Source organism: Nicotiana sylvestris, chromosome 3 (assembly GCF_000393655.2).
Source record: "Nicotiana sylvestris chromosome 3, ASM39365v2, whole genome shotgun sequence".
Classification (NCBI taxonomy): Eukaryota; Viridiplantae; Streptophyta; class Magnoliopsida; order Solanales; family Solanaceae; genus Nicotiana; species Nicotiana sylvestris.
The window spans coordinates 84729709-84801797 of NC_091059.1; the positions used below are offsets into that span (position 1 = coordinate 84729709).

General features: G+C 39.8%; 3 protein-coding genes across 3 annotated transcripts; 2 read left to right on the top strand and 1 right to left on the bottom strand.

Annotated features, from left to right (window-relative positions):
* Positions 1–1361: 1361 nt before the first annotated feature.
* On the bottom strand, positions 1362–1772 carry LOC138887604 (uncharacterized). Its single transcript, XM_070169369.1, has one exon. The coding sequence runs from the start codon at positions 1770–1772 to the stop codon at positions 1362–1364; it is 411 nt and encodes a 136-aa protein (XP_070025470.1).
* A 38086-nt stretch (positions 1773–39858) lies between these two features.
* On the top strand, positions 39859–42269 carry LOC138887605 (uncharacterized). The gene is made up of 4 exons (XM_070169371.1): positions 39859–40180; positions 40285–40515; positions 40606–40898; positions 41259–42269. The coding sequence occupies exons 1-4, from the start codon at positions 39859–39861 to the stop codon at positions 42267–42269; spliced, it is 1857 nt and encodes a 618-aa protein (XP_070025472.1).
* Positions 42270–43132: 863 nt separating this feature from the next.
* LOC138887606 (secreted RxLR effector protein 161-like) lies at positions 43133–43921 on the top strand. The gene has a single exon (XM_070169372.1). It carries the CDS (start codon positions 43133–43135, stop codon positions 43919–43921), a length of 789 nt encoding a protein of 262 aa, XP_070025473.1.
* Positions 43922–72089: the final 28168 nt, after the last annotated feature.

The window sequence follows — 72089 nt, forward strand, 5'->3', positions numbered from 1 at the left end:
TAAGGGAATGGACGAAATTCTATTCAGGAGCATTCTTCACACTGTTCTGACTACGGTCCAAATTCTAAGACTTATGCTCACATTTAGGGACTAAGTGTCCCAAAACACTCCGAAACTCAAAATGAATCGTCCTGGCACAGCAGAAAATAGATATGAGGAAGCAGTTAATAGGGGATCGGGGCATTAATTCTCAATACAACCGGCTGGGTCGTTACATCCTCCCCCTCTTAACACATTCGTTCGTCCTCGAACCAGCATAGAGACATACCTTAAGTGGTGAAAAGATGAGGATAACGGTTGCGCATATCTTGATCGGTCTCCCAAGTCGCCTCCTCGACTAGCTGACCCTGCCACTAAACCTTTGCTGATGCAATGTTCATTGACCTTAACTTTCGAACCGACCTGTCCACAATAGCCACATGATCCTCAACATATGATAGATCCTTGTCCAACTAGACTGAACAAAAATCCAACACGTGAGATGAATTGTCGTGATACCTCCGGAGCATCGAAACAAGAAATACCAGATGAACTCCTGCTAGGCTAGGAGGTAAGGCAAGCTTATAAGAAACCTCCCCAATACGCCGCAACACCTCAAAGGGACCAATAAACCTTAGGCTCAACTTGCCCCTCTTTCTGAATCTCATAACGCCCTTCATAGGCCAAACCCGAAGCAAGACCCGCTCTCCAACCATAAATGAAACATAGCAAACCTTCCGGTACGCATACTCTTTTGTCGAGACTGGACTGTGCGAAGTCTATCCTGAATCACCTTAACCTTCTCCAAAGTGTCCTGAACCAAGTCTGTGTCCAATATTCTAGCCTCACCGGCTCGAACCAACCTACTGGGGACCTACAGAGCCTCATACGGTTCCACTTGGATGTTGGACTGATAACTATTGTTGTAGGAAAACTCCGCAAGTGCAAAGAACTGATCCCAAGAACCTCCAAACTCCATCACACACGCACGGAGCATATCCTCAAGAATCTGAATAGTGCGCTCGGACAGTCCGTTCATCTGGGTGAAATGTAGTCCTCAACTGCACCCAAGTACCCAACTCATGTTGTACGGCTTTCCAAAACCGTGATGTAAACTGTGTGTCACGATCAGAGGTGATAGATACTGACACGCCATGAAATCTAACAACCTTACGGATATAAACTCGAGCCAGCTGCTCGGAAGAATAGGTAGTCATCACTAGAAGGAAATGAGCCGACTTGGTCAGCCTATCTACAATCACCCAAACTGCATCAAACTTCCGCTGAGTCGGTGGGAGTCCAACAGCAAAGTCCATAGTGATCTGCTCCCATTTCCACTCCGAAATCTCTAACTTTTGAAGCAATCCACCTGATCGCTGATGCTAATACTTCACCTGCTGGCAATTTAAACACCGAGCTACATACTCCACAATGTCCTTCTTCATTCTACTCCACCAATAATGTTGTCTCAAGTCCTGATAAATTTTTTCAGCACCTGGATGAATTGAGTACCGTGAGCTGTGAGCCTCTTGTAGAACCAAATCACGCAACCCATCAACATTAGGCACACATAGCATGCCCTGCATCCTCAATGCACCATATTCCCCAATAGTGACCTTCTTAGCATCACTATGCTGAACCGTGTCGTTTAGGAAAAGCAGATGTGGGTCATCATACTGATGCTCCCTGATACGATCATAAAGAGAAGATCGAGAGACCACACAAGCTAACACTCGACTCAGCTCAGAAATATCCAATCTCACAAACTGGCTGGCTAAGGCCTGAACATTCATGGGCCTCTATGTTGTAGGTAGATAAGACAAACTCCCCAAACTCTTTGCCCCGTGAGTCAAAGCATTGTCCACCATAATGGCCTTCCCCGGGTGGTACAAAATAGTGATATCATAATCCTTAAGCAGCTCTAACCACCTCCTCTTATGCAAATTAAGATCCTTCTTCTTGAATAGATGTTGCAAACTCTGGTGATCAGTATAGCTCTCACAAGGGACACCGTACAAATAGTACCTACAAATCTTCAAGGCATGAACAATAGCAGCTAACTCCAGGTCGTGGACAGGATAGCTCTTTTCATGCACCTTCATCTATCTGGATGCGTAGGCAATCACCCTACGGTTTTGTATCAACTCCGCACCGAGGCCAACTCGTGATGCATCATAATAGACTGTATAAGACCCCGAACCTATAGGCAATATCAATACTAGGGTTGTAGTCAAAGCTGTCTTGAGCTTTTGAAAGCTCTCCTTACACTCTTCCATCCACCTGAATGGAACACCCTTCTAGGTCAGCCTAGTCATAGGTGTTGCAATAGATGATAATCCCTCAATAAATTGATGGTAATAACCCGCCAAACCAAGAAAACTCCGAATCTCTGTAGTTGATGATGGTCTGGGCCAACTCTACACTGCTTCCACTTTCTTCGGATCCACCTTGATGCCTTCACTCGACACTACGTGACCCAAAAATGCCATGGAATCCAACCAGAACTCACATTTTGAGAACTTTGAGTATAATTTCTTTTCTCTCAAGGTTTGAAGCACTGTCCTCAGGTGTTGCTCATGATCTTCCCGACTTCGAGAGTACACTAGAATGTCATCCAAAAATACAATGACGAACGAGTTAAGATATGGCCGGAATACATTGTGCATCAAATGTATAAATGTTGTTGGGGCGTTGGTTAGCCCAAATGACATAACAAGGAGCTTATAATGACCATACCGAGTCCTGAAAGCAGTTTTCGGGATATTTGGCTCCCGAATCTTCAACTGATGATAAATTGAACGCAAATCAATCTTTGAAACACTCGATCACCCTGTAACTGATCGAATAGGTCATCAATACGAGGCAAAGGATACTGGTTCTTCAATGTGACTTTGTTCAACTGGCAATAATCAATGCACATACGTATAGAACCATCCTTTTTCTTCACAGACAAGACAGGAGCATCCCAAAGTGACACATTGGGCCGAATATAGCCCTTATTAAGCAATTACTGTAACTGTTCCTTTAACTCCTTCAACTCGGGAGGGGCCATACAATGAGGAGGAATAGAGATGGGCTGATTGACCGGCAACAAATCGATGCCGAAATCAATATCTCTGTCGAGCGGCATGCTTGGAAGATCAGCTGGAAACACATCAGGGAAATCCCTCACTATTGGGACTAAATCAATTGTAAGGGTATCAATACTGACATCTCTCACATAAGCTAGATACGTACCACATCCCTTCTCAACCATTCCCTGAGCTTTAAGAAATGAAATAACTCTACTGGGAGTGTAATCTTAAGTACCCCTCCACTCTAATCGCGGTAAACCTGGCATAGCCAGCGTCACAGTCTTGGCGTGACAATCAAGAATAGCATAATAGGGCAACAACTAGTCCATGCCCAAGATAACATCAAAATCTACCATGCTGAGCAATAATATATCAGCTCTGGTCTCAAAACCATTAAGAGAAATCAAACACGACCGATAGATGTGGTCCACAATAAGAGAATCTCCCACGGGAGTAGACACATAAACAGGGGAACTCAAGAATCCTGATATACGCCCAAAAGGGGGCAAAATAAGAGGACATATAGGAATAAGTGGAGCCTGGATCGAATAGAACCGATGCATCTCTATGACAAACCGGAACAATACTTATAATGACAGAATCAGAAGCAACAACCTCTGTACGAGACGGAAGGGCATAGTATCTGGCCTGGCCTCCCCTTGTAGAGCGACCTCTACCTCCCTGACCTCTACCTCTAGCTGGCTGAGCAGGTGGGGTGGCAGTTGGTGCTGTAATCATAGCCTGGGAACCCCGTGGAGCACGTTGTGTCAAGAATTCTGTGGAGGTGCACCCCTCCTAAGTCTAGGGAAATCCCTCACCATATGGTGTGTGTCGCCATACTCAAAACAAGCTATAGGAGGATGTGGTGACTGTGACTGGCTCGGGCTAGGTCTGCTAGATTGACCACTGAAAGCACCCCGTGTAGGAGGCACAGTAGATATTCTAGGTGTATAATATGGCTCATGAGGTCTAGGAGGAGCTAGAATACCACTGGCTGCTGGAATAGCTGAATGAACGGGGCGACTCACAAAATCCCTACCATGATGAACTGCAGTTAGGGCACGGACAGCAAAATAATGGCCCGGATCTCGATACCTCTTGGCCTCTCTCTCCTCCCTATCCCGAGCAAGCATGCCCTCTACTCTCCTAGCAATACTCACCACCTGTTTATAGGAGATATCCATCTCTAAATGATAGTCCATGTTGGACCTGATGCTGGGAATGATCCCCTCAATAAAACTGGCAAACTCTTTCTCGAACTATATAAACCTAGGCCGGTGCATGTCTAACCAAGTCACCGAAACGGCCAGCATACTCTGAAACAGTCATAGTACCCTGGCACAAATGCTCAAACTCCACGCATCATGCGTCCTTGGTCTCTAAGAGACATACTCCCTTAAAAATATATCCGAGAACTAGGTCCATGTAAGGGAAGCTGCCTCAGCGGACTGTCCAACTCAAAAGTACGCCACCATTGATAGATTGCCCCTCAGAGCTGGAAGCTAGTGAAAGAACCCCCACTCGACTTTGCAATGCCCATAGTGTAGAGGATACAGCGGAACTCCTCCAGAAATGCATGAGCATCCTCTAATGCTAGACCACTGAATGTAGGAGAATCGTACTTCTTGTACCTCTCAAGACTCCACCGTTCCTCCTCTGAAATTGTTGCCCTACCCTAAGCTAAGTTAGGGCTACATGTGGTACCAGTATGTTGGCCCAAGAACAGGTGAAGTTTTGAAGAATGACAAATGAACTTAGTCATGGACCAGGTCCATCTTGTGAAGCACTGTCATGATCAACCTACATGTAAGATGCACGTGAAGGAGATAAGTCTTATTGATCAAGCAACAATATCTCCTGATCTGATTGAAAATGTTGCATATTGGATAAGAGGAGAAAGTCTCCTTATATGAAGAGAACACAATACGGATAAAGAGAGTGTTAGAGTTTGATATCTTCAAGGAGTCAACTACGATAGAAGATCAGAAATTGAGTCCCAATCAAACTCTGATTTCTAACCTATTAAATGACATTGATTGTTCTCTTTTACAGGTATTGCAGAAATGCAGAAGTTAAACTAAATTGAAAGCAAAAGAGCAAGGTGATTTTGCAAGCAATTTATGTGAGATTTGAGTGTGCACTCCTGAAGCTACTTGAAAGAGATAGAAGAACTAGTTCCATTGTGTTTTTTCTTATTCTAGTTCAATTGTAGTAAGTGGTTTAAAGTTGTACCTTTCAGCTTTCATAGAAGAAATTGTATTAGATACTTTGAGTGTTCAAGTAATAAGCTAACTTGAAGTTGTCGCAACAGTTGAGGCTGCGTGCTACAAGGGATTAGGATTAATCTTAGGCTTACAAAGAGTTTTTGCAAATGCTGTTTTGGCTCAATGATTTTAGTGGAAATTTGGGAAAATCCTACTAAGTAGTAGGTCGTGGTTTTTTCACCTTTTCAGCCAGGTGTTTTCCACGTAAAAATCTCGGTGTTCTTTATTTTATGTACTTTTTCTTCCGCAAACAGTAGTAGTTAGAACACCTAGAAGAACCAGATTTTTTTAGAGCGAAAATTGGCTACCACACAAATCACCCCCCCCCCACCTCCTCCTCTTGTGTGGTATTGACATTTAGAACATCAATTGGTATTAGAGCGGGTTATCCTTGAAGAGGCTAACACCTTAGGAAAAGATCAACATGAGTGCACCACCTGGGAACTGGGAAGGGTAATACACTGCTAGGCCTCCTGTGACGACCCAAAGGGTTATCACCGTAGTTCTTCCTTGTTCCACGCTTCCTAGGCCTTGAAAACCTCACTTTTAGTTGCCTCAATTTGCGGTGCAGTTCGGGTGCGTAGCCGAAAAATTTTTATGTTAGAATATGTGAATTTTGTGAAAAATTTGATGAATTTTGATATTAATATGCATAATATTGATTTCGGTCAACATTTTGGGTAAACGGATCCGGACCTATAATTCGACGGTCTCGGAGGGTCCGTAGAAAACTATGGGACCTCGGTGTGTACTCGGAATCAAATTCCGAGGTCCCAAGCCCGATAAATGAATTTTTGTGTGAAATTGTTTTTTGAAATTAATTAAGGAAAATGAAAAAGAAAATTGATCAGAAAACTGGGGTATCGGGCTCGTATTTTGGTTCCGACGCCCGGTACGAGTCTTAAATATGTTTTAAGCACTATCTGTAAAGTTTGGCTAAAAAGGATGTCATATGACGTGTTTCGGACTTAAAATGGGGAATTTGAGTTTTTATGAAAGTTGAAAGAAAATCATGTATTTTGATGCTTGATCCTATGTATATGATGTTATTTTGGCGATTTGATCGCACGAATAAGTCCGTAAGGTGTTTTCGAGATCATATGAATGTTTTGTTTGGAGCCCCGAGGGCTCGGGTGAGTTTTGAGTAGGGCCCGGGAGGTCTTAGACTTAGAAAAATATACAGGTTCAGATGTTGCAGGCCCAGCGCGGCCGCGGCCATTTCCGTGCGGTCCGCACTGGCAGCCACGTAGCCGCGGTGCTTTTCTGTGCGGTCCGCGTGGTGGGGTTTAGAGGGTCGACCAGCGCGGCCGCGCACCTAATCAGTGCGGTCCGCGCTGGTGGGTTCAGAGAGAGTCCATTTCTCCCCTCTCTCGGCGCGGCCGCGGTGCATTTCTGTGCGGTCCGCGCCAGCCCCTAGCAAAATGTATAAATTCGGGATTTTCAGTCATTTTTCCACTTTTCAAAAACCCAAAACCTAAGAGGCGATTTTCCAAACAACGTTTCTTCTTCAAAACGATTGGTAAGTGATTTCTAACTCATTTTCTTCACTTCTTAACATCTTTAACATGATTTCAACTTCAAAACAAAGATTTTCATGGGGGGAGATTGGGTGTTTTGGGTAGAACCTAGGTTTTCTACAAATTGAGGAGTTGGACCTCAAAACAAAGCATAAATTTGGATTCGTGGGAGAATGGGTAACCGGGTTTTGGTACGAACCTCGAGTTTTGACTACGTGGGTCCGGGGGTGTTTTTGGCCTTTTTGGGAAAAACATTGTAAAAATTATTTTCATGCATTGGGATTGATCCATTTAGTAATTATTAATGTGATTGAGTAAATTATGACTAGATTCGAGCGGATTGGTGGTGGAATCAAGAGGTAAAGCTATACTAGAAGCGTGAGTTGAGTTTGGAGCATTCGAGGTAAGTGTTTGTTCTAACTTTGGCTCGAGGGAATAGGATTAGGATGATATTTGCTACTTGCTAATGTGGAGTACGGTGTATAGGCATGGTGACGGTTATCTATGCACCGGAGTCTAGCATGACCGTGAGTCTTGATTGCTTTTAATTCGAATAATGTGACACAAGCTCCTTGTTTATTTGATGAGTTTCATATAATGTGAACGGTTGAGGTAAAATTGTGATTGGTGTACTTTTGGAGCGTTAGCTCGAACATGAATGTGTTAGTTGAGGAAGAATGGATTTAAAAAGGAGAATGTGTTGTGAATACTCCCTTGCCGGGATGTGTAGACTGATATATATACTCTCCCTTGTCGGGATATTTTGGGCTGTTAGTTGTACCCTTGCCGGGTTAAAGGTATTGAGATGTTATTCTCCCCTGAAGGGGTATACTATATGAAGTCAGATAGTATAACTATATTATGGGATCGTGTGGCACGCCGTCCACCTATATATTGTTAAAAGGGATCGTGTGGCACGCCGTCCACCTATATATTGTTAAAAGGGATCGTGTGGCACGCCGTCCACCTATATATTGTTAAAAGGGATCGTGTGGCACGCCGTCCACTTATATACTATATTATGGGATCGTGTGGCACGCCGTCCACTTATATACTATATTATGGGATCGTGTGGCACGTCGTCCATTTATATACTATATTATGGGATCGTGTGGCACGCCGTCCACTTATATACTATATTATGGGATCGTGTGGCACGTCGTCCACTTACATACTATATTATGGGATCGTGTGGCACGCCGTCCACTTATATATGATAATATGGGATCGTGTGGCACGCCGTCCACTATATATACATATATATCATGGAAACCGGAGTTTCTTCTTTTATTTCCGATATTTTATTTTTATCTGTTACTCCCCGATAGCATGTCCCCTCCCAACCTTACTTTGTATTATCTTGTTATTGTTTTCTTGCACTCGTTATATATATCTGTACAGGTTAATTGTGGTAGGTCATGTCTAGCCTGGTCACTACTTCGCCGGGGTTAGGCCAGTCACTTACCAGCACATGGGGTCGGTTGTGCTGATGCTACACTCTGTGCATTTGTGCATAGATCAGGGAGCAGCTTACGGACCGCAGCAGTAGGACTTTTGGGAGCTATCTTCAGTCCAGGGACTCTCGAGGTATCCTAGCTGGCGTTCGCAGGCCGAAGTCCCTTTCCATGTTTCTTGTTTGTCCATCTTGTACCAGACAAACATGATGTATTTCCTTTCAGACATTGTTTGTAGTATTTTGTAGTAGTCCGTGAGCTAGTGACACCAGACCTTGGGTAGTGATGTGTATTAAACTTTCGCACTTTTGGTTTTTTTTCAGTTGCTTTAGATTTAAAGTCTTCCGCTTAAATTTTGTCTCGTTTATTATATTGTTTTGAAAGAAAGTAGGAAAGGTGGTTTAAATATTTGGCTTGCCTAGCTCCGATAGTAGGCGCCATCACGACACCCGATGGTGGGAAATCCGGGTTGTGACAAGTTGGTATCAGAGCACTAGGTTACTTAGGTCTCACAACCCACGGTCAGCTCGGTAGAGTCTGAGGGATCGGTACGAAGACGTCTGTATTTATCCCGCAGAGGCTACTGAGTTAGGAAAACTTCACCTTGTTCATTCTTGTCGTGCGATTCTGTTTCTCAAGTACTGATTGTCTTTCCACTCTATTCTTTCGTAGATGGCGAGGACACGTGCTTCCTCTTCTACCGCACAGCAGCCCCCAACAGCAGCTCCTATTAGGGGCAGGGGGCGAGGCCGAGGCCGTGCCAGAGGCCGAGGCCGCGGTAGAGCTCAGCCCCGAGCGGCAGTCCCAGAGGTGGAGCCTCATACTTTCTACGACGAAGGGGTCCCAGCTCCAGCAGCTCCGATGGGCCCAGCTCAGGTCCCAGAGGGTTTCATAGCCACTCCAGTGCTTCAGGACGCTTTGGTCTGACTGGTAGGCTTTATGGAGGGCATTTCTAGAGCGGGTTTGCTTGCCGTAGCTCCAGCCACATCTCAGGCTGGGGGAGGAGTTCAGAATCCCGATACTCGTACTCTAGAGCCGGTAGCTCCTCAGGCTCAGGTTCCAGCAGTTCAGCTAGCCGTGGCAGTTCAGCCAGTTGTGGTAGCCTAGCCAGGTATTGCGGCTCAGCCCAGCGATGGTGCAGCTATGTCCGCGGATGCTTTGTGGAGGCTTGATCGTTTCACCAAGATCTTCACAACCACATATAGTGGCACCCCCTCAGAGGATGCTCAGGATTTCATATTCAGCTGTCATGAGGTTCTACGGACTATGGGCATTGTAGAGACCAATGGGGTCGACTTCGCCACTTTTCGCCTGGCAGGATCCGCCAAGACTTGGTGGAGGGATTTCTGTTTAGCCAGGCCAGCAGGGTCACCATCATTGACTTGGGATCAATTTTCAAAGTTATTTCTGGGGAAGTTTCTTCCAGTTACTCAGCGAGATGCTCTTCGCAGGCAGTTTGAGCGTCTCCAGCAGGGTCCTATAACGGTCACCCAGTATGAGACCCGGTTCATTGATCTTGTTCGTCATGCTATTGTGATACTCCCCACCGATAGAGAGAGGGTGCGGAGGTTTATTGATGGGTTGGCCCAGCCGATCCATGTTCAGATGGCCATGAGTGCCGATAGTGATACTTCATTTCAGGAGGCGGCAGATGGTGCCCGCCGGATAGATATGGCACTTGCTCAGGGAGGTGGTCATGGGTCTGATAAGAGGCCCCGTCATTCTGGTAGATTCAATGGTACCTCGTCTAGAGGTAGGGATTCCTATGGTAGAGGCCATCCTTCGAGGCCCTTTCAGTCAGCTCTCCAAGCTTCTCATGGTACACCAGGTGGTCGTGGTTCTCAGCCGCAGTATTCTGACCAGCAGCTCTTCAGTTCACTATCAGCACCCATCAGTGCACCACCACTTTGTTATTCTCAGCAGTCGAGGGCTTGTTATACTTGCGGCGATGTGAGTCACATTGCCAGATATTGCCCTCGAGCTTCCAGCAGCTCGCAGCAGCAGGGTCCTCGCCAGATGATCCAGGCACTAGTTACCCTACAGCCTGCCCAGCCAGCTAGAGGCGGGGGTAGAGGACATAGATGTGGAGTTAGAGGTCTTAGAGGTGGAGCTCAGACTGCTAGAGGTAGGGGTTAGCCAGCAGCAGATCGTCCCAGGGATATGATTGAGGGAGGTGGGGCCCAGCCCTGTTGTTATGCCTTGCCAGCCAGGCCAGAGGCTGAGTCATCAGATGTTGTGATCACAGGTACTATTTTGGTCTGTGATAGGGATGCTTCTGTGTTATTTGATCCCGGATCTACGTATTCATATGTGTCGTCCTATTTCTCACCCTATTTGGTTATGCCTAGTGAGGCCTTGAGTATTCATGTATATATGTCTACGCTAGTGGGGGATTCTATCGTGGTGGACTGGGTTCATCGTTTATGTGTTGTGGTATTCAGGGGTCTTGAGACCCGTGTTGACTTGTTGCTGTTGGATATGGCGGATTTCGACGTCATATTAGGGATGGATTGGTTGTCCCCGTATCATGCGATCTTGGATTGTCATGCCAAGATCGTAACCTTAGCCTTACCAGATTTGCCCCGTTTAGAATGGAGAGGACTCCTGGTCATTCTTCTCGCAGCGTTATTTCTTATGTGAAGGCTCGACGCATGGTCGAGAAGGGGTGTCTAGCTTATCTGGCTTATGTTCGCGACTCCAGCGCTGAGGTCCCGTCTATTGATTAAGTTCCTATTGTTCGGGAGTTTCCCGAGGTCTTCCCTTTAGACCTGCCGGGCATGCCGCCCGACAGGGATATTGATTTTTGTATTGATCTGGCTCCGGGCACTCAGCCCATTTCTATTCCGCCGTATTGTATGGCACCTCCAGAATTGAAGGAGTTAAAGGGTCAGCTTCAGGATTTGCTTGAGAAGGGTTTCATTAGACCTAGTGTTTTGCCTTGGGGTGCACCGGTGCTATTTGTGAAGAAAAAGGATGGTTCGATGAGGATGTGCATTGATTACCGGCAATTGAACAAGGTGACGATTAAGAACAAGTACCCACTGCCGAGGATCGACGATTTATTCGACCAGCTTCAGGGTGCGAGGGTGTTTTCAAAGATAGATTTGAGATCTGGCTACCACCAGCTGAGGATTAGGGCATCTGATGTCCCTAAGACAACATTTCGCACTCGGTATGGGCACTATGAGTTTTTGGTCATGTCATTTGGATTGACTAATGCCCAAGCAGCGTTCATGGAGTTGATGAACCGAGTGTTCAGACCTTATTTGGACTTGTTCGTGATAGTCTTCATTGACGATATTCTTATATACTCCCGCAGTCATGAGGAGCATGAGCAGCACCTTAGAGCGGTTCTTCAGACCTTGAAGGATAGTCAGTTGTATGCTAAGTTCTCGAAGTGCGAGTTTTGGCTGAGTTCGTTCGCATTCCTACGTCATGTCGTATCAGCAGCAGGTATTCAGGTAGACCCGAAGAAGATAGAGGCAGTCAAGAACTGGCCTCGACCAGCTTCAGCTACGGAGATTCGGAGTTTCCTGGGGTTAGCAAGTTACTATCGTCGGTTCGTGGAGGGGTTTTCATCCATTGCAGCCCCTATGACCAGATTGACCCAGAAAGATGCCCAGTTCAGATGGTCAGATGAGTGTGAGGCGAGCTTTCAGAGGCTCAAAGCAGCTCTGACCACGGCACCGGTGTTGGTTTTGCCCACAGGTTCAGGGCCCTATACAGTCTATTGTGATGCATCTCGTATTGGACTTGGTGCAGTGTTGATGCAGGATGGCAAGGTCATTGCCTATGCTTCGAGGCAGTTGAAGGTTCATGAGAAGAACTATCCAGTGCATGATTTGGAGTTGGCAGCCATTGTTCACGCATTGAAGATTTGGAGGCACTATCTGTATGGTGTGGCGTGTGAGGTGTTCACGGATCATAAGAGTCTTCAGTATTTGTTCAAGCAAAAGGAGTTGAATTTGAGGCAGAGGAGGTGGTTGGAATTGTTGAAAGATTATGACATCACTATCTTATATCACCCGGGAAAGGCCAATGTGGTGGCCGATGCCTTGAGTAGGAAGTCAGCTAGTATGGGCAGTCTGGCTTATATTCCGGTCGGTGAGAGTTGATCTTAGCGGAGGCCCAACGTTCTCGGTATTCTATTCACCCTGGCATCGCGAAGATGTATCAGGATTTGAGGCAGCACTATTGGTGGCGCAAGATGAAGAAAGACATTGTTGCGCATGTGGCTCGGTGTTTGAATTGTCAGCAGGTTAAGTACGAGCATCAAAGACCTGGTGGTCTATTTCAGAGGATTGCACTTCCCGAGTGGAAGTGGGAGAGGATTACGATGGATTTCGTTACTGGGCTTCCGATGACTCGGAAGAAGTTTTATGCAATTTGGGTCATTGTTGATAGGCTGACCAAGTCAGCGCATTTTGTTCCTGTTGCAGCCACCTATTCGTCTGAAAGGTTAGCCGAGATCTATATCAGGGAGATTGTTTGCCTTCATGGGATGCCGCTATCTATCATTTCGGATCGGGGTACGCAGTTTACCTCGCATTTTTGGAGAGCGATTCAGCGAGAGTTAGGCATCCAGGTTGAGTTGAGTACAACATTTCATCCCCAGACGGACGGTCAGTCCGAGAGGACTATTCAGATTCTTGAGGACATGCTCTGAGCCTGTGTCATTGATTTTGGAGGCTCGTGGGACCAGTTTTTGCCTTTAGCAGAGTTCGCCTACAACAACAGCTACCAGTCCAGCATTCAGATGGCTCCGTATGAGGCGTTGTATGGTAGGCGATGTCGGTCTCCGGTTGGATGGTTTGAGCTGGGAGAGGCTCGATTATTGGGTACGGATCTGGTTTAGGAGGCCTTGGATAAGGTCAGGATTACTCAGGATAGACTTCGTACAGCTCAGTCCAGACAAAAGAGTTATGCAGACCGCAAGGTCAGAGATGTTGCTTTCATGGTTGGTGAGCGGGTATTGCTCCGTGTATCGCCTATGAAGGGCGTGATGAGATTTGGGAAGAAGGGCAAGCTCAGCCCTAGGTTCATCGGTCCATTTGAGATTCTTGATCGTGTGGGAGAGGTGGCTTATAGACTTGCCTTGCCACCTAGCTTGTCAGCTGTGCATCCCGTGTTTCATGTATCTATGCTCCGGAAGTATCGCGGAGATCCATCGCACGTGTTAGATTTCAGCACTGTCCAATTGGACAAGGATCTGTCATATGAGGAGGAGCCGGTGGCTATTCTAGACAGGCAGATTTGACAGTTGAGGTCGAAGAGTTTTCCTTCGGTGCGTGTTCAGTGGAGAGGTCAGCCTCCTGAGGCATCGACCTGGGAGTCCGAGTCCGATATGCGGGGCCGTTATCCTCATCTATTTCCCGACTCAGGTACTTTTTTCTTTTGTCCGTTCGAGGACGAACGGTTGTTTTAGAGGTGGAGAATGTGACGACCCAAAAGGTCATCAGCGTAGTTCTTCCTTGTTCTGCGCTTCCGTGGCCTTGAAAACCTCGCTTTTAGTTGCCTCGATTTGCGTGCGCAGTTCGGGCACGTAGCCGGAAAGTTTTTATGTTAGAATAAGTGAATTTTGTGAAAAATTTGATGAATTTTGATATTAATATGCATAATATTGATTTCAGTCAATATTTTGGGTAAACGGACCCGGACCTGTGATTCGATGGCCCCGGAGGGTCTGTAGAAAAATATGGGACTTGGGCGTGTACTCGGAATCAAATTCCGAGGTACCAAGCCCGAGAAATGAATTTTTGTGTGAAATTATTTTCTGAAATTAATTATGGAAAATGAAGAAGAAAATTGATCAGAAAACTTGGGTATCGGGCTCGTATTTTGGTTCCGACACCGGGTACGAGTCTTAAATATGTTTTAAGCACTATCTGTAAAGTTTGGCTAAAAACGGATGTCATATGACGTGTTTCGGACTTAAAATGGAGAATTTGAGTTTTTATGAAAGTTGAAAGAAAATCATGTATTTTGAGGATTGATCCTATGTATATGATGTTATTTTGGCGATTTGATCGCACGAGTAAGTCCGTAAGGTGTTTTCGAGATCATATAAATATTTGGTTTGGAGCCCCGAGGGCTCGGGTGAGTTTTGCGTAGGGCCCGGGAGGTCTTAGACTTAGAAAAATATACAGGTTCAGATGTTGCAGGCCCAGCGCGGCCGCGGCCATTTCCGCGCGGTCCGCGCTGGTAGCCACGCGGCCGCGGTGCTTTTCTGTGCGGTCCGCGTGGTGGGGTTCAGAGGGTCGACCAGCGCGGCCGCGCACCAAATCAGTGCGGTCCGCGCTAGGTGGGTTCAGAGAGAGCCCACTTCTCCCCTCCCTCGGAGCGGTCGCAGTGCATTTCTGTGCGGTCCGCGCCAACCCCCAGCAAAATGTATAAATTCGGGATTTTCAGTCATTTTTCCACTTTTCAAAAACCCAAAACCTAAGAGGCAATTTTCCAAACAACTTTTCTTCTTCAAAATGATTGGTAAGTGATTTCTAACTCATTTTCTTCACTTCTTAACATCTTTTAACATGATTTCAACTTCAAAACAAAGATTTTCATGGGGGGAGATTGGGTGTTTTGGGTAGAACCTAGGTTTTCTACAAATTGAGGAGTTGGACCTCAATTTGGGGTCCGATTTCAAAACAAAGCATATATTTGGATTCGTGGGAGAATGGGTAACCGGGTTTTGGTCCGAACCTCGAGTTTCGACCACATGGGTCCGGGGGTGTTTTTGGCTTTTTTGGGAAAAACCTTGTAAAAATTATTTTCATGCATTGGGATTGATCCATTTAGTAATTATTAATGTGATTGAGTAAATTATGACTAGATTTGAGCGGATTGGTGGTGGAATCAAGAGGTAAAGCTATACTAGAAGCGTGAGTTGAGTTTGGAGCATTCGAGGTAAGTGTTTGTTCTAACTTTAGCTCGAGGGAATATGATTAGGATAATATTTGCTACTTGCTAATGTGGAGTACGGTGTACAGGCATGGTGACGGTTATCTATGCACCGGAGTCTAGCTTGACCGTGAGTCTTGATTGCTTTTAATTCGAATAATGTGACACAAGCTCCTTGTTTATTTGATGATTTTTCATATGATGTGAACAGTTAAGGTAGAATTGTGATTGGTGTACTGTTGGAGCGTTAGCTCGAACATGAATGTGTTAGTTGAGGAAGAAGTGATTTAAAAAGAGAATGTGTTGTGATTACTCCCTTGTCGGGATGTGTAGACTGATATATATACTCTCCCCTGTCGGGATATTTTGGGCTGTTAGTTGTACCCTTGCCGGGTTAAAGGTATTGAGATGTTATTCTCCCCTGAAGGGGTCTACTATATGAAGTCAGATAGTATGAACTATATTATGGGATCGTGTGGCACGCCGTCCACCTATATATTGTTAAAAGGGATCGTGTGGCACGCCGTCCACCTATATATTGTTAAACAGATCGTGTGGCACGCCGTCCATATACTATATTATGGGATCGTGTGGCACGCCGTCCTCTTATATACTATATTATGAGATCGTGTGGCACGTCGTCCACTTATATACTATATTATGGGATTGTGTGGCACGCCGTCCACTTACATACTATATTATGGGATCGTGTGGCACGCCGTCCACTTATATATGATAATATGGGATCTTATGGCACGCCGTCCACTATATATATATATATATATATATATATATATATATATATATATCATGGAAACCGGAGTTTCTTCTGTTTATTTCTGATATTTTATTTTTATCTGTTACTCCCCGATAGCATATCCCCTCCCAGCCTTACTTTGTATTATCTTGTTATTGTTTTCTTGCACTCGTTATATATATCTGTACAGGTTAATTATGGTAGGTCCTGTCTAGCCTCGTCACTACTTCGCCGGGGTTAGGCCAGGCACTTACCAGCACATGGGGTCGATTGTGCTGATGCTACACTCTGTGCATTTTGTGCACAGATCAGGGAGCAGCTTACGGACCGCAGCAGTAGGACTTCTAAGAGCTATCTTCAGTCCAGGGACTCTCGAGGTAGCCTAGCTGGCATTCGCAGGCCGAAGTCCCTTTCCATGTTTCTTGTTTGTTCATCTTGTACCAGACAAACATGATGTATTTCCTTTCAGACATTGTTTGTAGTATTCTGTAGTAGTCCGTGAGCTAGTGACACCAGACCTTGGGTAGTGATGTGTATTAAACTTCCGCACTTTTGGTTTTCAGTTGCTTTAGATTTAAAGTCTTCCGCTTAAATTTTGTCTCGTTTATTATATTGTTTGAAAGAAAGCAGGAAAGGTGGTTTAAATATTTGGCTTGCCTAGCTCCGATAGTAGGCGCCATCATGACATCCGATGGTGGAAAATCCGGGTCGTGACACCTCCACTTTTCAATGGTCAGTACTATTCTTGGTGGAAGAACAGGATGAGGGATCACATCATAGGAGAAGACTATGAACTCTTGGACATAGTCATTGATGGTCCTCTAGCAACTACTTAGAAGAATGCTGAAGGAGTGGATGTGCCAAAGACAAGAGCTGACTGCATAGCTGAAGGCCTGAAGAAGTGGGAGAAGAATGCCAAGGCCAAGAAATGGCTTGTGTGTGGACTAGGTCCAGATAAGTACAGTACAATTCAAAGTTGTACCACTGCTAATGAAATATGGGACACTTTGCAAGTGGCTCATGAAGGAACACAAAGTGAAGAGGTCCAGAGGAACACTGTTGTATTCTCAGTATGAGAATTTCACCATGAAGGAAGGAGAAACCATCCAAGAGATGTATACAAGGTTCACCACATTGACAAATGAACTTAAGTCTCTTGGAAGGATTATTCTTGAAGAAGACAAAGTTGAGAAGATTTTGACAAGTGTTCTGCCAGTCTCTTGGAAAAGCAAAATCACTGCTATTCAGAAATCAAAGAATATTGCTACCCTCAAGATAGATGAACTAATTGGAAACCTTACTACCTATTAACTGAGAAGGCAAACCATGAAAATGGATGCACCAAAGAAGGAAAGAAGTCTGGCTCTCAAAATTGCTGAAGGTTCAGATCTGGAGGATGATGAAATGGCTATGATCACAAAATATTTCTAAAAGTACCTGATAAGAGGAAAGGGTTCTTCAAGAGGTACAACCTTCAACAAACCAAGGGATCTTGAGAAATATACCAATGAGCATTGCTACAAGTGTGGTAAGACTAATCACATGATCAAGAATTGCCCTCAATGGGCAATTGAGTGGAAGAAGGAAAGGGCTGAACGAAGGAACAGGAAGAAGGAACAGGTTCAACCAAAAAGTAATAAAGGATCAACAAAGGCTATGGTTGCTGCCTGGGGAGAAACATCAGATGAGGACTCAGAAGATGAAGCTGGAGATGAACAAGCACTTATGGCCATCGGAGAATTAGGTGATGAACAAGAGGTAAGTATTCTTCTTCTCAAAGACAAGATTAAATTCCTTTCTAAAGAAAGGTTGTCTGAGCTACTACTAGACTTCATTGATGAGTCTGAGATAATTAACAATAAGAAGGAAGAGCTGTCTAGGGAATGTATGATCCTAAAAGCCAAGTGCAAAAATCTAGAGTCTAGGGCTAATGAGAGTGAAAGTGAAAATACTGAGTTGAAGAACCAGGTTCTTGAACTTGACACTAGTGTCCTAGAACTTAGGTCTGAGAACTTAAAACTGAAACTAGGAACAGGAAAGAAAAAAGCTGATCACACACATCTCACCCTAGAAGAAAACTTAGGAAAAATGAAGGATGAGTTGTACAGGAAAGATGAGCAGATAAGAGTATTAAAAGAAGATCTAGGGAAGGTAAAACATGAACTAGACAGAACTTGCAAATGGAACAAGGCTTCTGATGCACTCTCCTAGCTATAAGAACATCACAATAGCAATAAAAGAGGACTTGGTTATGGGACTCAAGCACCTAAGTGGGATCCTAAGAGCAAGTACCTCACTCTTCCTGAGAACAAAATTTTCACACACTGTGGCAAGACTGGCCATTACAAAAATGAAAGTAATGCAAAAGAAAAGGCCAATCAAAAGAACAAAACTTTTGATCAAGAAAAAAATAGGTTGCTTGGGTGGGCTAGAAGGAATCTGATTTATCCCTTTGCCCATAGAAAGGGACCCAAACTAGTTTGGGTTCCTAAGACTAACCCCTTATTTCTTTTTGCAGGTCCAAGTGAAGGGAAGCAGCCAAATATGGTACATGGATAGTGGCTGCTCAAAACATATGACTGGAAGCAAGAACCAGTTCCTTTCACTTGAGGACTTAAAGGGAGGCAATGTCTCCTTTGGAAATATGAAGAAAGGTGAGATTATTGGGGTTGGAAAGGTAGGTAAGACGGACTCTCACTCCATAGAGAATGTCTACTTGATAGATGGCTTGAAATACAGCCTGATCAGTGTGTCACACCTATGTGACAGAGGTAACCTTGTAGCATTCACCTCTACTAAATGCTTTGTGATTAACCTTACCACTGACAAGATTGTTTTGCAGGGAAAAAGAATTAACAATATTAACATTGTAGATTTGTCTACTCTCTCAGAAAATGAACTAACCTGCCTAAGTATGCTGGATAATGATCCCCTCCTGTGACACAAAAGACTTGGTCATGCCAGTCTGAATCAGCTAAACAAATTGGTTTCTAAGGACTTGGTGATAGGGTTACCCAACATAAAGTTTAAAGAAGACAAAGTTTGTGAGGCCTGTGCAAGGGGAAGCAGGTAAGATCATCTTTCAAAAGCAAGAAAATGGTAAGCACAACCAAGTCGTTGGAACTGGTCCATATGGATCTCTATGGTCCAATGAGAACCATGAGCAAAGGAGGAAAGAAATATGTAATGGTACTTGTTGATGATTATTCTAGATTTACTTGGATACTATTTCTAACATCTAAAGATGAAGCATTTGACATGTTCACTGCCTTTGTTAGAAAAACTCAGAAACAATTAGGAAATCAACTTGCATCAATTAGGTCTGATCATGGAACTGAATTTGAAAATGCTACGTTTGCTGAATTTTGTGATGAAAATGGTATAGTTCATAACTTCTCTGCCCCTAGGACCCCTCAACAAAATGGAGTAGTTGAAAGAAAGAACAGGACTCTTGAAGACATGGCTAGGACTATGCTTCTTTCTAGTAAACTGCCCCATAGCTTTTGGGCAAAGGCTGTAAACACTGCATGTTACATTATTAATAGATGCATGACTAGACCTCTTTTCGAGAAGACTCCCTATGAGTTACTTAAAAGGAGAAAACTAAATATATCCTATCTTAGGGCATTTGGATGCAAGTGCTTTGTTCACAATAATGGAAAAGACTCCCTAGGAAGTTTGATCCCAGAAGTGATGAGGAAGTATTCTTGGAATATTCTTCACATAGAAAAGCATATAAAGTGTTCAATAAAAGAACATTGTGTGTAGAAGAATGTGTACATGTAGTATTTTATGAAACTAACATTCGTTTTGAGAGACATCAACATGAAGATGAAGCCATTGGATTGGTAAAGGATTTGACTGAAGCCTAAGCACAAGTCAAAGTGGCACCAAAAGAAGAAACAGGAGATGGAACATGTTCTTCCATCCAGGGGGACCTGACATGGGCAACTGATCAAAGAGGAATTGAAATAAATCCCCTAAAAGAATCTGTTCATGACCTTGTTCCTCAGCAACAGAACATGGGAGAAACATCTAGCAAAAACCAGTTGGTTGTAAAACCTTACAAGTATCAAAGTTCTCATTCTATTGAGAACATTATCATTGATCCAATATCTGGAGTCAAAACTTGATCACAATTAAAGATTCTTTGTGCTTTTGATGCGTTTTTATCTTTTATTAAACCTAAAAATGTTGTTGAGTCTTTGCAGGATGCAGATTGGGTGAATGCAATGCAAGATGAACTCAATCAATTTGAGAAAAGTCAAGTTTGGCATCTAGTTCCAAGACCCAATGACATATCAGTTATTGGCACAAAATGGATCTTCAGAAACAAACTTGATGAAGATTGAACAGTTACAAGAAACAAGGAAAGACTGGTGGTCCAAGGTTATAGTCAAGAGGAAGGCATAGATTATGATGAGACTTTTTCTCCAGTTGCAAGACTTAAGGCAATCAAACTCCTCATAGCCTTTGCAGCACACATGGAATTCACTCTTCATCAGATGGATGTCAAAAGTGCCTTCCTGAATGGCTACCTGAAAGAAGAAGTGTTTGTAAAACAACCTCCAGGGTTTGAGAGCAAAGAATGTCCTGAGCATGTGTACAAGTTAGACAAGGCACTCTATGGACTCAAGCAGGCCCCAAGAGCATGGTATGAACGACTGTCCAAATTCCTACTAGAGCATGGTTACAAAAGAGGTAAAATTGACAATACCTTATTCTTAAGGGAAAATGTAAGGATCTCCTTGTGGTACAAATATATGTTGATGACATAATCTTTGGGGCCACCATTGATAAGCTAAGTAAGGACTTTGCAAAATTAATAGGGAGTGAGTTTGAAATGAGCGTGATGGGTGAGCTTAACTTATTCTTAGGCTTGCAGATCAAAGAAAGTCTTAATGGAACCATGATCCATCAATAGAAGTATGCAAAAGAGCTTATCAAAAATTTTAAAATGGAAGAATCAAAAGAAATAGACACACCCATTACAATTGTCACTAAATTAGACATTGATGAACCTGGTTCATCAGTTGATCAAAAGTTGTATAGGGTATGATTGGTTCACTCTTGTATCTTACTACCAACAGACCTGACATTGTTTTTAGTGTAGGGCTTTATGCTCGTTTTCAGGCAAATCCAAAAGAGTCTGACTTGGCTGTTGTCAAGAGGATACTAAGATATCTAAAAGGCACCACTGATCTGTGTCATTGGTACCCCAAAGGTAGTAATTTCAATCTAGTAGGATATGCTGATGTTGATTATGCAGGTTTCCTAGTGGATAGGAAGAGCACCTCAGGTATGGCATACTTCCTTGGTTCATGTCTAGTGTCATGGGATACTAAAAAGCAAAATTTAGTGGTCTTATCTACTGCTGAAGTTGAGTATGTTGATGTTGCCTCTTGTTGTGCTCAATTGCTATGGATCAAACAGCAGCTAGTAGACTTTGGCATTGAAGTTGGTTGCATTCCTATATTCTGTGATAACACTAGTGCTATAAGTATGATAAAGAACCATGTTCATCATAAGAGGACTAAGCACATAGATGTTAGGCACCATTTCTTAAGAGACAACTATGAAAAAGGTTTGATCTCCACAGAATTTTGTGCTACTAATAAGCAAATTGCTGACATCTTCACTAAAGCACTGAGTAGAAAAAACTTTGAGAGGAATAGGTTGGAATTAGGGATGATTAAGATCACCTAATAGATCCATCTCAGAATGCACAAGAAAATGAAAAAAAAATTTGGCTAGGAATTCTAACCTTGTGTAGATATCTAGATTAATTCGTACTCAGTTTCATACTTTAATTAGTATACTCCTGTGACATGTGTATATATGACTCACTGATCTCTTACAACATTTTCTCTATTATGGCATTTGAAGCATGTTCAAGAGAGCTCTATATGAAGAACCTGGTTCATCAGTATGGGTTCATATGAAAGCTCAAGTATGTTTTCTATACTCTGCACAATTAGAAAGATTAATAATTCAATCATGAGCAGAAGTCATATACTTGTCAAATTCCTAGAAAATTCTATCTGTTGACCATTGAACCAGTTTCGTCCATCTAGAACTCTAAACCGTGATTTTTGCTAATATCGAGGGAAGCCAAATCTATCATTAAAATTCTGGAATTTTAGTTTTATTAGACTTCTATTTGAACCCTGAAAAAGATGTCGTTACTTATTTAATGTCTAATTCACTTTAAATACACACCACATCTCGAGTCTTCTTCATAATTCTAAATCCGTCAAAAATTCCTCTTCAATTCTAATTGCCCTCTTCTCCAAAATTCCCAAATTATCTCAAGAAATGACGAATCATGTCTAACCCACACTAGCCAAAAGGACAAGATCTGCAGTGAAAGCTAAACAAACCAAAGTTTCTGATGATGATGATTGGAGTGGAGAAGAAGATGAATCTGAGAAAGAATAGGATAAGCTTGCCATTTTTTGGCAGAAGAAAAATCTTAAAAGGTAGATTGTTGAAGGACCTGGTGGAACCAGGGATGATTAGATTGGTAGACTCTTTGGCTGCTCAGGGATGGAAGGACATGGTCCTTCAGATGGAAGGTAGGTTAGCTAGAAATGAGTTGATTGAATTTATGGCAAATGCTGCTGTTAAGGATGGAGTTGTTAGTAGCCAGGTGAAGGGAGTTCAAGTGCAGTTTGATGTTGTGAAACTGGGAGAGATTCTGGACATACTCTCCGAAGGGTTTGATGACTATACTAGGCAAAGGTGGACATTCCTGGACTCCCTCCCCACTGCCCTTGAAATCACCAAAAGGTTCTGTGATTCAGAGAATGTGAACGAAGCCAGAGCTGTGCAGAAAAGTGAGATGAGGCCTCAGCACAAGGTGGTGTTTGAGTTTGTTAACAAGTGCTTATTGCCAAGATAGTAGAGAAGGCACACTGCTAACTACATGGATCTGGTTCTTATGGAATGCCCAGAGAGAAGAAAGCAAATCTACCAGCCTGCCCTCATAGTAAAACTGCTAGACAGGGTTATAAATGGTTCCAAGGCTCATGCTACCCCATATGGCTTCATACTAACCACAGTTCTGGACAGGCTCAATGTGCCTCTAAAGAAATGGGAAATGGCCTCGAGCAAAGAACACATTGGCATCAAAAATCTTCTTACTTGTGCCTATCCAGTTAATGCCATCCCAGTTGAACCTGGTTCATCCTTGAGGACACCCATCAACAGCAAGGTTAGGACTTTGGTTCAGGAATGTGCAGCTAAGGATGCGGAAATTGCTAGGCTCAAGGCTCGTGTGGTTGAATTGGAAGCTGAGAGAGATGGTCTCAGAATTGAGCTTGCAAAAAAAAAGGAGAAGAATGATGGAATTCTTAAGAACATGCTGAATCTTCTCCAAACTCAACCCTCCAGTTCCTTCAAGCCTTAGGACTCCTAGTTTTTGTCTCCTGAACTAGTTCTAGTACCCCACAGTGACCCGGATTAGGGATTTTTCTATTTTTTGCTCATGGTGTGGACGTTTTTCTTTCTTTTTATGGATTGTTAGTGATACCATATCTCTCTCAATGACAACTGTTGTTTTCTCTTGTTCAATGATTATTCTGACCTAGATAGTTTAAATATGTTTGTTTGATTACTGATGATTGCACCATGATTGCACTTGCAGTTGGCTAGTGGCCATGAGTACTTATTAAAATCTGGAATTCACACTGTGTATGCAACTTTTCGATGATGCCAAAAGGGGGAAGAGATATTGTGTTTTACACATTATTCTGAAATAAGTGATATTTATAACGTAATTAACATGGTCCTTGATGAAAAGAAAATTTTCTAAGTTTAGTGTTGATGGTTAAGCTGAGTTTTTATAGGTTATTTGATCAGTAAAAAGCACAGAGTTTGTCATCATCAAAAAGGGGGAATTTGTAGGCCCAAGAACAGGTGAAGTTTTGAAGAATGACAAATGAACTCAGTCATGGACTAGGTCCATCTTGTGAAGCATTATCATGATCAACCTACATGTGAGATGCACGTGAAGGAGATAAGTCCTACTGATTAAGCAGGAATATCTCCTGATCTGATCAAAAAGGTTGCATATTGGATAAAGGGAGAAAGTCTCCTTATATGAAGAGAACACAATCCGGATAAAGAGAGTGTTAGAGTTTGATATCTTCAAGGAGTCAACTATGATAGAAGATCAGAAGTTGAGTCCCAATCAAACTCTAATTTCTAACCTATTAAATGACAGTGATTGTTCTCTTTTACAAGTATTGCACAAATGCAGAAGTTAAACTAAATTGAAAGCAAAAGAGCAAGGCGATTTTGCAAGCAATTTATGTGAGATTTGAGTGTGCACTCCTGAAGCTACTTGAACGAGATAGAAGAACCAGTTCCATTGTGTTTTTTCATATTCTAGTTCAATTGTAGTAGGTGGTTTAAAGTTGTACCTTTCAGCTTTCATAGAAGCAATTGTATTAGGTACTTTTAGTGTTCAAGTTATAAGCTAACTTGAATTTATCGCAATAGTTGAGGCTGTGTGCTACAAATGATTAGAGTTAATCCTTAGGTTTACAAAGAGTTTTTGTAAATGATGTTTTGGCTCAATGATTTTAGTGGAAGTTTGGAAAAATCCTACTGAGTAGTAGGTCGTGGTTTTTTCACCTTTAGATGTTGCTCGACATATACAATAATCACTCTCGAACTGAACATAAATGCTCCCAAAACCCAGAATATTATGAGTCACAAGCTACATAAGTAAATAGTGCTTCTAAACTCTAGAAACTATCAACGAAGAAAAAATACATGAAAGTCTTTAACTTAAGGAAGAGTAGATAGGGACTCCTAGGTCTGCGGACGCAGCAGATATACCTCAAAGTCTCTACAGTCGTCTCTCCTCACTGGAAATGTGGCTGGTAAGAAGTACCCAGATGTGCACACGAAAAACATGTGCAGAAAAGGGCATGAGTACGCCACAGCAGTACCCAGTAAGTGCCAAGCCGAACCTCGGTCGAGTAGTGATGAGATCAGGTAAGGGCCCTACTGGTTAATATATACAACAACAACAACCCAGTAATAATCCCACTAGTGGGGTCTGGGGAGGGTAGAGTGTACGCAGACCTTACCCCTACCCATGAGGGTAGAGAGGCTGTTTCTGGGAGACCCTCGGCTCAAAAACGAAAGATCTGTAACAACAGCAAAAAATATACAATAAGATCAGCACCGTAAGTGACAACAGATAAGTGGGAAGGACAATAATTATGGCAATAATAAAAATTGGAAAAAAAATATAAAATAAAAGTAAAAAAATTAATAATAATAATAATAATAACAAACTAAAAATAGAAAGTGTAATGGAACAATAACCTCTAGCAGTCCTACATAAAACACTATCAGACTAGCCAGAACAACAAAGAAAAATGCTCAACCACCCCCTAACCTACAACCCTAATGCTCGACCTTCACACATTCCTATCCAGGGCCATGTCCTCGGAAATCTGAAGTTGCGCCATGTCTTGCCTTATCCTCGCCCCAATATTTCTTAGGTCACCCTCTACCTCTCCTTGTACCTGTCAAAGCCAACCGTTCACACCTCCTAACTGGGGCATTTGGGCTCCTACTCCACACATGTCCGAATCATCTAAGTGTCGCTTCCCGCATCTTGTCCTCTATGGGAGCCACGCCCATCTTCTCCTAAATATCTTCATTCCTAATCTTATCCAGCCTAGTGTGCCCGCACATCTATCTCAACATCTTAATTTCGGCTACTTTATATATATATAGTAAAATAATACAGTATGAAATATCGCAGTAAAGGTAAAAACTAATATTTAACGAGAAAGAAATCACATGAAAAAACAATAACTCGGTATACAGAGATAGCAACAAGGGATCTCCCGGGATACCGTCCCGTAGTCCCAAACATAAATGTACAGGGGATCTTCCGAGATACCGTCTCGTAGTCCTAAATATAAATGTGTAGGTGGATCTCCCAGAATACCGTTTCTTAGTCCCAAAGTAAATATCCAATACAGGAGAATCTCCTGGGATATCGTCCTGTAGTTCCAAACATAAACATGCAGGGGGATCTCCCGGAATACTATTCCATAGTCCCAAAGTAAATATGCAACTCAATCAACATAAACAATAATTTCAACAAAGAATTCTACAGTTTAGATTAAGTTCAAATAAAAGAAGACAGGTAATTTTTCACTAAACATGTTGCACAGAGTTCAGGTAGGCAGTTAAGACACATAGGCATGCTTTCCTAAGCTAAACATGATAGTTACATACACTAGTATCGCTCAATTAAAGGAAAAATATATATATTTGTTTAATAAAAACGGGGTTTTTCAACAAATAGCTCGTGTTTGCACTCGTCACCTCACGTACACGGCGCTCATATATCAAACAGTACCAAATCCTAATAAGGGGAGTTCCCCCATACAAGATTAGGCAAGTCACTTACCTCGAACCAAGCTCAAATCAATTTGAAATCACGCTCTTGCCACGATTATCAAACTCCAAGTGACCCCAAATCTAATCAAATCATTTCATAACGTAAATATAGCTACAAGCAACTAATTTAGCTAATGAAATCAAAGCTAGCGCAAGAAAATAGAAAAACGCCCAAAAATCCTCCCCGGGCCCACGTCTCGAAATCGGGTAAAAGTCACAAATTATGAACACTCATTCATCACGAGTCTAACCATACCAATGTTACTCAAATCCGATACCAAAATCTCTATCAAAACCCCAAAATTCGGCCTAAGAACTTTTCTCAATTTTCCCCCAATTTTTCACCCCAAATCCAAGATTAAATGATGAAATCAAGCTTAGATTAATGCGATATAATCAAAAAGGAGTTAGGAATCATTACCCACAAACTTTCTCCGAAAATCTCTTCAAATTTCGCCTTCTACCAAGCTCTCAATCAAATTTTTGAGTTATCAACTCAAACCCTCGTTTTTGAACTTTAAATTCTGCCCAGTGATTTCCTTAATCGCGATCGCGGAAGCACCCTCGTGATCGTGAAGAACAATTTTGCTGACTCATAAGTTTACACTACACGAACGCATAAAACCCCACGCGAACGCGATATTCTGTCTCTCCCAACTACGCAATCGCAGACCACGCATCGCGTTCATGATGAACAAATGCGTGGCCCGAGCTTAGGTCCACTTAACTCTACGCGAACGCGAGTTAGCCCACGTGTTCGCTATGCATCACCTGATGAACTTACGTGATCGCATCCCTGTCTTAGCAAACGTGAAGAACAAACTTAGTTGGTCTCCTAAAATGCCCCACGCGATCGCGAGCCTTCTCACGCGATCGCGATGAAGGATTTTCTACAATAGAAACACCAGAAATCTGCCACTTCTCCAAGTCCAAAAATGACCCATTGAGCATCTGAAACACACCCGAGGCCCCGGGGACCTCAACCAAACATGCCAACTAATCCTAAAATACCATACAAACTTATTCAAGACCTCAAATCATATCAAACAACGCTAAAATCATGAATCACCTTCCAATCCAAACTTTAAAAACTTGAAACTTCAAAATTCTACAACCGATGCCGAAAAAACCCAAAGCACGTCTGATTGACCCCAAATTTTGCACACATGTCATTTTCAACACTATGGATCTATTCCAACTTCTGGAATAGGATTCCGACCCCGATATCAAAAATTTCACTACCGACCCAAAACTCCAAAAATTTAACTTTCGTCATTTCAAGCCTAAATGAGCTACGAACCTCAAAAACACAATCTGGACACGCCCCTAAGCCCAAAATCACCCAATGGAGCTAACGGAATCGATGAAATTCCATTCCGGAGTCGTCTTCCTGTTGTTCTGACTACGGTCTAAATTCTAAGACTTAAGCTCCCATTTAGAGACTAAGTGCCCAAAACACTCCGAAACTCAAAACGAATCATCCCGTCAAATCACAATAGCAGAAAATAGATACGTGGAAGTAGTTAATAGGGGATCAGAGCATTAATTCTCCAAACGACCGGCCGGATCGTTACACCAGCCTGAACCATTTATACCAATAAGTCCTAAAACACGATACGAGCTTAGTCGAGCCTTCAAATCACATCAAATAATGCTAAAATCACGAATCGCACATCGATTCAAGCCAAATAAACTTTCACACTTCTAACTTCTACATTCGATGCGGAAACCTATCAAATCACGTCTGATTGACCTCAAATTTTACTCATAAGGCACAAATGACACAACGGACCTACTATAATTCCTGGAACTCTAATCCAAGCCCAGTAACCACAACGTTCACTCTCGCTTAAACTTCTAAATTCCCAATTTTTACCATTTCAATCCTAATTCAACTACGGACCTCCAAATTACAATTCAGACACACTCCTAAGTCCAAAATCATCCAACAGAGCTAACAGAACCATCAAAACTCCATTCTTGAGCCATTTACATACAAGTCAATATCCGGTCAATATTTTCAACTTAAGCTTCTAACCTCGAGACTAAGTGTATCAACTTATTTCGAAACCTCCCCGGAACCGAACCAACAACCCCCAACAAGTCACATAACAACTGTTAAGCATAAAATAAGCAATAAATGGGTGAAACGGGGTTACGACTCTCAAAACGAGTGGTCGAGTCGTTACAAAAACCCATCTACACCCGATTCTTTAGAACTTTCTAGTAATTCTACGAGATCCAGACTTTAATGTATTCCATGAATGTTAACTCTTCCTTCATGCATAAATCTAGTTATCATACTCAGTATTTTCTATGACTTATGAAAATGAGATGGGATCTTTATTAAGTCCAATGCCAAAATTTAACACTAGTAAATAAACCTCATAATCATCTGAAATAGCCAATTTTTTACTCTCTAAGATTTTTATTGGTATTTCTTATGGTTCATTGATTTCAGATATTTGTGAGTTAGTTTATTCATGAAGTGATTCATCCAAATAGTATTTGTTATTGTTAAAATATTCTTCAACGACTGAAATAATATTTTTTAATAGTGTGGAAGTAGACACATTCATGGATAATGGAATACTTACCCTTGATTCTTTTATTTTCACACTTTATTGTTCAACACTCCCACTAACTTCACCATCCTTAATTAATCTTGCACTATTGATTTCAATAATTTTCGAACTATGGTTTGGATAGTAAAACTCGTAACATTTAGATTTCTTTAGGCAACCAATAGGGCAACCACCTACTGTTCGAGAATCTAACTTCCTTTTGTGTGGATTATAAATTCTAGCTTTCACTTGGCAACTCAAATATACAGGTGCCTTAAACTAAATTTTCTTTCACTCCATAGTTCAAAATGAGTCCTTGGAATTACCTTACTAGAAATCCTGTTTAATAAATATACATTGATTTTAAGAGCAAACATCCATAGATGTTTGAGCAAGGAGATGTTACCCATCATGCTCCTAATCAATTTATTGAGATATTCTTTGCATAGTATGTCGTGCACATAATACATGTCCCTCGAGGAAATTTACAAATGAATTTGGACTAAAATCAGAGGGTACGCTTGTATTGATATGTTCAATTTTCAAGAAATTTAGTACTTATAGCGGCAACTATCTTATTTGTGTTTGGTTTGCTTTAACATAATGCAATCCAAACGTATATATTGAGATAAGATTTTTTTATTATAAATAATCTCATTTATTTTCTTTGGATATATATAATCCAAATATAGTGCAACAAGTAATAGGACTTTAATCTAGTGAACTACACATAATGCCAACATGATGAAAGGGATTCATAGAAAAGCATCTCCAAGTTTCAATTTGTATAAAGTCGCTAATTAGAATATCATAACTATAAGAAATAGTATTCCTTTATAAATTGAAACATTCATATTCAAGCACAAAATTAAACCTAGAGTCATCAAACCTTGAAAAAGAAATCAGATTCCAGAAATTAAAGGAACATGTGACGTTGGTAACCGATCAAAATGTTTTTTCATTATCCAGGATCAACTCATAAATCCATATGCCTTCAACTGGAATTCATACGATTTCTCACAAGCAAGAAAAGTTTAGTAGTATTTAATAGTCTGAATATAATCCTTTCAACACAATGTACATTTAATTAGTTACACTAAAATCAAATCACCAAGTATTATGAGAAACTTTAGTTAAGTTTGATTCGAAATATACAAAAAAAAAAAAAAAAAGTGAATGACATCTCTTTTCAGACCAAACTTTATGTTGAAGTAATCTTTCTCATAGTGTCCTTTTCTTTTGTAGAAGTAAACACTATCTACCTTTAGTTCATTCATAGCATCCAATGTAATAGGTGCTTTCTTTCTTATACTTATTGACTTTAGCTTTAGAACCTTTACCAACTCTTTGACTGGCAAAGTTGTCAGGTGACTGATCTAATTCTTTAGTCTCCTTTCCTCTTGAGTAAGCATACTGAATATCTCACAAATGTTTCACGTATCCTTAATAGTATTATTACTTAGAAAAGTCCATTCTTAGGGAGGAAGCAAATTTGAGATCAATTGTACTATATATGAGTCATCCAAAATTTATCGTTAATAGCTTTGATCCTAGCTGCAATCCATACACAGTTAATTACATAATGGATTCAGATAAACCAATCATTAGAGTATATCATAGTCAATAAAAGTGGGTTGCTCTAGTAGTGCGCACCCTCCACTTCCAACCAAGAGGTTGTGAGTTCGAGTCACTCCAAGAGCAAGATGGGGAGTTCTTGGAGGGAGGGATGTCGAGAGTCTATCGGAAACAGCTTCTCTATCTCAAGGCAAGGACTACGCACACACTACTCTCTCCAAACCCCACTAATGAGATTATACTGGATTGTTGATGTAGAGTATATCATAGTCCTCTTTTGAGTAGATATTATGGCATACTATCATTATTTAAATACCTTGCCTCATCATATTCACTGATCATAAAATGATTAGTTTACCTTTAAGAAAATTCATAAGTTAAAACAATAGTGAACGTCAATATATTCATTAGGAATTTTGTTGTAGCACCAGTGTAAAATTTTGGTTGTGTCGACTTATTTGCCCCTGTACTTATGTCATCGGATCACAGTTTTTCTGACAGAGACAATCAACTAGACCCCATGTGGATCCCACTTTACTCTTTAATTTCCGTTGCCTTCTTTAAAGAGGAAAGAGTCCACTCAGTTGTTTGTTTCCTTAAGCATGCATCAATATCTCGAGCTTGAAATAGGAACTCCTATGTTGAATTGATTTGTTTATTTTTTAATCATACTTTAGAATAATTTTGTGCATTATCACCTTAAATACCTTGCCTCTTTTGAGTAGATATTATGGCATACTATCATTATTTAAATACCTTGCCTCATCATATTCACTGATCATAAAATGATTAGTTTACCTTTAAGAAAATTCATAAGTTAAAACAATAGTGAACGTCAATATATTCATTAGGAATTTTGTTGTAGCACCAGTGTAAAATTTTGGTTGTGTCGACTTATTTGCCCCTGTACTTATGTCATCGGATCACAGTTTTTCTGACAGAGACAATCAACTAGACCCCATGTGGATCCCACTTTACTCTTTAATTTCCGTTGCCTTCTTTAAAGAGGAAAGAGTCCACTCAGTTGTTTGTTTCCTTAAGCATGCATCAATATCTCGAGCTTGAAATAGGAACTCCTATGTTGAATTGATTTGTTTATTTTTTAATCATACTTTAGAATAATTTTGTGCATTATCACCTTAAATACCTTGCCTCTTTTGAGTAGATATTATGGCATACTATCATTATTTAAATACCTTGCCTCATCATATTCACTGATCATAAAATGATTAGTTTACCTTTAAGAAAATTCATAAGTTAAAACAATAGTGAACGTCAATATATTCATTAGGAATTTTGTTGTAGCACCAGTGTAAAATTTTGGTTGTGTCGACTTATTTGCCCCTGTACTTATGTCATCGGATCACAGTTTTTCTGACAGAGACAATCAACTAGACCCCATGTGGATCCCACTTTACTCTTTAATTTCCGTTGCCTTCTTTAAAGAGGAAAGAGTCCACTCAGTTGTTTGTTTCCTTAAGCATGCATCAATATCTCGAGCTTGAAATAGGAACTCCTATGTTGAATTGATTTGTTTATTTTTTAATCATACTTTAGAATAATTTTGTGCATTATCACCTTAAATACCTTGCCTCTTTTGAGTAGATATTATGGCATACTATCATTATTTAAATACCTTGCCTCATCATATTCACTGATCATAAAATGATTAGTTTACCTTTAAGAAAATTCATAAGTTAAAACAATAGTGAACGTCAATATATTCATTAGGAATTTTGTTGTAGCACCAGTGTAAAATTTTGGTTGTGTCGACTTATTTGCCCCTGTACTTATGTCATCGGATCACAGTTTTTCTGACAGAGACAATCAACTAGACCCCATGTGGATCCCACTTTACTCTTTAATTTCCGTTGCCTTCTTTAAAGAGGAAAGAGTCCACTCAGTTGTTTGTTTCCTTAAGCATGCATCAATATCTCGAGCTTGAAATAGGAACTCCTATGTTGAATTGATTTGTTTATTTTTTAATCATACTTTAGAATAATTTTGTGCATTATCACCTTAAAAATAGCTACTAAATTATTATTTTGTGCGCATAACACTCTTAAGAGCACTTAGGTTGTTAAATATTTTGAATATTTTGGATAGTTATTATTCGATTTTTATTTATGTATAATTGGATATTTACCTTCATGCAATTAAATTGTTTGAATATATCAGATCACTTAGTTCAGTCAGATTTAAGTTTTGTTAATAGAAAAGACTTGGTTTATTGCTAACTTTACTTAATAAATATGAAACCACATTAAGTAATGACTCTGAAGGGCCTTATGCACTCAATCAGAGTGGCTCAAGGACGTTATCCTCCGATTTGGTTATATAACTGTGTATGTATCAATTATCCAAAAGTCAACACAGATCATAAGAAAACATAAGATTCAAGATGCTATCAAGGCGGGAAGTGATTCCGACAAAGAACAATAACAATATGAAACTATAACGACCCGATATGAAGCTATATTCGATATAATATTAGCTAATGCACTAGTGCATAGTATAGTATAGTATAGTATATATACTAAGTGTATTATATATCAAGGTATATTCGATATATATAGTATAGTATAGTATATATATATATAAGAATATGAAGCGCTCGTAACATAGGGACAGGTTCTTTTAGGTATTGATACACTTGTAAATTGATTCATTGACTTACAACCTACTCATATGCATATATATATATATATATATATATATATAAGCTATATTCGATATAATATTAGCTCACTAATACTTAGTGCATAGTATAGTATAGTATAGTATATATACTAAGTGTATTATATATCAAGGTATATTCGATATATATAGTATAATATAGTATATAGTGTATATATATATATATATATATAAGAACATGAAGCGCTCGGAACACAGGGACAGGTTCTTTTAGGTATTGATACACTTGTAAATTGATTCATCGACTTATAACCTACTATATGCATGTATATATATTAACAATAAATTAAAACGTCTTGACATATATATATATATATATATATATATATATATATATATATATATAGCTTAAATTGAATTAAAATCCTAAATTTATACTACATATGTACATAATTTTAAATTGAATTAAAAGTAATTTAATTTTTTTAGAAATAGCAACCAACTTTGGTCGCTATTTTGGTCAAAAAGTCAAAACTTATTTTCCTACCAAAATAGCGACCAAAGTTGGTCGCTATTTTTAATTTCAGTGTCAAAATCGGGTTTCTCCTCCCATTCTTTCAAAAAAATTCTCCAAAATCTGTCTTTTCTCTCTCACACTCAAACCCCCCCCCCCTCCGACTCCCAGCAGCAGCAGCGCCACCCACGCCACCGACGACCACCGACGGTAGCAGCTCCACCGCCGGCGACCTCCATTCCCAAGGTAGGTTTCTTTCTCCTTTCTTTGTTTTTTTCGAAATACAGTGATTTTGTTTAATTTATCCATGTTAGGGTTCAAAGTTATATATTATTTGTTCAACCATGTTAGGGTTCAAAGTTAATTTCTCCATATTAGGGTTTAATTTCTCCATGTTAGGGTTCAAAGTTAGCTCAACCATATTAGGGTTCAAAGTTATATATTATTTGCATTTTTTAGGGTTCTTATTAATACATTTAGTCCAAAATATTTAGTTTTACCTACTAATTTGGGGAAGAAATTGTTTGAAGAGAAGAAACCCTAAGAGTTGCACCTTTAGGATTATGTATTGGAATTTTAGTTTATAAATTAAAATTTTAGGATATGACTTGAACTTTTGTGGATATGAGTTGAACCTTTAGGATATGAATTGAACCTTTAGGATATGAATTGGACTTTTAGTTTATGTATTGGAATTTTAGTTTATAAATTGAAATTTTAGGATATGACTTGAACTTTTATGGATATGAGTTGAACCTTTAGGATATGAATTGAACCTTTAGGATATTAGTTTATGTATTGGAATTTTAGTTTATAAATTGAAATTTTAGGATATGACTTGAACTTTTATGGATATGAGTTGAACCTTTAGGATATGAATTGAACATTTAGGATATGAATTGGACTTTTAGTTTATGTATTGGAATTTTAGTTTATAAATTGAAATTTTAGGATATGACTTGAACTTTTGTGGATATGAGTTGAACCTTTAGGATATGAATTGAACCTTTAGGATATGAATTGGACTTTTAGTTTATATATTGGAATTTTAGTTTATAAATTAAAATTTTAGGATATGACTTGAACTTTTGTGGATATGAGTTGAACCTTTAGGATATGAATTGAACCTTTAGGATATTAGTTTATGTATTGGAATTTTAGTTTATAAATTAAAATTTTAGGATATGACTTGAACTTTTGTGGATATGAGTTGAACCTTTAGGATATGAATTGAACATTTAGGATATGAATTGGACTTTTAGTTTATGTATTGGAATTTTAGTTTATAAATTGAAATTTTAGGATATGACTTGAACTTTTATGGATATGAGTTGAACCTTTAGGATATGAATTGAACCTTTAGGATATGAATTGGACTTTTAGTTTATGTATTGGAATTTTAGTTTATAAATTGGAATTTTAGGATATGACTTGAACTTTTGTGGATATGAGTTGAACCTTTAGGATATGAATTGGACTTTTAGTTTATGTATTGAAATTTTAGTTTATAAATTAAAATTTTAGGATGACTTGAACTTTTGTGGATATGAGTTGAACCTTTAGGATATGAATTGGACTTTTAGTTTATGTATTGGAATTTTAGTTTATAAATTGAAATTTTAGGATATGACTTGAACTTTTGTGGATATGAGTTGAACCTTTAGGATATGAATTGAACCTTTAGGATATTTGTTTATGTATTGGAATTTTAGTTTATAAATTGAAATTTTAGGATATGACTTGAACTTTTGTGGATATGAGTTGAACCTTTAGGATATGAATTGAACCTTTAGGATATTAGTTTATGTATTGGAATTTTAGTTTATAAATTGAAATTTTAGGATATGACTTGAACTTTTGTGGATATGAGTTGAACCTTTAGGATATGAATTGAACCTTTAGGATATTAGTTTATGTATTGGAATTTTAGTTTATAAATTGAAATTTTAGGATATGACTTGAACTTTTAGGATATGAATTGAACCTTTAGGATATGAATTGAATTTTTTGTGTATGAATTGATCTTTTAGGATATGAATTGAATTTTTTTTGTATGAATTGAACTTTTAGGATATGAATTGAGCATTTAGGATATGAATTGACCTTTTGTGGATATGAATTGAAATTTAGGATTGCGGGAGGATTTTGTAGAAGGGGTTGATGACTTTATTAGACATGCAATGCAACTTCCACCAAGAATAACTTAGACACAGTACCTGGCATAGTGTGCCTTTAATTGTTGTTCTCATTAGCGACAATGATGATGAGAAGGCAATGACATGTGTTTCAAACAGTGATGGTGTAGGTATGAATTTAACATTTCCTAAATTGATAAAAGAAAAGGTTATAGAGGAATTCTCTACTTCATTTTCCAAGAGGAAGTAGAGAATTCCTCTATAACCTCTTCTTTTATCTGCTTAGGAAATGTTAAATTCTTACCTACACCATCACTGTTTGAAACACATGCCATTGCCTTCTCATCATCATTGTCGCTAATGAGTGCAACAATTGATCAAAGACACACCCTGTCGGGTACTGTATCCAAGTTACTCTCTGTATCTAAGTTCATCCCGAGTAATAGTACCACGAGGATAACCACCAAAGCCACCAAACAACTTTATGATGCCAATGAAGTAAGATGAGTTATTCAATGAGACTCGTATTGTAAAGAAGAAGAAAGAGACTGATCTAGAAATGTGGGTCGAGGGTCGAGCCTCAACTATACATGTAAGTTTTTTACTTTTCATTAAGTATTTTGATTTACTTTTATATAAATTTTGAAATACTAATTCAATATAATTTTTCTTATAGGTTCGCTTCACAACTGATGTGGGGGAATTCATACGCAGTCAGCCACCTAATGAGTCGGGCGAGGCAATCCAACTTTCGGATGAGGATGCTGAAAGAACACTCCTTGAGTACTTTATATACTTTGAACTAGACAATAGAACCCAGTTTTCGAATGGGCTTGTAATAAGCGTTAACTTAGTTTTGTTAGCTTAATGTGTTAGTTCTATTGAACTTTATACTTTGTTGCTTTTTATTGTTGTTGTTGTTGTTGTTGTTTATTGTTGTTGTTGTTGTTGGCATAAAATGCATGTTTAGGATTTTTGGTAAGCTGGCAGGTGGTGTAGCTACCAAAACAGGCATTTTCTGGCAAAAATATATCAAGAAAAGCGACTAACTTTGGTTGCTAATTGGTCGTTTTTCCCTTAAAAAAAATAATTTTCTGGGCAATAGCGACAACCTTGGTCACTATTTAACCTAGATTTCTCAAAAGCGACCAACTTTGGTTGCTATTCTATTTTAAAAAAATAATTTCTGGAAATATAGCGACCAAAGTTGGTCGCTTATAATTAAAAAAAAAACTTGAAGTTAGTGACCAACTATGGTCGCTTATTTTTTTAAAAAAATAAAAAAATTAATAAAAAAGCGACCAATCTTGGTCTCTATTTTCCAGATTTTAAAATATAATATTTGGACTAGAGACCAAAGTTGGTCGCTTTTTTATAATTAATAATAAATAAATAAATAAATAACGTATTTTACATTTAGAGACCAATTTTGGTCGCCAAAATTATATTATTAAAATAATAAAGCGACCAAAGTTGGTTGCTATAGTCTTTACCCGGAATATTTGGTCCTTTTACCTTAGAGACCAAAGTTGGTCGCTAATTAGCGACCAACTTTGGTCCCTAAAATAAAGGGACCAGCAATATTGCGACCAGGCATGTTTGGTCGCTTTTTGGTCGCTTTTAGTGGTCGCTTTTTACCGGATTTTTAGTAGTGTGAAAGCATGTCTATATTTTTGTACTATTATTTCTATATTTGGATTGTACCTGTTGAGCTCGCCACTACTTTCATCCCAAAGGTTAAACTTGTTACTTATTGAGTTGGTTGTATTTATGATACACTATGCACTTCGTATGCAGATCCATGTATTTCGTGCATGGTGGTTGTTGATTTCTGCAGCTTTATTAGTCGGAGATTTTCAAGGTAGCTGCCTTGGCGTTCACAGACCTTGACTCTCCTCCTTTATCTTTTAGTTTGTTTATACTGTTCTACTTTCCTAGACAATGTTTCAGTTGTTAGACCATATTATTGTATAGAGCTCGTGTACTCCGTGACACCAGGATCTTTTGGCAAATTTTGTATTGAGTTGTGATGTTTTCATCCATTTTTATGTGGTTTTTACTTACTTAAATGTATTTCAATATATTTTGAATTTAAAATATTGGTATGTGTGAGTTGTCAACTTCCTAGTATCATAATTGGTGCCCTCACGACATATTGAGTTTTTGATCGTGACAGAAACAATGAGGTTCGCGGGCTTTAATCTTGCGAAAAGGGTTCGTTTTGAAGTAACGGCATTATAATTACGTGTTGGAATTTGGACTTACGTTAATTGGTTATAGCTTGAAAGGATAGTGACGTGGCCCAAGTGGTGGATAAATAAAAGGCCTAATATTAAATATTGTGTGTATGGATAAGTGATGCCCAATAACTATTGGTCTGTGATGGGTAGGCACTCGTTATAAATAGAGGCCAACCCCCCTTTCCCTAGCTATTAGAAAACCCTAGCGTATTCTGCCTCTTGAATACGTAGTAAAGGTAGACGTCCTATCGGTCAAGTTCTCCGGGCTGTGAGAGCGTTTAGCTAATGGATCGTGGAAGTTGGTCTCGGGCTTAATCTCTATTTGATGTCGTTGTTGAATCGATAGAGTTGAACGGTACGCTTTCTTAATCTCTAACTCAAGATTATAATTTTATATATATATGATTGATTTCTGCTATGGTTGCGATTTAATAATCTTACAGTTAGTATCAGAGCCACCATAATTAGAGATTAAGATCAAAAAATTAATCTTGAGTTTCAATAAAAAAAAAAAGAGTTGGAAAAGTTGTCGATCCTTTCGCTTATGGACGGCGACAGAGAAAAATTTCGAACTTGCCCGATTGTTCTGATTTTTTGATTGAAAGTGTTATTGTTTACTTGTTTGAGATTGAAACAAACAAATAAAAGAGAAAAGAATGATGTCGCTGAAATTTTGTGGCGTCTGTAAAACGATGAAATCCTAATCTGAAGAGGGTTTAATACACGTTGACGGACACAATATAATGGTCTGACATAATGGGGGATTAATTAAATTAAAATAGGCTAGACCTTGAGAACATGGTGGCGGCTGCAAAGAGGAATTAGATCCACATATTGTATTAACAAGAACACCCACATGCCATTATTTTGTGATTATTTAAATCATAATAAAATATGCACTTGGACTCAAGTAATAGATGCTTTTTACAAATTCTACTTTTTTTCTTTTAATGAACGTGAGATCTTTTATTAAAGTCCCACGAAGAATTGCAGCCTCCATATTTGACATGTTGTGTGTGGATTAATTTTCTATGTTCTGTTATGTCCTTGCCCAGCGTGACCATTAAATTAAACTTCCCATGGATGCTTCCAGTCTCCTTTTAAAGTCAAAGAAAGGAATTAAAAATAAATAGAAGGGTTTTAAATATATGGGTATTATTTTATCACATGTATTAATGTATATAATTAAGAACTTGTGATTAATAAATAGTATCACCAAAGTGATCTATTTATTTGGAGTCACTGAAAATTCTTAATACATTGTACATGTCAAAAATATTATACATGGATTGAGATTTATGATTAATAGATAGTTTCCACCAAAGTGGTTTATTTATTTGTGTCATTGTAATATTCTCAATGCACTATGTCTAAATTATCCTTTATTAGTGTATATTAGTGTTAGGAGGTTTTCTTTTTGATACGAGTGATGCTAAACTAATTTATGAGATAAGATGTTATATTTCAACCCAAAGGATGAAGCTTAATATCTTGGATTCTCATGTATATATATTAAATAAATAAATAAATAAATAAGGATAATTTGATGTAAGAGGAGGTTTTGTGTCTCTTATCTAAAGGAAGGACACAATGTATGTCTTGTACTCTTTGATAATAAGGGGAGGAAGTTTTGTATCTCTTGCCTAAAGATGGGATGCAATGAATGCCTTGGACTCCTTGATTTTTTTTTAAAGGGGAGACAGTTGCATCTTCCACCCAAAGGAGGGATGTAATGGATGTTTTTGACTCTTTTGGTTTATATACACATGCCCATAATTCTATCTAATTTTGGGTTGTTTGCTTATACAGCTGTTAACAACATGACTACTCAATTGAATTCCATTGAAACTCTGACTAGTAGCAACTACAAGAAATGGAAACAGGATGTTGAAATAGTGTTAGGTCTGATGGACCTTGACTTTGCATTGACTGAACAGAAACCTACTGAACCTATAACTACTAGCATTGCTGATGAAAAGGCTAAGTATGATAAATGGATGAAGGCTAACAAATTGAGCCTTATGATCATAAAGAGATCCATTTCCAATCACATAAAGGGTGCAATTAAGGATAATGGAAATGTAAAAGATTTCCTGAGTGCCATTAAACAGAAATTGCTAGAATTTGATAAAGTTGAGATAGGTAGGCTGATTGATTCCTTGTCCACCATTAAGTATGACCTTGTAGGTAGTGTCCGTGATCATATTATGAAATTGGTTAACATGCTACAAAACTGAACAATTTAGGTATAACCATTACCGATAATTTTCTTGTTCACCAATCTCTAAGGTCCCTTCCTAAGCAGTTTAACCAACTTAAGACAACCTATGATGCACAAAAGAAAAAGTGGAGTGTTGATGAGCTTATTACTGTTTGTGTGGTAGAAGAAGGGAGGATCCAAAAGGAGAAAGTTAAAGATGTAGTGAACTTTGTTAGTTCGTCTAGGTCAGCTGCTTATCCTTCTTATAAAAGAAAAGGTGGACCCAAATTTCACAAAAGATAATATGGTCAGTCTCATCATCTAGGTGGTAATAGTGGTCATACTAATAAGTCTGGTGTTAATCAAGGTCAGTCTCATAATCTTCTTGGTCCACAAGATGTAATTAAGAAAGAAATCAAGTGTTGGGATTGCAAACAAGTAGGTCATAAGAAAGCTAGTTGTCCTCTGAAAAAGAAATCAGGTAATCTTTTGACTTTTGTCTGCTTTGAAACTAGTCTTGTTCATGTTCCTCTAAATTCCTGGTGGTTGGATAGTGGTGCAACTGTTCATGTAACCAATGACTTGCAGGATCTAGTAAGCAGACGAAAGCCAAAAGAGGATGAAGCCAGTGTTGTTATGGGCAATGGACTCAAAGCAAAAGTAGAGTTTATAGGGACATCTATTTTACTTTTTAAAAATAATTCTAGTATTTGTTTAGAAAATACTATTTTTGTACCGTCTATGTGACGGAAAATAGTTTTGGTTTCCCTTTTGGACAAAGTTGGTTATTCATTTCAACAAAGTAATTGTATTATTAAAATTTCCTATGATTCACATGGTGTTGCTGATGCCTTTTTAAGTGATGGTCTATATCGCTTGAATGTATTGAATGAAACTTTTTCTGCAATACATGTTGAAAATATTGTCCACAAAAGGTCTGCTATGAGTAAAATGTCTTACCTATTATGGCATAGGCGTCTTGGTCATATTTCTAAAGAAAGAATTGAATGATTGGTAAAGGAAAATATTTTACCTGTTCTTGATCCAAAAGATTTCGAAACTTGTGTGGATTGTGTTAAGGGTAAAATGACCAAGGTTAAGAGAAAGGGTTCCACTAGGAGCTCTGAACTCTTAGAAATAATTCATACTGATATTAATGGAACTTATGTACCTACTTTGATAAATCATAAGTATTTTATTACTTTTATTGATGATTTTTCAAGGTACTGTTATATATATCTTTTAAAAGAAAAATCTGAAGCACTTGCTAAGTTTAAAATTTACAAGACTGAAGTTGAAAAACAGTTTGGGAAGTCCATTAAGATAGTGAGGTCTGATCGTGGTGGTGAGTACTATGGAATATATGATGATTCTGGTCAATGTATGGGGCCTTTTGCTTTAATTTTGCAAGAATGTGGGATAGTAGCACAATATACCATGCCAGGTACTCCTGAGCAGAATGGTGTGGCTGAAAGACGAAATCATACTCTCATAGAAATGGTGAGAAGTATGATGTCAAGGACTAGCCTACCTGAGTCTCTTTGTGGTAAAACCTTAAAAATAGCTAGCTATATCCTGACTAGAGTTCCTACAAAATCTGTCTTGAAAACTCCCTTTGAACTATGGACAACCCAAAAACCTAGCTTGAATCATTTTCACATTTGGGGATGTCCAGCTGAAGTTCCTATTTATTCACCCACAGAAAAGAAAACTGATCCTAAAACTACCAGTTGTTTATTTATAGGCTATCCTGATCACTCTAAAGGTTTTAGGTTTTTCTATCCTGGGCGTGGCACTAGAATCGTTGAGTCTATTAATTCAAAATTTCTTGAGCATGATGTTTGTGATTGTGATTGTTCATGTGGTAAGGAAATTATATTGAAAGAGAATGAAGTCATTGTCCTTGTTGTACATGAAAAGGTGATAAACCAACCTATTTATGAGGGGGAGAATCAAGGGAACAACGATTCAGATCCCATAGTTCCTGAGCAAAATGTTTACCATGAACCACTCCGCAGGTCACAAAAATAAAGAAGGTCTGCCATCTCTGATGATTTTATCGTGTATATGACTAAAAATCTTAGTGATACTGGAGAGCTGACCGATCCTTTATCATATGATCAAGCTATTTCCTCTCCATTTGTTGATAAATGGCGTGAGGCAATGAAAGATGAAATGCTCTCCATGGAACACAATAGAGTGTGGGAGTTAGTTGATTTGCATGTAGGTTTTAGGCCTATTGGTTGCAAATGGGTGTTTAAAACTAAAAAAGACTCCAAGGGAAACATAGACCGTTATAAAGCAAGGTTGGTTGATAAGGGTTACACTCAGGAAAAAGGTATTGATTATAAAGAAACATTTTCTCTTGTTTCATCCAAGGATGCTTTTAGAGTTGTGATGGCTCTTGTGGCCCATTTTGATCTAGAGTTGCACCAGATGGATGTTAAAACTGCTTTCCTGAATGGGAGTTTGCTTGAAGAAGTTTACATGGTTCAACCTGAAGGGTTTAAAGAAGCTGGTAAAGAACATCTAGTGTGCAAGCTTAACAAATCCATATATGGGCTTAAACAAGCCTCCAGGCAGTGGTACTTGAAATTTGATGAAATTATTACAAAATTTGGATTTGTGGAAAATAAGCTTGATGAATGTGTTTATCTCAAAATAGCTAATGGTAGTTTCATTATTATGGTTCTTATGTTGATGATATTCTGCTTGCCACAAATGATTTGGGCTTGATGAATAAGACCAAACAATACTTGTCTAGGTCTTTTGATATGAATGATCTTGGTGAAGCCTCTTTTGTTCTTGGGATAGAAATTAAAAGAGATAAGTCACGTGATTTATTAGGTTTATCATAGCGTTCCTACATTGAGAGTGTTCTTAAAACTTCCAATATGCAAGACTGTAGACCTGGTGTTGCACCTGTTGTAAAAGGGGATAAACTTAGTAAAGATCAATGTTCGAAAAATGAAGTTGAAATGAGAACCATGAAAGATGTGCCATATGCAAGTGTTGTTGGTTATTTGATGTACATACAAGTCTGTACAAGGCTTGATATTGCTTTTGTTGTTAACATGTTGGGAAGATTTTCTTCTAATCCTAGGTGGGCACATTGGGTGGCTGCAAAGAAAGTGATGAGATATCTACAGCGCACTAAAGACTTCATGCTTGTGTACAAAAAGGTTGATGATCTGGATCTTCTAGTATATTCAGATTCTGATTTTGCAGGTTATCAAGACACTATGAAATCAACTTCTTTGTATATTTTTATATTGGGTAGAGGTGTTATTTCTTGGAAAAGTGAGAAACAAAGCATCACTGCTACATCTACAATGGAATCTGAGTTTATTGCTTGTTTTGAGACTGCTTCACATGCTGTTTGGATGAAGAATTTTCTTACTAAATTACAAATTGTGGATTTTATATCTAAACCGGTGACTATTTTTTGTGACAACAGTGCATCTGTGTTCTTCTCTAAAAACAACAAAAGAATAAGAGGCTCTAAGCATGTTAGCCTTAAGTTTCTTAAGGTTAGAGACATGGTAAAAGAAGGTGATATATGTATTAAGCATATTAGCACAGAATCTATGTTGGTTGATCCTTTGACTAAAGGTCTCAGGCCTGTAGTGTTTAATGAACATGCTAAAAATATGGGCATTTTAGAGTCTTTTGATGTGCTTTAGTCAGTGGGAGTTACTTTGTAATTGCTGACTGAGATATTGCTTTTTTTATAAATTATAATTTTATGCAAGCTTGTGTTATTTTATATTTGTTATGCTTATTGACTAACATGATAATTTATTTATTTTTTATTTATAATTGGATATTTTATAAACTCGTGATATCTTTGAGTTTTGCTGCTTGTTGCCTTGATTATCCCGGGTAAAGCACAAGGGAAACCTCCTAAGGTGATATGATTTTAATGTCATTTAATTTGGAGGCTCCTGATGTGATATGGTTATTATATCACTTGGAGGATTATTTCTTTCTAAGAGGTGTGAATCTATTCACCTTGATTAGAAAGTTAATATGCTTAGCACACATGTTTGATCCATGTTGATAGAAATTCTAGCATATGTAGTCGTAGATAGAATTCATACCTTAAAATGGTGTGATGCCTGCTACAATTCATTGTTAGTATTCTCTATTGAAACTGGATGGATTGTTATATGGGTCATTCTATATTTGGCTATGTGAGTAGTGTGGCCACTGTAGAGTCTATAATCTTTTTTCAAAATGATTTTCTTAAAACTCAAAAGTTTTAAATTTTTTTTCTTGTCCTCAATTAACGTTTGCGTCGAAATGGGAGAATGTTGGAATTTGGACTTACGTTAATTGGTTATAGCCTGAAAGGATAGTGACGTGACCCAAGTGGTGGATAAATAAAAGGCCTAATATTAAATATTGTGTGTGTGGATAAGTGAGACCCAATAACTATTGGCCTGTGATGGGTAGGCACTCTTTATAAATAGAGACCAACCCCCTTTCCCTAGCTATTAGAAAACCCTAGCGTATTCTGCCTCTTGAATACGTGGTAAAGGTAGACGTCCCATCGGTCAAGTTCTCCGGGCTGTGAGAGCATTTAACTAGTGGATCGGGTTGTCGCTGTTGAATCGATGGAGTTGAACGGTACGTTTTCTTAATCTCTAACTCAAGATTATGATTTTATATATGTATGATTGTGTCTTGATCTCTGCTATGGCCGCAATTTAATAATCTTACATTACGTTCTTTGTACATCATGCAAAAAAAAAAAAAGAGTGACCTTAGCATACCTTTGTCGTTTAGTTAATGGGTCAATGTATATCCTCCTGAACACTTCAATCTTATACAGCAACTTCAACTCGAAGTCCAAGCTTCTATGAGCTCACAACAATCATTAATGCAGCAACTCAATCTTGTTAATTTATATTGGTAGTTACTAACTGCCCATTTTTGTTGGTTCTTTTCTTCCCATTGTGGATAGGCTTTTCCAGAGATGAAGTCATGGGCCACACTGATGCAAGCATACAGTTCGGGATGACTTTCTCTTATTTGCATCCTTGATGAATAGAGGAAGGATAAAGAAATATATTTACTCTTATTTGTTCAATTTTGCGCTTTGTATTTCCTTGATTATTGGCATGAGATTTAATACTCTGAAATATTAATAGCTGGGGGCTTAGGAGAAGAACATATGAAGATAACACATGGTCTAAATCCAAATTTTTTTATTATTCTCTTGATAAGAATGCATCCAAAATGAACAGCCATGTAATCCACCTACGCATGTAAAATTACATGTTGGCTCCTGTCCTTGCACGTTATTTAGATAAAAAATGTTATTTCTCTAAGCTAAGTCTCTTGCGGCTACATATTTTCTTTCAGAAAAGACGGGACCTCATTTTGGCTTCACATATCACCTCTACATAATATCCCAAAGTGTGATGACCCAAAAGGCTCATCTCGTATTTTAGAATCCAATTCGGGGTTCCGAGGCCTTCAAGATCTTATTTTCCTTCTCCTCGATTTGCATGCATAGTCTGGGCGCGCTTCCGGAAGCCTATATGTGAAAAATTGAGAAAATGCTAAATTTTGCCTTGAAAATTGAATTAAGTTGACTTCGGTCAAAATTTTGGGTAAACGGACCCGGACCCATGATTTGACGGTCCCGAAAGGTCCGTAGAAAAATATGGGACTTGGACGTATGCCCGGAATTGAATTCCGAGGTCCCTAGCCCGAGAAATTAATTTTTGAAGAAAATTGTTTAACTGAAAAATATAAGAAGTTTGGAAATCGAATAATGCTTGAATTGTTTAACTGAAAAATATAAGAAGTTTCAAAGGCATTGCAACAAGCTTGGTCCCAGTTGAAAGGAACGCCTTTATGTATGAGGCAACTGAATGGTTAGCACCTCCCAGCTAGGTTTGAGATAAATCTCCTAAGGTATGCTAGCTTTCCTTGAAAACTTTTCAATTCATGAATATCCTTAGGCTTAGGCATTTTCAAAATGGCATCCACTTTATCTTGATCAATTTCGATCCCTCGATGCCGGATAATGAAACCAAGGAACTTTCCAAAAGTAAATCCAAAGGTAGATTTTTCAATGGATTCATCCTAAGTTGATACCTCTGGAGCAACTCAAACACCATTCTCAAGTCTTTCAAGTGGTCATTCTTCTTTCTTGATTTTACCACCAAGTAGTCAACATAGAATTCAACATTCTTGTGGAGAAGGTCATCAAAGATATTCTGCATAGCCCTTTGGTAAGTAGCACTAGCGTTCTTCAAGCCAAAAGGCATTAACTTGTAGCAATAAATACCCTTAGAGGTGCGGAATACAGTAAACTCTTCATCTTTTGGTGCCATTCGAATTTGGTTATAGCCTGACGAACCGTCCATGAAAGACATTACCTCATAACTAGTAGTAGCATCGATCATCATCTCTAGAATAGGAAGTGGGAATTCATCTTTGGCCCATACATTTTTGAGATCCCTAAAGTCAACACGCACTCGAATTTAACCATTCTTCTTTCTCACTGGAAAAATACTTAAAACCTATGTTGGGTATTTAACTTTACAAATAAAGCAAGCTTCAATGAGTTTATTAACTTTAATTTCGATCAAGGGAACCAAGTCCGTCCTAAAGTGCCTTTGAGCTTGCTTAATAGGATGAGCGCCATTCTTGACCGCAAGGTAATGGACTGCTACTTTAGGGTTCAAGCTAGGCATATATTTGTAGCTCCAAGCAAAGACATTCCTAAACTCCTTGAGTAACTCCATATAAGTTCTTTCTTCACCGGCTACTAGTAAAGCACTTAGATAAGTAGGCCTCGGTTCTTCATCAATGCAAGGTTTACTTTTTTTACAGCGTCCACTGTTGTCTTTACCCCTTTTTCAATTTCAGGTAGAGCATCCTTTGCATCTTAATATTCTTGAGGGTCCCCAGCATTGAAGGATATGTGATAACACGGTGAAACATCATCCAATTTCTCATCATCCTCCATTAGAGACGAAACACCATTCTAGCCTAATGCAGTAAAATGATATGAAGAACCCACACTTTCTTCATCTTTGTCACGTTACTTAGTATAAACCACAGTATATGGCTTTAAATTCAGTACTTCTTTACATGAAACCACAAGTTTTGTTTGTCTCCTCATTATAGAAGGAACCAAACTTCGAAAATCCTTAGAGATCTTCTGGATTCTGGGCGAAGCGGGTATTCTTATGCTTTGATAATTTCTTTGGAACTTGTTCCCCTTCTTTAATGGACCCAATATCTATAATACAAAAGTCCTCACAGGTAATTTCCAAGTCTATCAAAGATAGAAGGCTTGTTAAAAGCGGCAGATTCATCTTCTACAGTGATATAATTATTGCTCTCCCTTCTTATGGAGATGCGCACTAGTAACTGTTGCTTGTATCTCAAACCTTCATGTGGTTGCCTCGTAGCAGCTTCTGATTGGAGGTTCCCTAACTTTGATGGCTCATTGGGATTGTATACGGCTTAGCCTATAAGCATTAGGATCAAAATCTTCATTTGTTCGCTTTGTAGGGAGTGCCACATTCTACAAATAATTTTGGGCCACAAACCATGCAAACGACATTGAGGACAACTTTACTGCTTCAATTCGTTTGACCGGAAAAGTTAACCCTTTAGATGATTCAGTAAAGTTGAATGAAATGCACTGGCGGTTCACGACATATTTATTTATTAAACATTATTTGGAATTGAAGTCGGATCATATGAAATACACACCCGGATTTCAAAATTGTGTGTCACAACTACGTCACGGGAACCGTACCCATAGCTATGGCATTTTATTTAATTAACGCGCCTAAAGCAAACTACGAGAATTCAATGTGCTTTCTACACTAAGTTGTAAAATTAATATGAGGGCCATAGGCTATGTGATTCAATTGTGTGAATGGCGCACCTCAATTTCTTTAAAGTAGAGATTTGTATTCAACTATAACAATCGAACACAATCGAATTCCACAAATACTAAAGTGATATCTCTTTAACATATCTTCATAATTATCACCAACACTCAGTACTGCCATATACGATTTAGCAATGGAATAAAACTTATCCTTCAGAAGATCAACAAAATGCAGCAAGACCTTTCAAACTTTGTACCTGTGGGTCTAATTTTGATAAAACTAACCAATTTCTAAATACAAGGCCACAAAATGGCTACTTGAAATCAGTCAATTTCCTTTGAGCACAAACCAAAACCAAATGTCCATCTACTGTTCTATTCAACTTCAAATACAAATAACAACTCGACAACATAATTTTAATAAGGAAAACTCAAGGAAAGAATCAGTAGCACACAGACCTAATCGAACAAAGAAGATATGCCAAAATCAATGGAAAACAACAGAATTCACGAAAAAAAAATTGCATCATAGACGGGTACCACATAAACCCGCTCTTAAACATTTCCAATCTAACAGAATTTCAACTATCATTATATTTCGATCAACACCATAATAAGATAAAGAGCAAAGAGATGAACCTGAATGTGAAAAAAACTTTCAATTAATTCCGTTTGGAAGTAGATACACTTTGAGGCAACGACTGAAGCTTGTAAAAGAATGAAATAATGAACAAATCCCAACAACACGAACTGAAACAGCGATTCTGGATCTCGACGGCGACGAACTCGGACACCCCCAACAGCAACCTCAGGTAGAAACTCCAATCGGCTCAGTCGACCTCCATTTGTTTTTCTGGCGGAAGAAGAAGCTAAAGGGTCCCTCAAATTTTTATCAGAAATGGCTCTATTTTTTTAGGTTCAAGGCGTTAGCTCTGTCCGTTGCAGTCGATGGCAGCGTCGTCACTCGCCGGTGACCAATTTCGGTGAGGCAGCAGCTTTGAATGAAGGAGAAGAGGAGTCGAAATCGGCAATTGTTGCTGCTTTTGTGAGGAGGATCCTCGGTTAAAGTCTAGGTTCTTTGGATTGAAGAAGCTTCGTTGGTTTTTGTCTGTGGAAGGAAGGTCCGAAAATGGCTGCTATAGAGTGTTTTTGGTGTTCTAGGGTTTTGTTGCCATGGGTGTATGGAAGAAGATGAAATCTAGGGGGTGGGGGGGTCATTTTGGAGGCGAAGTGAAGAAGCAGCTGCTGGAAAATTATTTTGGTCCCTTCGTTCGCTCCTTAGGTGTAAGGAAGATGAATCTCTCTAGGTTGAAAAATGGCGGGCAACTTTAGGTCCTTAGGCGTCTGATTTTTAGTTCTTAGAGTCTATCTCTTTCTTTTGTATTTTCAGCTCCTTTTATCAGATTTTAGGCATTAGTCTAGGTTTTGGGGTAACGGGGGTTTTGAGCTCAAGGGCTAGTCCGAAAGTGGGCCATTTTCTTGCCCAAAGTTGAGCTAAAATTGTCTTGAATTAACTAACGATTGGGCTTCTTAAAAAATCTGGATTTCATTAACTAAAGGCCTAAGTTTTTCTTATTTAAAATAGTATAAAGCATTTATAAAAATGTAAAACTACTCCTAATTAATTAAAAAACTATTAAAGATAAACTTAAAATGAAACTAGTTCTTTTTTTGGTATTTTTCAAGATTAAAAATGACTACGAAACATTAATGAAACTACTTTTTTTTGTAATTTTCATCTTCTTGTAATAAAATAAAGTAAAAGAGTCAAAAATTAGTTGAAATGGCGATATTAGACCTAAATTAAATATTTACATGCTAAAATATAAAAAATCTTGGGGAGGATCAAAAATCACATGTCTACAACTGCCCCTCTTTGAATGGGAATGCGAAGAGTTTTCAGACAAAGAATGACTAGACAGGTTTTTTGACCCAACCCTTATTTAAGGAGACCAAAAACTAAGAGGAAGGAGAATGTGACTGAGCCCTGGTATCTGAGCTGCCTAAATATCCTTGGCTATAAAGGAATCAGGTCACGTGTAGTTTAGAAGTGAGTGAGATGATGGAATATATGTCGAGTTGGAGTGTCACGACCCTAGTTCACCAACCGTGAACATGTCATGACGGCACCTAGTCTCCGTGACCAGGTAAGCCTAACACTTGCGGAAACATAATAATTGCGGAAAAATAGAATACCATATTTATTTTTTTAAAAAGGAAATTGTACTGAATGCCGCTCGGCATATACGACTCAATATCTCAAGACTAAAACAATCCCAAAACCCGGAAACTCACGGGAAAACACAGGCTACAGAAATGTATAGTGAGGCTCCAAACTCCAGAATATCTAACAAACGGAAGGAAAGAGAACTAAGTACTAAAGATAGAATAAAGAGGGAGACTCGTCGGTCTGCGGACGCAGTAGATCTACCTCGAAGTCTCCGTAGTCCTCCTGCCTCACTGATAGTGCGCCTGAGTAGAGGTACCTGGATCTGCACATGAAAACATGCGCAGAAGAGGCGTGAGTACACCACAATGGTACTCAGCAAGTGCCAAGCCTAACCTCGGTTGGGTAGTGACGAGGAAGGTCAAGGCCCTAATGAGGTTAAATAAAATATAAAGATGATAGGATAAGATAAGCAGTGCAATTGAGAATCTACAATAAGAATCTATATAGGATAATAAGAGTACAATAACGGAAACAGAGGTGAAAGCAAACCACAAGGGAAGTAACCGGGGATCTCTAAGTATCCCAAGGATCTCTTAGTATCCTCAACATGTACTAGGGATCTCTTGGCATCCCGAGGATCTCTTGGTATCCTCAATATATGCCAGGGATCTCTTAGTATCCCGAGGATCTCTCGGTATCCTCAATTTACGTGCTAGGGATCTCTTGGTATCCCGAGGATCTCTCGGTATCCTCAATATATGTCAGGGATCTCTTGGTATCCTCAATATATATGCGAGGGGATCTCCCGAGAATCTATCCCGTAGTCCCAAAGTAAATGTGCAGGGGGAATCTCCCGGGAATCTAGCCCGTAGTCCCAAAGTAAATGTGCAGGGGGAATCTCCCGGGAATCTAATCCGTAGTCCCAATTTAAAACACAGAGCAGCAACACAAGAATATCAAATTAAACGCTAATTCCGTACCCAGTAAATATTTACTTATAGCCTAACATGCTTCACGTAATGCAGTTCAGGCAATTTAAGCAAATAGGCAATTAAGTCAACTAAACATGCCTTTCTAGACTAGCACCATGCTAAATTCACAAGTAGAATAAAACAAGAAAAGAACTCAATTGAAATACTTAAGGAAAAATCGGATTTTCAACAATTAGCTCAAGTACGCGCTCGTCACCTCACGTACAGGGCATTTCAATTATCAAATATAGCACATCCTAAGAGGAAAGGTCCCCCACACAAGGTTAGACAAGTCACTTACCTCGAATGCTCCAAACTTAACTCACGCTTCTAGAATAGCTTTACCCCTCGAATTCACCACCCAACCGCTCGAATCTAGTCACAAATTACTTGAATGCATTAATACTTACTATTGGAACTAACCCCAATGCATAAAAAAAATAGTTTTTACAAGGTTTTTTCCCAAAAAGGTCAAAAATACCCCCGGACCCACGTGGTCGAAACTCAAAGTTCGGACCAAAACCCGGTTACCCATCCCCCCATGAATCCAAATATATGCTTAGTTTGAAATCGGACCTCAATTTGAGGTCCAACTCCCCAAATTTAAGAAAAACCTAAGTTCTAACCAAAATCCCCAATTCCCATTTATTAAAATCCTTGATTCAAGTTGAAATCATGTTAAAAGATGTCAAGGAATAAAGAAATTAAGTTAGAAATCACTTACCAATCGTTTTGGAGAAGAAAAGTTGTTTGGAAAATCGCCTCTTAGGTTTTGGGTTTTTGAAAAGTGGAAAAATGACTGAAAATCCTGAGTTTATATACTATGCTGGGGGCTGGCGCGGACCGCGCAGAAACGTACCGCGGCCGCGCCGAGGGAGGGAAGAAGTGGGCTCTCTAAACCCACCCAGCACGGACCGCACTGATTTGGTGCACGGTCGCTCTGGTCGACCTGGCTACTGACCCTCTGAACCCCACCACGCAGACCGCACAGAAAAGCACCGCGGCCGTGTGGCTGCCAGCGCGGACCGTGCGGAAATGGCCGCGGCTGCACTGGGGCCTGCAATATCTGAACTTGCATTTTTAATGTCTAAGACCTCCCGGGCCTCACTCAAAACTCACCCGAGCCCTCGGGGCTCCAAACCAAACATTCATATGATCTCGAAAACACCTTACGGACTTACTCGTGCGATCAAATTGCCAAAACGACATCATATACATAGGATCAAGCCTCGAAACACATGATTTTCTTTCAACTTTCATAAAACTCAAATTCCCCATTTTAAGTACGAAACACGTCATATGACGTCCGTTTTTAGCCAAATTTTACAGATAGTGCTTAAAACATATTTACGACTCGTACCAGGCGTCGGAACCAAAATACGAGCTCGATACCACAGTTTTCTGATCAATTTTCTTCTTCTTTTTCCTTAATTAATTTCAAAAAACAATTTCACACAAAAATTCATTTCTCGGGCTTGGGACCTCGGAATTTGATTCCGGGCACACTCCCAACTCCCATATTTTTCTACGGACCCTCCGGTACCGTCAAATCCCAGGTACGGGTCCGTTTACCCAAAATGTTGTTCGAAGTCAATATTATGCATATTAATATCAAAATTCATCAAATTTTTCACATAATTCGCATATTTCAACATAAAAGCTTTCCGGCTACGCGTCTGGACTGCGCACACAAATCGAGGCAACTAACAGCGAGGTTTTCAAGGCCTCGGAAGCACGGAACAAGGAAGAATTACGGTGATGACCCTTTGGGTCGTCACATTCTCCACCTCTAAAACAACCGTTCGTCCTCGAACGGACAAAAGAAAGAAGTACCTGAGTCAGGAAATAAATGAGGATAACGGCTCCGCATATTAGACTCGGACTCCCAGGTCGATGCCTCAAGAGGATGACCTCTCCACTGAACACGCACTGAAGGAAAACTCTTCGACCTCAACTGTCAAACCTGTCGGTCTAGAATAGCCACCGGCTCCTCCTCATATGACAGATCCTTGTCCAATTGGACAGTGCTGAAATCCAACACGTGCGATGGATCGCCGTGATACTTCCAGAGCATAGATACATGAAACACGGGATGCACAACTGACAAGCTAGGTGGCAAGGCAAGACTATAAGCCACCTCTCCCACACGATCAAGAATCTCAAATGGACCGATGAACCTAGGGCTGAGCTTTCCCTTCTTCCCAAATCTCATCATGCCCTTCATAGGCGAAACACGGAGCAATACCCGCTCACCAACCATGAAAGCAACATCTCTGACCTTGCGGTCTGCATAACTCTTCTGTCTGGACTGAGCTGTACGAAGTCTATCCTGAATAATCCGGACTTTATCCAAGGCCTCCTGAACCAAATTAGTACCCAATAATCGAGCCTCTCCCGGCTCAAACCATCCAACTGGAGACCGACATCGCCTACCATACAACGCCTCATACGGAGCCATCTGGATGCTGGACTGGTAGTTGTTGTTGTTGGTAGGGGTGTCAATGGATATTCGAAAACCGACTAAACCGACCGAACCATACCGCACCGAACCGATTTTTAGGTTTCCTTTTAAGAAACCGTAGGTTTTTATATAAATATATAACCGCACCGATAATTAGGGTAGGTTTTTTATTTTATAAAAATAAACCGAAAAAATACCGAACCGTACCGAATAAATTTTACATGTAGAAAATATATTTATTTAGTAAGTTTAAAAATAATAATGCATTAAATTTTCTTTGAGCCTTGGAATTATGAAAACTATTACAAGCCAACAAGTAATTAAACTCAAAATACTAATTTCTAAAACCTATTATGTTACTTCTACTTAAACTAAGTTATTTCAAGTATCTTTATTAGCAAGACACAAAGTATTTTAGCGATTATAAGTAGCAAACTACAATGTATTAAATATGTTTCCTTTCATATAATTTAGATTTATCTTTTTGAATATTTAATCTTCTATAGACTTTATTCTTGAGTCCCAGCTTGGTATATCTTTCAACTCGTGTGATTAATATTTTCTTTGCCTTTGTTTGATTTCTTTTACGCTGTTGTAGAATAGTTGATGGATCTATACTCTAGCCATATTTTTTTTTAATTCATCACCTTTTAAACAGTTAAAATGTCTAGAGAGTTTTGCTAAGTCCTATAAAAGAACGTATGTTATTGCAATTCTACTTCTACTGGTGAATTTTACATGATATTAAAAAAAATACCGAAAATTAACCGAACCGTACCAATACCGAAGAGAAACCGACATGATTGGGACGGTTTCGAAAAGTCTAATTTTGGTTATACATAATAAAATAACCGAAAAATTGGTATGGTACAAATTTTATAAAATAACCGACCAAACCGAACCATTGACACCCCTAGTTGTAGGCGAACTCTGCTAAAGGCAAAAACTGGTCCCACGAGCCTCCAAAATCAATAACACAGGTTCGAAGCATATCTTCAAGAATCTGAATAGTCCTCTCGGACTGACCGTCCGTCTGGGGATGAAATGTTGTGCTCAACTGCACCTGGGTACCTAACTCTCGCTGAACTGCTCTCCAGAAATGCGAGGTGAACTGTGGACCCCGGTCCGAAATGATAGATATGGGCACCCCATGAAGGCGGACGATCTCCCTGATGTAAATCTCAACTAATCTCTCGGATGAATAGGTGGCTGCAACGGGAATAAACTGCGCTAACTTGGTCAGCCTATCAACAATAACCCAAACCGCGTCAAACTTCTTCCGAGTCAACGGAAGTCCAGTAACGAAGTCCATAGTGATTCGCTCCTACTTCCACTCGGGAAGCTCAATCCTCTGAAACAACCCACCAGGTCTCTGATGCTCATACTTAACCTGCTGACAATTCAAACACCGTGCCACATATGCCACAATATATTTCTTCATTCTACGCCACCAATAATGCTGCCGCAAATCCTGATACATCTTCGCGGTGCCCGGATGAATAGAGTACCGGGAGCTATGGGCCTCCTCTAAAATCAATTCCCGAAGCCCATCCACGTTAGGCACACAAACTCGACCCTGCAATCTCAATACACCATCATCTCCCAAGGTCACTTTCTTGGCACCTCCACGTTGTACCGTGTCTCTCAAGTCACACAAATGGGGATCATCGAACTGCCGATCACGGATATGCTCCAATAACGAAGAACGAGCAACCGTGCAAGCTAATACTCGACTAGGCTAAAAAATGTCCAACCTCACAAACTGATTTGCCAAAGCCTGAACGTCCAAAGTAAGCAGTCTCTCACCGACCGGGATATAAGCAAGACTGCCCATACTGGCTAACTTCCTACTCAAGGCATCGGCCACCACATTGGCCTTTCCCGGGTGATATAAGATAGTGATGTCATAATCTTTCAACAATTCCAACCACCTCCTCTGCCTCAAATTCAACTCCTTTTGCTTGAACAAATACTGAAGACTCTTATGATCCGTGAACACCTCACACGCCACACCATACAGATAGTGCCTCCAAATCTTCAATGCGTGAACAATGGCTGCCAACTCCAAATCATGCACTGGATAGTTCTTCTCATGAACCTTCAACTGCCTCGAAGCATAGGCAATCACCCTACCATCCTGCATCAACACCGCTCCGAGTCCAACCCTCGAGGCATCACAATAGACTGTATAAGACCCCGAACCTGTAGGCAGTATCAAAATTGGGGTTGTGGTCAAGGCTGTCTTGAGCTTCTGAAAGCTCGCCTCACACTCCTCCGTCCACTGAAATGGAGCACCCTTCTGGGTGAACCTGGTCATAGGGGCTGCAATTGATGAAAACCCCTCCACAAAACGATGGTAGTAGCCAGCCAAACCAAGGAAACTACGGATCTCGGTAGCTGAGGATGCTCTGGGCCAACTCTGCACGGCCTCTACCTTCTTCGGATCCACCTGAATACCTTCACTCGAAATCATGTGGCCTAAGAATGCCACTGAATCCAACCAAAACTCACATTTCGAGAACTTAGCATATAACTTCTTCTCTCTCAGAGTCTGAAGCACAGTTCCCAAGTGTTGCTCATGATCTTCCCGACTTCGGGAATACACCAGAATATCATAAATAAAGACAATGACGAACGAGTCAAGATATGGCCGGAATATACTGTGCATCAAATGCATAAAGGTTGCTGGGACATTGGTCAGCCCAAATGACATAACAATGAACTCGTAATGGCCATACCGAGTCCTGAACACAGTCTTCGGGATATCTGGTTCTCGAATCTTCAACTAATGGTAACCTGAGCGCAAATCAATCTTAGAAAATACCCGTGCGCCCTGAAGCTGGTCAAACAGATCATCGATACGAGGCAAAGGATAACGGTTCTTAACTGTAACTTTGTTCAACTGATGATAATCAATACACATACGCATAGAACCATCCTTTTTATTTACAAACAAGACAGGAGCACCCCAAGGCGATACACTGGGCCGAATAAAACCCTTATCAAGCAATTCTTGCAACTGATCCTTCAACTCCTTCAACTCAGGAGGAGCCATACGATATGGGGGAATAGAAATGGGATGAGTGCCCGGCAACAGATCAATTCCAAAATCAATATCTCTATCAGGCAGCATGCCTGGAAGATCAGCTGGAAACACATCGGGAAAATCTCGTACTACTGGAACTGAATCAACTGAAGGAGTATCAATACTGACATCTCTCACATAAGCTAAGTACGCGGCACACCCCTTTTCAACCATATGCTGAGCTTTAAGAAAAGAGATAACTCTACTGGGAGTGTGATCTAAAGTACCACTCCACTCAACATGCGGAATACCTGGCATAGCCAGCGTCACGGTCTTGGCGTGACAATCAAGAGTAGCATAATGGGGCGACAACCAGTCCATGCCCAGAATAATATCAAAATCAACCATGTTGAGCAACAATAGGTCTGCTCTGGTCTCAAAACCACGAAAAGTGACCAAACACGATCGATAAACGCGGTCCACAACAATAGAATCTCCCACAGGAGTAGATGCATAAACAGGAGAACTCAACGAATCTCGAGCTACACCTAAATGCGGAGCAAAATAAGAAGACACATAAGAATAAGTGGAGCCTGGATCGAATAGAACCGATGCATCTCTGTGACAAACCAGTATAATACCTGTGATGACGGAATCAGAGGCAACAACCTCGGTACGGGCAGGAAGGGCATAGTATCTGGCCTAGCCTCCCCCTCTAGGGAGACCTCTACCTCCCCAACCTCCACCTCTAGCTGGCTGAGTAGGTGGGTAGCAATTGGAGTTGTAACCATAGCCTGAGAACTCTACGGGGCACATTGTGGCTGAGAAGTGTGTGGAGGTGCACCCCTCCCAAGTCTAGGGAAATCCCTCACCATGTGGCGTGTGTCACCACACTCGAAACAAGCTCTGGGAGGACACGGTGTCTGTGACTGGCTAGGTCCAGGTCTGCTAGGCTGACCTCTGAAAGCACCCCATGCAGGAGGCGCGCAAGAAACTGGAGGTGCATAATATGGCTCCTGAGATCTGGGAGGAGCTGGAGCATTGCTGGCTGCTGGAAGAGCTGAATGAACGGGGCGACTCATATAGCCCTTACCATGACGACCTGCAACTGGGGTATGGGCACCAGAAAAATGGCCCGACTCACGAGACCTCTTGGCCTCCCTCTCCTCTCTCTCCCTAGCATGCATACCCTCAACCCTCCTAGCAATTCTCACTACCTGCTGATAAGAAATATCCATCTCCAACTCACGAGCCATGCTAGATCTGATGGGAGGAATAAGCCCCTCAATAAACCGGCGAACCCTCTCGCGGACAGTAGCAACCAAGGCTGGTGCATGCCTAGCCAATCTGGTGTAACGGATATCATACACTGAAATAGTCATAGCACCCTGGCGCAAATGCTCAAACTCTGCACGCTATGCGTCCCTGAGGCTCTGAGGGATGAACTCTCTCAAAAACATGGCTGAGAACTGGGTCCAAGTCAGTGAAGCAGCCTCGTCTAGATTGTCTAACTCATAGGTACACCACCACTCATAGGCGGCTCCCCAAAGTTGGAAAGCAGTGAAAGAAACCTCGCTCGATCCGGTAATACCCATAGTACAAAGAATACGGTGGCAATCCCCCAGAAATCCCAAGGAATCATCTGTCGCTAGTCCACTGAAAACCGGAGGATCATACTTCTTGAACCTCTCGAGTCTCCGCTGCTCATCCTCAGAAGCGGCTGCCTCATCCTCGTGTTGAACTGGAACTGCAGTCTGTATAGGAATGATCTCTAGGACCTGCTCAACCTGCACTCGCTGTTCAGGAGTGCGGGCGGCGGGAGTCTGTGCCCCTCCCCCGGCCTGGGATATGGTTGCAGCAAGGGGAAGCAACCCTGCCTGAGCCAGCGTGGTGTACATACTCATAAACTGTGCCAATGTCTCCTAAAGGGCTGGAGTAGTAGTGGTTGTAGGGGTGTCGGGTGCTTGAACTCCGACTGGATCTGCTGGAGGTACCTCAGCGACAGCTCGCGCAGGTGCTCTGGCTGCACTCCGTGCGCGTCCACGGCCTCTGCCCCGACCCCTGCCTCTGACGGCTACAGGAGGGGGTGCGGGTGCCTGATCGTCCCGAGTAGCATGTGTCCTCACCATCTGTGAGAGAATAGAAGACAGAAGTTTAGAATTGATGTCAAAAATATCGCATGACAAGGAGATCAATGAAGTGAAGATTTTTTTCCTAAACAGTTACATAGCCTCTCGTAGATAAGTACAGACGTCTCCGTACCGATCAGCGAGACTCTAATAAACCGGCCTGTGTTCCGTGACTCCTATGAACCTAGGGCTCTTATACCAACTTGTCATGACCCTAGTTCACTAACCGTGAACATGTCATAATGGCACCTAGTCTCCGTGACCGGGTAAGCCTAACACTTGCGGAAATATAATAATTGTGGAAAAATAGAATACCATATTTAATTATCTAAAAAGGAAATTGTACTGAATGCCGCTCGGCATATACGACTCAATATCTCAAGACTAAAACAATCCCAAAACCCGGAAACTCACGGGAAAACACAGGCTACAGAAATGTATAGTGAGGCTCCAAACTCCAGAATATCTAACAAACGGAAGGAAAGAGAACTAAGTACTAAAGATAGAATAAAGAGGGAGACTCGTCGGTCTGCGGACGCAGCAGATCTACCTTGAAGTCTCTGTAGTCCTCCTGCCTCACTGATAGTGCGCCTGAGTAGAGGTAACTGGATCTGCACATGAAAACATGCGCAGAAGAGGCGTGAGTACACCACAATGGTACTCAGCAAGTGCCAAGCCTAACCTCGGTTGGGTAGTGACGAGTAAGGTCAGGGCCCTACTGAGGTTAAATAAAATATAAAGATGACAGGATAAGATAAACAGTGCAATTGAGAATCTACAATAAGAATCTATATAGGATAATAAGAGTACAATAACAGAAACAGAGGTGAAAGCAAACCACAAGGGAAGTAACTGGGGATCTCTAAGTATCCCGAGGATCTCTTAGTATCCTCAACATGTACTAGGGATCTCTTGGTATCCCGAGGATCTCTTGGTATCCTCAATATATGCCAGAGATCTCTTAGTATCCTGAAGATCTCTCGGTATCCTCAATTTACGTGCTAGGGATCTCTTGGTATCCCGAGGATCTCTCGGTATTCTCAATATATGCCAGGGATCTCTTGGTATCCCGAGGATCTCATGGTATCCTCAATATATATGCGAGGGGATCTCCCGGGAATCTAGCCAGTAGTCCCAAAGTAAATGTGCAGGGGGAATCTCCTGGGAATCTAGCCCGTAGTCCCAAAGTAAATGTGCAGGGGAATCTCCCGGGAATCTAACCCATAGTCCCAATTTAAAACACAGAGCAGCAACACAAGAATATTAAATTAAACGCTAATTCCGTACCCAGTAAATATTTACTTCTAGCCTAACATGCTTCACGTACTGCAGTTCAGGAAATTTAAGCAAATAGGCAATTAAGTCAACTAAACATGCCTTTCTAGACTAGCAACATGCTAAATTCACAAGTAGAATAAAACAAGAAAAGAACTCAATTGAAATACTTAAGGAAAAACCGGATTTTCAACAATTAGCTCAAGTACGCGCTCGTCACCTCACGTACAGGGCATTTCAATTATCAAATATAGCACATCGTAAGGGGAAAGGTCCCCCACACAAGGTTAGACAAGTCACTTACCTCGAATGCTCCAAACTCAACTCACGCTTCTAGAATAGCTTTACCCCTCGAATTCACCATCCAACCGCTCGAATCTAGTAACAAATTACTTGAATGCATTAATACTTACTATTGGAACTAACCCCAATGCATAAAAAATAGTTTTTACAAGGTTTTTTCCCAAAAAGGTCAAACATACCCCCGGACTCATGTGGTCGAAACTCGAGGTTCGGACCAAAACCCGGTTACCCATCCCCCCATGAATCCAAATATATTTTTAGTGTTGAAATCGGACCAAAGGGTCATCACCTGGAGAGTCGATCGAGGTGTCGCTCTATTGAGATTCCGGTCCGCGGTCCTGTTATTACATCAAAATCAAAAATGAAAAAGACTAACTAAGCCTGTCAACTGTGAGTTACAAGATTCCTATCTATAAGTCTTCTAAAGCTTGATCTTGAGTCTTGAATGGTTCTTCATGCAGACTTTAGATTCGAACCTTGACGCTTGCTAGCTGCAGGGGGTAGTTCAGCCTGAGAAGTAGCTGCAGCTGTAGTGGCTGAAACCGCCTGAGGCAGGCCAGTGCAAACTGATAAATCTGAGCTAGGACCTCCTGAAGACCCAGAATTCTTCTTCAGCTTTTCGGATCAAAACCAGACACCATACCATGCTTGTGACTTCAGTCATGTCTTGACCAGCTCACATTTTTTATCAACTTCTACATTTGGATTCACTTCTTGCCTTTCTCTTTTTTTTTTATTTTGGATTGTGACTAACTTCTGTTGATCACCTCGGACTGTTGACTCGCATTCTTACCGCGAGCTTTTTTTGTTGCTGACTTGAATTGCATTCTGAAGTGAATTCCTTTATTCTCCAGGCGGGTGCCTGATTGCCAACACTTGAACTGTATTCCCGTGTTCTTCAGGTGGGCGCCTGATTGCCAAAACTTGAACTGTCTTCCTTTGAAACTTGAATGGCGTTCCCTCGAAACTTGACCTATTTTCCCTTGAAACCTGTGTTGTCTTCCTTTAAAATTTGAACTGCTTTCCTTGTTCTCCAGGTGGGCACCTGATTGCCAAAACTTGAACTGTATTCCCTTGCTCTCCAGGTGGGCGCCTGACTGCCAAAACTTGAACTGTATTCCCTTACTCTCTAGGTGGGCGCCTGATTGCCAAACTTTAACTGCATTCCCTTGCTCTCTAGGTGGACGCCTGATTGACAAGACTTTAACTGTATTCCCTTGTTCTCCAGGTGGGCGCCTGATTTCCAAACTTTAACTGCATCCCCTTGCTCTCCAGGTGGGTGCCTGATTGCCAAAACTTTAACTGTATTCCCTTGCTCTCCAGGTGGGTGCTTGATTGCCAAACTTTAACTGCTTTTCCTTGGAATTTGACCTGTTTTTCCTTGTTCTCCAGGTGGGCTCCTAATTGCCAAAACTTTAACTGTATTTCCTTGCTCTCCAGGTGGGCGCCTGATTGCCAAAACTTTAACTGGATTCGCTTGCTCTCCCGGTGGGTGCCTGATTGCCAAAACTTTAACTGTATTCCCTTGCTCTCCAAGTGGGCATACAATTGCCAAAACTTGAACCGTATTCCCTTGCTCTCCAGGTAAGCGCCTGATTGCCAAAACTTTAACTATATTCCCTTTCTCTCCAGGTGGGCGCCTGATTGCCAAACTTCAACTGTATTCCCTTGCTCTCTAGGTGGGCGCCTGATTGCCAAAACTTTAACTGTATTCCCTTGCTCTCCAGGTGGGCGCCTGATTGCCAAAACTTTAACTGTATTCCCTTTCTCTCCATGTGGGCGCCTGATTTCCAAAACTTGAACTACTTCCCCTTGAAACTTGACCTGTTTTCCCTTGTTCTCCAGGTGGATGCCTGATTGCCGACACTTGCACTACTTTTCCTTCGAAACTCGACTTTTTTCCCATGTTATCCAGGTGGGCTCCTAATTGCTAACCTTGAACCATATTCATTTTAACATTGCTGCTTTCCCTTCGTTCTCCAAGTGGGTGCCTGATTTCCAACACTTGCACTGCTTTTCATCGAAACTTAACTTATTTTCCCTTGTTCTCCAGGTGGGCTCCTGATTGCTGCACTTAAACCATCTTCTCTTGCTACTTGGAACTGTTTTCCTTAGAAGCTTGCACCGTTTTCCCCTGCTCTCCAGGTGGGCGCCCGATGGCTGAACTTGATCTGCTTTCCTTTGAACTTGTGCCATCTTCCCTTTGTTCTCCAGGTGGGCACCTAATTGTGAACCTGAACTGCTTTCTCTCTAGACTGCTTTTCCTTGGAACTGTCTTCCCTGGTTTCTCCAAGTGGGTGCCTGATTGCTGAACCTGAATTGTCCTCTTCTTGAAACTGCTTTTCTTTGAACTGTCTTCCCTTATTTCTCTAGGTGGGTGCCTGATTGCTTGAGCTTTAACTGTCTTCTATTCTTGAAACTCGTGTTGTCTTCCCTGGTTCTTCAGATGAGCGCCTGATTACAACAAAACAAATAGAACAAAAGAAATTTTTCTGCCCCAGTTTGATATTGGGAACATTTGTGAGTGTTAACCAATTTTTGTTATCAAAATAAATTCTAAGCTAAATTCCCTTATCTTGAAAATTTCAAACCAAGTCTCATCTCAAAAGTGAAAAACTTTAAATGTTAGATTATACTTCCCCAAAGTAGAACTTACGCTAAATCATGTTATCTATGAAGGTCTTGAAATTTAACTAGGTCCCATTATCCAGGAGGTCCTGAGAACTCTTTTTTTTTAAGAAAAATTAAATCCCATTATCTAGGAGGGTCCTGAAAATTTTAAATTAAGTCCCATTATCCAGGAGGGTCCTGAAAATTTTAAATTAAATCTCATTATCCAGTAGGGTCCTAAGAACTTTAAATTAAATCCCATTATCTAGGAGGGTCCTGAAAAGCCGAGAATGAACTTACCTGAGCCATGCTCTCTTCTTGGAGGATCTCTGCAGAACGAACAAACTTCATTGCTCCTGAACCATGCTTTCCTTATGAAGGGTTCCTGCAGATCAAACAAATTCTTTCCCCTTTCTCAAACCGCCTTTGTGCCGACAAAATTTGGGCATGACACTTGAAAAATTCAAGCTTCCAAGCTTTGATTTGGACACCATTTTCGTCCCTGTTTCAAACAAATAAAACTTGTGAGGTTATAAATGTGGTGGCTGGTTTGTGGCCTTGACTTTGAGGGCGATCGCTTCTTCACTTGCCATGATAACTTTGGTTCCAACTTGAAAGGCCTTGCTTGTTTATTGACTATCACTTTCTCTGTCGACCTTATCACAGAAAATACCTTTGATCCATTCAAACCCAAGCCCTCTATCTGTTGCATTGTGCTCATGAATTGACATATATCTACCCTTTATGTTTCACATGAATCCCAAAGCATGCCAATTGCCACCCATTCAGTGCGCTTGCTGTTCTTTCCCGACGTATGCCACTGGCCTTGGCCTTGAGGTCTATTGCTCCTTCACTTGCCATGATAACTTTGATTTCCGCTTAGAAGACCTTGCATATCATTGGTTAACCACTTTCTCTGTCAACCTTATCATAGAAAATACCTTTGATCCGTTCACCCAACATACTTGATCTGTTGCATTATTCATGAATTGACATATACCAAAACCTTTATATTTCATATGAACCCCAAAGCACGTTGATTGTTACCAACTTAGTGCGTATGTTGTTCTTTCTTGACTTATGCCACTTTGATGTGCTAGCCAGATTCCGTTTTGTGCAATTGGAAAGCTGGTGGAAAATTTTGAAGTCATTTCTCACTTGTTCTGACAAGACAGACTCAGAAAGAGGAAGTAAACAAGACAAAAGGAACAAAGTAAAGGACAATGGAAAGATATGATTCCTAACAAGGGAACTACAAAGTAGAAACTTATCAGATGTGGATACCAACTCTAATGACCATGACATGCTTCTTTGGATAAAGTGGCCTAATCTGTCAAGCAAGTCTGATGTTCAACTCTTGTTATACCCCTAAATCGTGAAACTGGGCTTCAATGCTCTGATTATCTAATCTGATTCACGATCCTTATTCGACTTTTAGTGCCCAAAGGGTTTTCACCATCAAGCCTCTCTCATTGTGTTCTTTTTCTCAACTCACCATCGCCTTATGGTGTCTGTGAAGGTTTCACCAATAAGATTCTCTCATTTTGTTCTTTTCTTCTTATTCTCCTTTGATTCTGCAGATGATAAGGCATTAACCATGGTAAAACAGCATATACTCTTGGCATGTCTAAACTCAGTACTCTCAAAGATTATCTAGGAGGTCTTTTTTGGACTGTAATGTGGCTTTTGGACACAGTTGGAAAGAAAGGATATCATGAAGGCTCAAATTAAAACTAAGACAAAGGGTTAATTTATTTACAACTTTTGGAATCCAATCTAAAACTTTTGCCCCAATTTCCAAAACAAGGGAATTTGATTCTTTTCTTTTTTTTCATTTTCTTTTTGAGATGGAATTTCTATGAAAGACTACCCATTCTCGACTTCGTGGGATTATGAAATATTTTATTTGGTATGACCGAATCCTAAGGCTGCCTACGTATCTTGTGGTGACAAGAATCAGATCAAACGTAGTTCACAAGACTACTTTTTGTTAGTATTTTCCTTTTCTTTTTTTCTTTTTTTCTTTTTTTTCCTTCTTATTTTTTTCCTATTCTTCTTTATCTCTATTTTTTCTCTTTTTTCTCTTTTTCCTTTTGGAATGAACTTTCTAAACTAAACAACTTTTTTTTCGTATGACTTTAACTTGATTCCAAAAGAGGGGAGGTCAAAGAAATCAGTATAGGCTCAAAAGGGTATCAAATGGTATAAGTGTTTGGGTAGCTGAAAGAGGGCCTCCCAATCCTTGAAAATGTCGAGTACAATACATGTAACTTGAAATGAAAAAGGAAGAGCACACATAACATTTCTTTTGCAGCTTCGGCATTGATATCACTGATATACCTTCCACTTTTCTTTAGCGCATTGTCAAGTACAGAACTCTCGTTGGACAATTTCTTCTTCACAATGGATACCCTCCGTCAATTTAGAGAAAACTTTCTTGACTTTATCTTGTAACTTGAGATGCACTTGAACTCAAAGTTGTTTCCTTCAAATTGTCTGGGATGCACTCTCCTTTAATAAATCCTTATCATCCTATTAACTTCCCAAATTAACTGCCCCAGTTTCACCCAGTTCGGGCTTCAAATAATCTCAAAATGTCCAAATATGTACTTATTTCCCTCAAGTGTTCCCATCATCTTCAAAATTATTTCATTGCTTCATGATTAAACTAACTTTTAAGACCAGGCCTAGAATTATGCGTGCATGTCATGTCACTAGAGCCAGCATGAAAAAAACTATAAAAGGAAAAAAAGAACTAAACAAAAATGACTAGAAATAACAAAAAACTGAAAATTGCATTAGACAGGCGGTAAAAGGGTTTGAACAACAAGACAAGCAAAATAAACTGGGGTACAACCCTGGAACAAACCTAGATAACACTAAAAGAGGTACTACGACTAAATGAACTAGGCAAAATAAAAGGATAGAAAGGTTTGAGTCACGAGACAATATCCGGATTACAACCCTAAAATAAACCGGACAACAGAAATGACAACAAAATAAACCACCAAGAATCCTCCCTGGCTAGCCAAGAAAGGAACGTCTTTCCAATTACCAAGTTTGGCATCTTAGCCACTGAGTTCCACATCAATATTACTAAGACCATTACCAATTTCAATATCATTAACTTCAGTCAGCAAGTTCCCAAGAGAATTCTCATGCTCCCTGTCACCACGCATCATCCCCACAGAGTGTGCATCATCATGTGCAGGTAAAGGATTCTGCGCGATATGCTGGGTGCACTGTCCTGGATCACAATTATCCCTTCTTGAACCATTCTTTCTATTTCCTTTTTCAAATCACGACAATCTTTAATGCTATGACCTTGTACATTAGAGTGGTACATGCACCATACAGTACGATCAAAACCTTTTGTATATGGGTCCGGCATATAGCCGAGGAGCGGCTTAATCAGGCCAGAATGTTCTAACTTTCCAAACAGGCTTGTATAGGATTCTCCGATTGGCGTGAAACTATTTCTGCCCCAGTTTTCTAGAGTTGTTGGATGCTCGAAAATGTTGTGACGGCAAAAGTGCATTATGCGGTGCTGGCGCTCGCCAAGATGAATGACCCAGTGGTTGGACAGATGACCGAATATTGTTCGGAGGATAGTACTGGGGTGAATTATGTGAAGCTTAGGGATGTTCATGGGGTCTGTATTGAGGATGAAAGCGTTTAGCAGGAATGCCCCAACATCCTGTCGTTGGCGGGACTCAGCAACATCTTTTCTATCAATGGGAGGACTGTCCCAAGCGACTTGTTCATTCCATCTGAACCAAAATTCCCTAAAACTTTCCTTGAGTTTCTTTTCCATCTGAGATTGGGAGGAGTGGTCTGGGACAATGTCTATATCGTACTGAAAGTGTCGCATAAAATCTTGACCTAGGTCATCCCATGTATGCCACTTACCAACATCTTAACGAGTATGCCATTCCAAAGCTGCCCCAGTCAGGCTCTCACTGAAATACGTCATCAGTAACTCATCTTTCCCGCCATCACTTCTCATTTCACTGGCATAATCTCTCAGATGGGCTACTGGATCCCCACGTCCATCATACAAATTAAACTTTGGCATCTTAAACCCTTTCAGCTTTCTGGATATCTCATCTTGCTCCACTATCTTAGCAGGCTTTGCAGTCGCATTGGGAGGCTCAAAATGAGGAGCGTAAGAGTATGGACCCGAGACCTTGAAAATTGGTTCTGGAGCATAGTGTTAGGCCTCGGGAATTTTGAACACAATCTCGCTAGAGGATAGTGGAAAGGTAGCAGGTGGATGAGCTACAAAAACATGAGTGGCCAAAGGAGCAGGATATGAGGTGGTTCTGGGGGTGGAGTGTGAAATGGTTGTGGGGAGATATCCTGGACTTGCAAAAGTGGCGGAATGGTGACAAGGCTTTCAGTGTAGTTAGTGGGAACTGATGGTGGAGGACGCCCACTAATCCAGGCATGGTATATTTCGGCCATCTGTCCTTTCAACTTTAAGACCTCTTCTTTCAACTCAGATTCTGACTCAGCCATCTCCTTAGACGGATCAGTAACACCTGTGTTCAAGTCTTTGCTAGCCATGACTACCTTGCTTTTTGACCTTGTGTTGTGTGGATTAGTTACTTAAAACCACAAACCAACCACCCTTATGCTCAATAGAGATAACAAAAAGGAACAAAATGAGGTCATCACATTAGCGTTAGGGCATTTAACAGCTAAAAATATAACATTGCGTGCAATGCACCTAGCAACAATTAACGGTTCTAGAATGACTTTTCGAGGGTCACAAGGCCACTTGACATCATCCCAATTTTGTTCATTTTAATCTCCTCTTTTCGTTTCTTTTCTAGCACTTGCTTGCTCATTTTCCTTCCTTTTTTTTTCTAGTTATCACACTTTTCTTTCCTCTGATTTCTCACATCCCCTAATTTCACCTCTCTTTTTTCTTTTTTTTTTTCCTTTTTCTTTTAATTAAAAAAATGATTCGATCGAACCCTATGTAGGTTGCCTACGTATCATAACACTGCATGAATCAGATCTTTGCGTAGTTCGGGAAGATCGGAAATAAAGTTAACAAACTAACGTTCTCATTTTCTTTTTCTTTTTTTTTTACCTTAACGAATACTCTGATGAGAAATTATTAAGGAAAACCCACTAGAAGAGAAAAATATTTTTTGATTTTTTTTAGGAAGGAAATATAAAGGATGAACTAAAGAAAAAATATTTTCGTTTGATATCCTGAAAGAAAATTTCGACCAAAGAAATGAAAAAGATAAAAAATATTTTTGGATTTCAGTTTTGATTACCTAAGGGAGAAACTCTAAAGATAAACCAAAGATAAAGTATGTCGTTCTTTCTTCTATGTACAATTTCCTAAAGTTATAGCAAATATAAAAAAATAAAAATTTTCTATTCATTTTTCATTAATTTCCCAAAGAAGAACATCAAAAGAAATTTTTTTTTTTTTTAAATTTTGGAATTAATATCTGAAAGAAAACTTTTAAAGAGGTGCTAAAAGAAAATTCTCTTTTTTTTGAATTTTTTGGTCTTAATAACTAAAGGAAATATAAAAGTACTTTTTTATTTTGAGTTCTAAATATTAACTTCCTAAGGAAAACCACCTCAAGAGAATTTTATTTTTTAATTTCTAGAATTAGTATTTTAAAGAAAATTTCTAACGGAAATATAAACGCAAAATCTTTTTTTATTTTATTTATAACATACTTTTTTTTCAAATACAAACTAGAAAGTACAATAACAAAAAACTCGACATTATTGTACAAAACTAGAAGGTAAAAGACGACATGAAAAGAACAACAGACTCAAAACATAATAACTAAAAAAATCTCCTTAAGGAAACTCCTGAATGATCGACCTTGATTGGATGGTCCTAGGGCGCCTGTCATGCCCAAATTCCGGTAAGTAGATCCACACATATATGAGAAAATTAAGACCGAGTAAATTTAAAGACCTATAACGCTATGTGAGACGATAACCCTGCTGTTGGACACATGCAAGACATGATTGTGACTATTTTTCTAAAATTAACATATGTGGCTAAAAGTGGCTAAAAATGCAAGATTTGGCTAAGACCCCACGAAGACAAGAACCTAAACTCACTAGGAAGACCGGACCCTATGTGGATTGCCTACGTATCACGCCCTGAGAGACGAGAATCAGGTATGCGAAGTTCAGGCAGATTGGATACGGGCGAGAATTAAAAAAAAAAAGTAAATTAGAGAAAATATATTTTTTTTTTTGAAAAATGATGAAACATGTAAACTCTTTTTGGATTCTCCCCCCCCACCCCCCTTTTGAGTTTTGTTGATTTTCGGAAAATGATGAAAAAGTGCAAAATCTTTTTTTTTTTTGAATTTTTCATGTTTTTTGTCTTTATCTTAACAAAAATGTGACAGAAAACATAACTGGGCCCTACTTGCTTTATTTTCACACTTCACCCTCTTTTTTTCTTTTTTTTCATTTGCCATCAACTATAATTGGTCCGCCAAATGACCCTTTTTACCCTTGAAGATTGCAACATGTAGCATATTGAATGCATCAGGATGGTCTTTTATTTTTGGGTACACAACCCCTGTGTTGAGTCCCCTAAGTCAAATGCACGTGATGCAACAAACGTTCCTACTAGGGATCCGGCATGAGGCTATGTTATTCTAAGTTTAAAAACCTGGGTTTATTTGTTCTAGACCTGGCTTACCCGAGCGGACAGCTCGAGCCGGGGGGGCAGCGTACCAGGAATACAGAAGCTTCATCGGCTTTGCAACTTGTCCGAACCTCGTTCTAAAATTGGGATATGACTCTAACAGAAGAGAAGTCACACGAAGTGCACACTTCCTAGATGATTTAGAAGACTCAGAGAGAGGAGGGTTTCGTAACATTTTATATACAGTTCAAACAATATCAAAGTGGTAAAAAGCGTCATTTAGCACATTAGGCTCAAACACGTAAAAATCAGATAATAAATAAAGCCAACTATAACAGATATTCTAAGCTCGAATTCTAAACTCTGAACCAGAGATTCTGGGTTCTTTTCCCCAGCAGAATCGTCAGAGCTGTCACACCTCCTTTTACTACCCCCGTAAGGGGTATAAGAGAGTTTTTTCCAATTTAAGTGACAATCAAAACGGGATTATTTATTTATAATAAAATTAGAGTCATCACTTGGGATAATTTATGGTGTCCCAAGTCACCGATTTAAAATCCTGAATCGAGGAGAGTTGACTCTTATTTATGGTATGCGAACATAAAAATCCGGGTAAGGAATTCTATTAACTCGGGAGAAGGTGTTAGGCATTTTCGGGTTCCGTGATTTTAGCACGGTCGCACAACTATTAATAATTGACCTAATTATCTGATTAATTACACATTTTAAACCTACGTGCATTTTTTTTTAACTTTTTAACCGCTTTTAATATTTTTTAGAAAAATTCATAATCGTCATATACTTGTTCGCTTTTGAAAACAAATCATAAACCACGCTACATGAAATACACCCGCGGTTCATGATATATTTATTTATTAAACATTATTGGGAATTGAAGTCAGGTTACATGAATTGCACACCCGGATTTGGAAATTTTGTGTCACAACTACGTCACGGGAACCGTACCCGTAGCTATGACACTTTATTTAATTAACGCGCCTAAGCAAACTAGGAGAATTCAAAGTGCTTTCTACACTAAGTTGTAAAATTAGTATGAGCGTCATAGGCTATGTGATTCAATTATGTGAATGGCGCGCCTCAATTTCTTTAAAGTAGAGATTTGTATTCAACTATAACAATCGAACACAATCTAATTCCACAAATACAAGTGCTATCTCTTTAACATATGTTCACAATTATCATCAGCACTCAGTACTACCATATACGATTTAGCAATGGAATAAAACTTATCCTTCAGAAGATCAACAAAATGCAGCAAGACCTTTCAAACTTTGTACCCGTGGGTCTAATTTTGATAAAACTAATCAATTTCTAATGCAAGGCCACAAAATGACTATTTGAAATCAGTCAATTTCATTGGAGCACAAACCAAAACCAAAAGTCCATCTACTGTTCTATTCAACTTCAAATACAAATAACAATTCGACAACATAATTTAAATAAGGAAATCTCAAGGAAAGAATCAGTAGCACACAGACCTAATCGAACAAAGAAGATATGCCAAAATCAATGGAAAACAATAGAATTCACGACAAAAAATTGCATCACAGATGGGTACCACATAAAACCGCTCTTAAACATTTCCAATCTAATAGAATTTCAACTATTATTATATTTCGATCAACACCATAATAAGATAAAGAGCAAAGAGATGAACCTGAATGTGAAAAAAACTTTCAATTAATTTCGTTTGGAAGTAGATACACTTTGAGGCAACGACCGAAGCTTGTAAAAGAAAGAAATAACAAACAAATCCCAACAACACGAACTGAAACAGTGATTCTGGATCTCGACGGCGATGAACTCGGACACCCCCAACAGGAACCTCAGGCAGAAACTCAAATCGGCTCAGTCGACCTCCATTTGTTTTTCCGGCGGAAGAAGAAACTAAAGGGTCCCTCGAATTTTTATCAAAAACGGCTCTCTTTTTTCAGGTTCTAGGCCTTAGCTCTGTCCGTTGCAGCCGATGGTAGTGTCTTCACTCGCCGGTGACCAATTCCGGCGAGGCAGTAGCTTCGAATAAAGGAGCAGAGGAGTCGAAATTGATAGTTGTTACTGCTTTTGTGAGGAGGGTCCTCGATTAAGGTCTAGGTTCTTTGGAATGAAGAAGCTTCGTTGGTTTTTGTCTATGGAAGGAAGGTCCGAAAATGGCTTCTATGGAGTGTTTTTGGTGTTCTAGGATTTTGTTGCCATGGGTGTGTGGAAGAAGATGAAATCTAGGGGGTGGGGGGTCGTTTTGGAGGCGAAGTGAAGAAGCAGCTGCTAGAAAATTATTTTAGTCCCTTCGTTCGCTCCTTAGGTGTAAGGAAGATGAAGATAAGGATCTCTCTAGGTTGAAAAACGGAGGACAACTTTAGGTCCTTAAGCGTCTGATTT

Excerpts from the sequence above, each read along its gene's own strand:
- LOC138887604 (XM_070169369.1), bottom strand. The coding sequence starts at position 1,772 with ATGAATGTTCAGGCCTTAGCCAGCCAGTTTGTGAGATTGGATATTTCT.
- LOC138887605 (XM_070169371.1), top strand. The coding sequence starts at position 39,859 with ATGACTACTCAATTGAATTCCATTGAAACTCTGACTAGTAGCAACTAC. Across the intron at positions 40,516-40,605 it reads TCCTTCTTATAAAAGAAAAG|GTCAGTCTCATAATCTTCTT; the intron begins GTGGACCCAAAT and ends GTGTTAATCAAG. Across the intron at positions 40,899-41,258 it reads GCAATGGACTCAAAGCAAAA|GAAAATATTTTACCTGTTCT; the intron begins GTAGAGTTTATA and ends TGATTGGTAAAG.
- LOC138887606 (XM_070169372.1), top strand. The coding sequence starts at position 43,133 with ATGCAAGACTGTAGACCTGGTGTTGCACCTGTTGTAAAAGGGGATAAA.